This window comes from Budorcas taxicolor, chromosome 21 (assembly GCF_023091745.1).
Source record: "Budorcas taxicolor isolate Tak-1 chromosome 21, Takin1.1, whole genome shotgun sequence".
NCBI lineage: Eukaryota > Metazoa > Chordata > Mammalia > Artiodactyla > Bovidae > Budorcas > Budorcas taxicolor.
The window spans coordinates 63,051,899-63,122,294 of record NC_068930.1 but is presented as its reverse complement, the minus strand read 5'-3'; the positions used below and the strand labels follow the sequence as shown (position 1 = coordinate 63,122,294).

Below are 70,396 nucleotides of genomic sequence, written 5' to 3'. Positions count from 1 at the left end.
TGCTGGGAGGCAGAGGGGTGATCTGGAGGGAGAAAGGCCCAGGTCAGCTGTGGGATGGCAGGGTCCAGGGGCTGTGCCGGAAGACGTCAGGGCTGGAGCCCCTGCAGGTGAGCACAAGGACACATCCCAGGCCCTGGGGAGGAAGAAGTGAACCTTGACCTGGAACCAGAACCCCTGGAAGTGGGCAGCAGGGGCCCCTCCCTGTCCTGGGCCTGCAGTCCAGTGGGCTTGGTCACAGGCACAGAGCCTGCTCCTGGGCCTTTTGGTGAGTCTAAAGGAGAGGGGCCCAGGGGTGGGGAGGTCTGGGCACTTGACTTTGGGGCCCAGGCAGCAGCAGGGCATGGAGTCAGGTGGATCAGGGCAGAGACACACAGGAAAGAGTAAAGTCCAAGGAAGGTGCTTTATTGCTGTTGAAGGAGCCTCCTCGTGACCAGGACACAGACTCCCTGTGCACATGGAGCCCCAGCATCGTCACTGTCACCTTCCCAGGGGCGAGCAGGTGGGGACAGGCAGGGTGGATCCTCCGTGCCCAGGGGCCAGGCTGCACCCAGGGACCTGGGCACCCTGCTCCTTAGAGAGGGCGCCCACAGCTCCAGAGCGGAGTTCTAGGCTTCAGTGGGGTTGGTGACTTTCCCCAAAAAGATGATGCTCTGGGTGTCTTTGAGAACTGCAGCAATCAGGAAGGGCCTGTTGAAACGCACAATGGTTGTAAGTGAGGAAACGCGGATAATTTCTAGTCCCATGGCAGCAGCTCCTTCCGTGCCCTCCTCGTCCACGTCCAGCACAGCACTGTGGACCACCTGTGGGGACAGCAGAGTATTACCGATTGGAGATGGGGTGGGCGGGAGGTGAGAAGTTGCCTGAGTGCCTCTAGGGGAACTGATATTCATCCACCTTCTGCCACTGGCCTGTCACTATGCTGTCTACCTTTTCAACTTTGTTTTTCCCAACAAACCAGTCAGCTGCTTCACATATACATGACCCAAGGCTGTGCAAAGCGCAGTCAAATGGGCTGTAAGTCCTGGGCCCAGGGTCAGAGAAGCAAAGAGCAGGGGCTCCCTGATCTGAATCCCCTCTGTCTGAGTCCAGAGACTCTGCTGTCCCCAGACACTCCCTAGTGCAGGGGGAGGGGCCAGATGGAGGCATGTTTCTTGCAGGCAACTGTCCACTGTCCCTCCACGTCGAAGCAGCAGATGGGTGAGCACTGCTTTCTCCTTCTTTCCTGCCCCGGCTGACATGCCCCTCAGCCCCCTTGCCTAGGACTGGCTTCCCATCCCTGGACCACAAGGCCCCATAGCGCCTGTGTCTGCTTTATCAGCTCCTCTGGAAGATGGGTGCAGGGGAGCCTGCAGGGCTGCCCAGCACCCGCCCCCTCATTCCCTCTGACTTCTCTCCTTCTCAGATCACAGTATCAGGACCCCTGGTGTTCTTCTCTCCTGCTCTCAGTGTATATTGATCATGATGGCCCTGAGCCATTGTTAGTACCTATTACCTCTTACATGCTCTGCTGAGCACCGCACAGGAGCCAAGAAATATCATATGTCTTTTAAAAATGACAAGATTCAGGACTAAGGGCTTTAATAATTTATCCCATAGGCAATAAAATGTGCTGCAAGGGATGGGGGTTTACAGCTGATTCCACCTCTGGCACATTCCCAAGACCGATGTCTATCCCCAAATATATTACAGAGAAGGTAGAACCAGCCCCCAAGATGGTTATAACCCAGCTCCCCTGAGCTTGAGGGTTGAAGGCAGGGTAACTGAGTAATGCCCAGCATATTAAAAAACAAAGACACCATTTTATCGACAAAGGTCTGTGTAGCCAAAGCTATGGTTTTTCCAGTAGTCATGTACGAGTATGAGAGCTGGACCATAAAGAAGGCTGAAGAATTGATGCTTTTGAACTGTGGTGTTGGAGAAGACTCTTGAGAGTCCCTTGGATTGTAAGGAGATCAAACTCATCAATCCTAAAGGCAATCAGTCCTGAATATTCATTGGAAGGACTGATGCTGAAGCTGAAGCTCTTATATTTTGGCCACCTGATGTGAAGAACTGACTCATTGGAAAAGACCTTGATGCTCAGAAAGATTGAAGGCGGGAGGATAAGAGGACGACTCAGGATAAGATGGTTGGATGACATCACCGACTCAATGGACATGAGTTTGAGTAAACTCTGGGAGTTGGTGATGGACAGGGAGGCCTGGAATGCTGCAGTCCATGGGGGTCTCAAAGAGTCAGACACGACTGAGCTACTAAACTGCACTGAACTGATCTGAGTAATGAGCAATGTCGTTGTTTTGCAAATTCAAGATCAGCCAGAGGTCTGCCTGGCTGTCACCTTTCAAGTTCCCATGTGGAAGATGAAATGTCCAAAGTTTAAAAACTCACCTGGGAAACTCTTAAGTTCGTGACACCTGTGATTCCTGACAGGTCAGCCTCAGAGGTGAAGACTTTCTGGATGCTCAGCTCAGAAAGGGTGTCTTCCAGATTATAGTCACTGGAGATGGAAAACTTTGGCAGGCTGAGGGTATGTATCAATCTAGGAGGTGAGAAAATAAACTTGATGGCTTACTCAACTCGGTGCTCACCGTTCTCCTCCTCTCAGCTAGGTCTTCCTGGGTTTCGTCTCCATCCACCCCATTCTCCCTGGAATAAGCACTCCTTTCCTCAGTTTCCAGATTCCTCAGGCTAACTCTCTTTAATTCCTTCATTATGCATTCTTGTCTGCAGCTGTCTCTCCTTCAGGGCAGCGTGCCAAGGCAGGGGCTGTGGGTTTGCCCCCACCTGGCCCTGCTTCTCCCCTGCAAGCCTGCAGGGCTCAGGAATCACCCTTCTCCAACACGGATTCCACAGCTGCTGGGAGACCATGCTGGGGGGAGGGGGAGGGGGATGGGGGAGCATCGGGAGGGATGTACCATTGTCACCAGGAAGGCTTCTTGCAGGAGGTGGCATCCAGTTTGAGTCCCTGGGGAGGGGAAGGAGTGGGCTGGGTGAAGAGGAGGCCACGGGGCAGGCGGAGGCATTTGCAGGAAAGAGGGGCTGATGCAGGGAGGTGAGGGGCTTGGCAGGGACAACAGTGGGAGATGGAGGGCTGGGGGCTGCATTCAAGGGCTTGGGGAGCCTGAATCACCCAATTCAGAGTCTCTGTCTTGCCTTCCCAGTGAGCTCCTTGCGGGCAGGCTGCTGTATCTGAGCAGAGCCGCCAGCAGGTTCTTGGAGTGAGAGATGCTGTCTCCCACCCCCCAGCTCCCCTCTCCCTCTCTCTGTCTGCACTTCCCTTAAGACTCTTACCATGGTGACTGGTCTGACAGATGCTAAATGCGAGGAGACTGAGGCTCCCCTTAAACTGTGGGTCCCTGGTAACAGGGAGGTAGTTATTCCTCCTCATTGACCTACCTTCTTTCTTCCTTACATTCATCCTTCCTCCCTCCTTTATACACGAGTCAATAAATTCCTACTGAGCATCCATTATGGGCCAGGAATGTATAGATACATGTCCCCTCAGTGCTTGTAAATCAAGGTGTCTGATGAGTATTTTCTCCACTTACAGCTCTTCGCTGGGCCCCTGCCCTGTGGTAGCTCTTGGGGTTGGAGGAGGAAGGGCTGGGAAGGGAGCACAGGCAGGGTGAGAGGGCCCGCTGTCCTGGGTCTCCTGGGATCTGCAGGGAGGGGGGGGCTGGGAGTCAGGAGCCCCACAGCCTCTGGTCCCCTGGACAGGAGTCGGGAAGGGCTGCAGCCTCTACTTCACATGCAGGCAGGTCTCCAGTCCCCTGTGCTTTCTGAAGTGCCTCCCACATCCATCCCCCCTGGGTCTGCCCATCCCACACTCAGAACAGAGGGTCAAGGACACCTCTCCCCTCGCAGCAGGGAGCTGAGCCCTAGAGAAGCCCAGGGAGTGGCCGGGGGGAGTGTGAGCCTGGGAGTGGGACTCTGGATCTGGGGCACCCCCGCCCCCCTCATGCTGCCCACATCCCCTCCCTATCCGCCCCTGCAGACCCTGGCCCAGCACTGCCTCTCCCCTTGTGCCCCTGAGATCGGTCTCCTGAATCCCACCTCCTGGCCTGTGTGTCTGCCCTCAGTTTACCCAGAACTCGACCCCTCCCCACGCTTCCTGCTCCTCCTGGTCCAGCCCCCAGCGCCCTCCCCTGGGTGACCCCCCTGGGCTCCTGATGGCCTCCCTGCTTCCATGCATGTCCTCTGCCATCTGCTCTCCGCTCGGCGCCCTGGGTGATCCTTTTAAAGCATCACTCAGATCTTTCACTGTTTGTGATGAGTTTCCATTTCCCTTAGACGGTGGGGTAGTCAAAGGGTCTGCAAGGCCTTGGGTGACCTTAGTCCTCCCTGAGGACCCCGACCTCGCCCAGCTTCCCCCCTCCCTCCCTCTGCTCTCCTGCTCTGGCCTCACTAATCCTCAACCACACCAGGCTCTCTCCTGCCTCGGAGGCTTTGCACTGGCTGTTCCCTCGGCCAACAAGGCTTTTCCCAGCACATCTGCATGGCTCGGTCCCTCACCTCAAACACCACGTAAGGGCCCCCCTAGTTACAATCACAGAATACCTCTGGGTCCAATTTTCTTTCTTTCTTTCTTTCTTTCTTTTCTTTTTTGCTTTACTATCCCTGTCTCTCCCTTTCTAACCATTCAACACACCAAATTATTCATTACATTTATTTCTCATAGGTCTATGTCAATCACAGAGTAAGCTCACGAGGGCAGAGAATTTACTGTTCTATCTGCTGACCTCCCCTCAGAGCATAATTAGTCCCTGGCACACACTAGCTTCTCAATCAACCTGTGAAAGCAGCGCTGAATGGTTGGTTAAATAAATGAATGAACGTAATGTGCAGCCTGTGCAAAGCTGATTCTCAGTGTCTATCTCACCTGAGCCCTCAGCTGATACAATTCCATCTGCTCCCCCACCCAAGAGGTGGGGACATGAGACAACACCACACGTGCTGGGGGCTTTGTTGAGGAGCCTCACGATACAGCACGTGTTAGTGTGAGAAGAAGGCCCTGTCCCCTCTGACGCCATCATCTTACAGAAGGAAAGAATCAGGCACAGGCAGCAAAGGGCAAGGATATCTCAGTACAGGCTCTCCCACCACTGCCTCCAGTCCCACACATTCCTGAGGCCCTGTTGCTGGGGGTCAGGAGTCCAGGAAGAGGGGGAAGGACCAAGACGGCAGCTGAACCCACAATTCTAGGCCCTGGGGAGTCACCTGGGCTGCAGGGAGTTTCGCCACCTCGTCAGCGTCTCCGGGATCAGCTTGGCTTCCAGGTCCTGCATTTTGCCCTCGTCGGGGAGGATGAAGAGGGCGCTGTCATTGCTCGTGTACGTGAGCTCCACCAGCGTGCAGCCCAGCTCCTCGTCCCGGAAGTAAGGGATCACCAGGGCAATGTTCATCATGGGCACCTGCACCGTCTCGTTCTCGCTCACGTGGAACTCTGCCTGCTCAGTGCGCTTGGGGTCAAAGGGGATCTGCCACCTGGCTGGAGGCGGGCGGGTAGGTAGGGAGTGTGTGAGTGCAAGTCTCTCCCTCCTTGGCCCTGCCTGCGCCAGCAGCGCCCCACACCACGTGCCTCTGGGGTGGGCCTGCCAGCTGTGCACATACACCCGGGCAGATGGGTAAGCCCTCCGGGATGGGGGTGAACCTCACAGGTCAGGATTGAGAAGGGGGGCATGAAACGAAGCTGGTTAGTTGTGCTACATGCAAAGTCAACAGGAAATATGGAGGGCAAGGGAGAGATGGGGATGAGGCTGGGCCTGGAGAGATACGGGACCTCCTGGTCCTTCAAGGGAACAAGTGACCAGAGGCTAACTGTTGGCTTTGTAGGGAGGGCACACATCCCCACGGCCTTGTGAGCCCAACTGGAGCAGGAGCCACATGGGGACCCGGAAGGCAGGGCGGGGTCAACAGACGTCTCCACGCAAGAGAATGAGTCTCTAGCTGAGGCAGGGACTTCTGTGGGAGATTAGGGCTCTGGGGCTTCATGGAGTGTGTATCCATGCCTACCTCCTTCTTTGATTCCATCCCTGCCTGTGTCCCCATGGGGAGAGGCAGGAGCAGACAGAGAGGGGCTGGCCGGGTGCCCCCGGGGAGGAGATTTTAGAGGAGAAATTCTCAAGATGGAGTGGGTTGTTAGGAGAAGAAAGCATGAGAGATACAGGTAACAAACATGACAGGTCATGCCTGGATTCCTTTTCCAAGGAATAGCCACCCCGTGCCTTGATTTACAAATGAAAACACAGATGAAGGAAGGGTATCCCTGGACTTATCCCGGAGCCCCTAACTCAGGGCTAACTTGTCCCCCACAGCTAGGGTCTCTTAGACACCTGACCATTTCATGATTCAATGATAATTTTTTGTGTCTTATCTATTTTGAGTCCCTTTTGCACTGTTGGCTCCCTGGGTGAAATCTTTCTGCCTTCACTCTGCCTCTTATGAATCTCCTGGCTGAGGTTTGTCATAGCAACTTGCTATCAATGGGACTGGGCACAGGACCAGCTAGAAGCTGGAAAGATATTGTGCCCCGGAGGGAGTTTCAAGAGGGAGGGAACATGTGTATACCTATGGCTGATTCATATTGATGTTTGGCAGAAACCAACCCAATTCTGTAAAGCAATTATCCTTCAATTAAAAAATAGATGAATTAAAAAAAAAAAGAAGATACTGTGGCCTGGATATTGTCCAACCCCAAGACTTTCCCCCGATGTGGTCTTGCCTCCGGATAGCAGAAGCACATCCACTGAGGAATCTTGAGATGGCCGGGCTGCTCGGAGGCTGTCACACTGTGAAGATGGCCACCAGCCCCACCTCAACCCCCAGAGACCGGGTCTGTTTAGAGGGAGCCCACGTCTGACACAGCCTGCAGTGTGCGGAGCCGAGGCCTTCCTGAGTCGTCCTAAAGTGTCTCACCAGGGAGGAAGCTGGAGCCCCCATCCCCCACGGGATAGATCTGAAAAGAAAGCTCTCCTTCTTTTGGCAGGCAGGCAAGTTTAACTCAGAATAAAGTCTCCCTCTGGGACTTCCTTGGTGGTCCAGTGGATAAGAATCCATCTTGCAGTGCAGAGGACACGGGCTCAACCTCTGGTCAGGAAATAAGATAACACACGCCTCCAGGCAAAGCCAGCCTGCCACAACTACTGAACCTGCCTGCCACAACTGTAGAATCTGCCTGCTACCACGAAAGACCCCTCGTGCTGCGACTAAGAACTAAGGCAGTCAAACAAATAAATTTAAAACAAAAAAGCATCCCTCCGCCTCACATAAGGGAATCACTGCCCTACAATGAGAAAAGCAATTTGGAAAAAGCTAAAATAGACAAAGACTATGGTCAGAGTGGGCCTTGGTGTTTAAGCCCCCAAACCACGAGGGACTTCTATAGTGGTTTGCTGGCAACATAGTTGGCTGAGCAGGGATAGAAATGATTCTGAAGCCTGAGAACTATAGGTGCATCTGCCCCAACCCCAATCCGGGTACTCACCTTTAAAGTAGATGTAGTTCACCAGGACCAACACCGTTCCTGGGGAAAGGACCTTGAACAGCTCCTCAATTTTCCCCTGAGTTTTATTCTTCACATAGTCATTAATTAGACTCCTGGCAGCTTTAAGATCCCCGAAGTTGGTCGAGAAGGCCTCGGAGGAGTACAGCACACGAGCATCTTCCCTGAACTTGTCCAGCAGCTTCAGCCCCTCCTGCACAAACATGGCGTTGCCCACGCTCAGCTGCAGCTCATTGCTGGGTCGATTGAGTGTCTGCAGGAGGTGCTGGAAGCCCTGGTGGATTTCTGTCTCGGGGGTCTCTGTGAGGTTGAACTTGAGACCTTCCAGGATCTCCGTCAGGGTGGAGCCACGGGCCCCCAGGGACAGGAAGCCCAAGGCTATGGAGACACTCAGAGGGGAGAAGATGACGTTCTTATTGGGGTTCTCCAAAGCCAACTGCTTGTAGAGGCTGAAGGCGAAGTCAGTGTTGCTGGAGGCTAATGCATGGTCATCCACAGCCATCCCTTTGTGCTGTCCTTCTGGGGTCACATTCTCCGGGAGGCAGTGGACACTGGAGCAGAGTCCAGCCACCAGGAGCCCCAGAGCCAGGAGGGGGGACACTCTCTCTGCCCTCATGTCTGAAAAGCAAAGCTCCTTTCAGTCTCCGCATGTCAGATGACGTCCCAACCCCCCTGTCGCCCATGGTCTCTGTTCTCTCGGCCCTGCTGCTCTGGGACCTCCCAGGGGTAGGCACCCTCCTGGGCTCCCAAGCACAGGAGGAGGCTCTGGGCTGCTTCTCACCCTTTGATCAAGTGCTGTGATCATTAGCAGTTTCCCCAGTGGAGAGACTGGGCACAGAGAAGGGAAGGGGCTTTTCCAAGGTCACACAGCAGGCAGTGGAGGAGTGGGGGTGAGGAGCCTGGGGTGCCTGGCTCCAGGGCGGGGAAGCTGGTGATGGGTGTGAGGTGCTGTGCAGCGAGAACCCGTCTTCCTCTTCCAGGAGCTGATACCTCAGAGGGCCCAGGAAGCAGGGCTCCTTTCCCACTGTGCCCTCTCTGTCCCCCCAGGAAGGAGCCCTGCACTGATCAGAGGACACAGCACCTCTCCCTGCCTCTGAGGACAAGGGTGTGACCTCAGGGAGGCTCTCCCATCGAGGTGCCTGGTCACAGTGAGGGTTCAGGAGAGAGGCCGCCACAGGCAGTGGGAGTCGTGCTGTATCCTGGCTGCCCTGAGGAGGGCTGGTGTAAAGAACAAGGAGGGCAGAGCATTCTGCTCAGCCCCTGCCACGTGGACACATGGAGGGTGTTTCCATCAAGAACCTGGAAAGGCCTCCTGGTGGGGAGAAGCAGGGTGAGCCGATTCTCAGAGACCTGGTTGAGGATTTTGTTTGGACCACTTGTGAGTGCTGTGTGGTGATGAGCAGTGACTGAACCTCTCTGATCCTCAGTTCCCACCTCCGTCCAACATGTGGTCTGGCTCAGGTGACATACAGGAAGAAGGTGCTGGGCTCCTAAAAGGAGTTCCAGACGTGTCACCCCCTCCAGTGGGCACCCTCTCTAGGACTCTACAAGCCAGACTGTGATCCCTAGGGACAGAGGACAGAGCTACTGCCCAGAAGCCTCAGGAGAGACTGAGGTCAAAGCTGTGACCTCAGCAAACAGGACTGTTTCTGGGCAGCCTCTGCCCCTCATCTCAGGGTTCACAGGAGAGAGGACTGCTGGGGTGGTGAGGGGGGAGACAAGGAGAGGAAGAGGTGGAAGGGAGGAGCCTGAGTTGAGTCTTGTTCGAAGCCCAGGGGAAAGGCCTTGGGGCAAGCCTGAGGACAGGGGAGATCCCAAAAGTTTGTTGATGCAGAGCTGATGCAATGGTTTCTTTCACAAAGAATTAAATGTTTTCCCCCAAAACTCTTCCTGGAAAAATAGCTAGCCAGATGCTTCCCTGGTGGGTCGGATGGTAAAGAGCCCGCCTGCCGATGCAGGAGACACGGGGAACGCGGGTTTGATCCCTGGGTCAAGAAGATCCCCTGGAGGAAGAAATGGCAAGCCATTCCAGTATTCTTGCCTGAAGAACCCCACGGACAGAGGAGCCTGGCACGCTAGAGTCATGGGGTTGCAAAAGGGTTGGTCACGACTTAGCAACTAAGCAACCAAAGCAGCATTTGGCCAGGTTGGAGGGCTGGCTCTGTTTCTGAGCCGTCTGTCTTTTCAGTGCTGGGCAGATTCAGCTCCTGTCTGCTTGCTGGTGTCCCTGGAGAGACAGTGGAGCGCAGAAAAAACCCCTGGAGACCCTGCAGCCTTTGCCCAGACGGACCTACTCTACTAATTTCGTCCCCAGGGCCCTCTGAGGGCAGCGCCCTGTGCCAGGCAAGGAGACGCAGCTCAGGGCCCTTGCGGGAGCTCTGACCTGACGCTGGATGCACAGCTGGATGGGGCACAGCTGGCTCGAATCTCGACCCCAAAGACTCAAAAGCAGAAATGCCCCCAGAAGCCCTGGTGGCACATCCCTCCCTTTGCGGGATGAACACTGAGACCCAGAGAGAGGACTGGTCTTCAGAGGGCTCAGAACCCTCCCAGCATCAGACACACATCCTCCCGCCTCCCTCCTGCCTCAGGCCCTACCAACCCCTGATCGAGGTCAGAACCACCCTGGGAAAGGGGTCCCTTGGCACCCAGTGTGGGAGCATCACGGATTACCTGCCTGCAAGAGCGGGATGTGGGCAGTGGATCCAGAGCCGCCAGCTGCCCGGATGCTAGAGTTTCCTGGGTGCTTCTGCCTATTTATCCTGCAAAGCCTCCTCCCAGGCTTGTGAAATGTAGGCGGGGACAGCACAGTGTTCTGTCCTCTGACTAGAAATTCACAGCCCACCCTTTCCAGTAACAGGGTTTATTAGATCTATTTGAACAACCTAGTTACAGAAACTACTCACTTTTTGTTCCTCCCCACCAGAAAACCTAAACTAAAAATAAACAGAAATTTCCCTTGAGAGTGATTTCTCCCATTTAAGAAAATTCATTAAGGGGTCTGTAAAAGCTCAGAATATATAAAAAGGGACGTTGAAAAATATCTCTGACTCTTGTTCTTTTAAAAAATACATATATTGACTCTTCTTAGTTCCCCCACCCCCCATTTGTCATATCCTCATTAAAGACCATGTAAAAACGCAGAAAATGGAAAGAATATTTGAAAATATTCCCCAGAGCTGTGTCACTCCGGGACATCTCTGGCTAACACTGTGTTTCTTCTACAAATCACTTGTCTTGATGGGTGTGTGCAAGTGTGGGTGTTTGATTGGGATCCCCAAACACATACTCAGAAAAAATTGAAATGCAGGACCCTTTATGGGAATATAGCTCGATTTGCACGTTGAGACACGCTCCCATTCCCAGACAGGGCTGTTCCGCCCGAGGGACCCCTTAGAGTGTCAAAAGCACAAGTGTCTGGGACCTCTGATATCTGGTACCATCTGTCTGTGGGGGCCTGCCGTGCTTTGGTTTGTCCAGTTGCCCTTCACTATTGGTTCTCTTTAAGAGCTGGCTGTCCTTTATCCTTGCCCTTGGGGTCTCCTAGGACACTCTCTGAACTAATCTCAGACCTTTCTTATGCTCACGGGGGAACACCTGCCCCTTCATCTCTTACACCCAGAACCATCCATCCATGATAGACCACAACAGACCTCTGTTACGCCTAGGGACTCCACCGAACTCCGTTTGGGGATCACTGTGTTAGTGATGAGAATGTGGCTTTGGCAGAAGATAAACCTGAACCCTGAAAGTCTACTCACCAGCTGTGTGTTCTCCAATACCACAGTTCAAAAGCATCAATTCTTTGGCGCTCAGCCTTCTTCACAGTCCAACTCTCACATCCATACATGGCTACTGGAAAAACCATAGCCTTGACTAGACAGACCTTAGTCGGCAAAGTAATGTCTCTGCTTTTGAATATGCTATGTAAGTTGGTCATAACTTTTCTCCCAGTCTTTTAATTTCATGGCTGCAGTCACCATCTGCAGTGATTTTGGAGCCCAAAAAATAAAGTCTGACACTGTTTCCACTCTTTCCCCATCTATTTCCCATGAAGTGATGGGACTGGATGCCATGATCTTCGTTTTCTGAATGTTGAGCTTTAAGCCAACTTTTTCACTCTCCTCTTTCACTTTCATCAAGAGGCTTTTGAGTTCCTCTTCACTTTCTGCCATAAGAGTGGTATCATCTGCATATCTGAGATTACTGATATTTCTCCTGGCAATCTTGATTCCAGCTTGTGTTTCTTCCAGTCCAGCATTTCTCGTGATGTACTCTGCATATAAGTTAAATAAGCAGGGTGACAATATACAGCCTTGATGTACTCCTTTTCCTATTTGGAACCAGTCTGTTGTTCCATGTCCAGTTCTAACTGTTGCTTCCTGACCTGCATGCAGGTCAGGTGGTCTGGTATTTGAGAGTTTGATCAAATTCATGTCCATCAAATTGGTGATGCCATCCAACCATCTCATTCTCTGTCATCCCCTTCTCCTCCTGCCCTCAGTCTTTCCAAGCATCAGGGTCTTTTCCAATGAATCTGCTCTTCTCATCAGGTGAGAGGGACTGGAGGGACTGAGCTTCAACATCAGTCCCTCCAGTGAATACTCAGGGTTAATTTCCTTTAGGATTGAAGGTTTGATCTCCATGATGTCCAAGGGGCATCTGCATCCTTACAGAACTTAAAAAATATTCAGTGACAGAAAGGCACTGAGATAATCAAGAAGAGTTTGGTCTTGTCCTTCCTGAGATCATGATCTACGTGCTTTCAGTCCCCAAATATTTCCAGAATTGACTGTATATTTTTAAGTTACAGAAAATCACCAGGAAAATAGACATGAAAACAAAGCTGCAGTCTATTTTTCTATTGTAAGTCCAGATGTAAATAGAGGGTTGACAAGGTAACTCCATGTTGTAAGGGATTCAGGGTGCTTTTATTCCTCACGATCTTTGCCAGATCCCAGATGGCTCATGGCCACATCCACCTTCTGTATAACGGGAGAGCAAGGGATAGGGCTTCCCTCATAGCTCAGTTCATAAAGAATCCACCTGCAATGCAGAAGACCCCAGTTTGATTCCTGGGTTGGAAAGATCCTCTGGAGAAGGGATAGGTCACCCATTCCAGTATTCTTGGGCTTCCCTTACGGTTCAGCTGGTAAAGAATCCTCCTGCATTATGGGAGACCTGGGTTCAATCCCTGGGTTAGGAAAATCTGAAGAAGGGAAAGGCTATCCACTCAGTATTCTGGCCTGGAGAATTCCATGGACTGAATACCCCATGGGGTTGCAAAAAGTCAGACATGACTGAGCGACTTTCACTATCACTTTAGGGCTTCCGTTATAGCTCAGTTGGTTAAGAATCTGCCTGCTACGCAGGAGACCTGGGTTTGATTTCTAGGTCAGGAAGATCCCTGGAGAAGGAAACGGCAACCCATTCCAGTATTCTTTCCTGGAGGATTCCGTGGACAGAGGAGCCTGGCAGACTATAGTCCATGGGGTCACAAGAGTTGGACACGGCTTAGTGACTAAACCAAGGGATAAAAGGAAAGGCACCCTACTCTTTGAGAGATATTATCTAAATATCACCTGCCTTATTTCCACTTCTGCTCCATTGCCTAGAGCTTGATCCTAGGGCTATATCTTGCTGCAAGGAGGCTGTGCTATGAGGTCAATATTTTTCATTGGATAACCCATGTCACAGCTGAAAATGGGAGGTTTATTTCGCAAGAGAAAATGAGAATGGACATGCATCATGACTTCTAATCTTGCCACCACGTTCTGCCTGAGTGTTCCCTAGTCCTCTGGCCCCAGGGGAGACATCATTTTTCTTAATGCTGTCATTAGGCTGTAGAGAAGACTGTGACTTGACAATCCTACATGAATGGTGGTTGTTGGATTCCAAAAATGTCCTGTACCAATTGGTCTGCTGGTCCCAAATATTGGTACAGGATATTTTTTCAGTTCAAAATCACCGTTCATGTAAGATGTTCATGTCGTGATCTTGTCTGTAGCCTGAGAGGATAATTTGTAATGATCCAGAATCCATTGGCTCCTCGTCTTTGAAGTGAACCCCTCCAGACAATCTCTCAATAGCCACTAAGATGGCAGGACCACTGGAGCCTCTTTACCTTTTTCGATATTCCATCTTCTCAGTCCAAGGGACCCCAGGCATATTTCTGAACCCCACAAAAGGAGTTAAAAAGGAAAGTAGGGAACTACTGTTGTGTTAAAAGATAATCTTGCTCTCTTGTGGTATACCACTCCAATCTTTCCTTCCATCATATCAATTTTCCTTTTTTCCTGGTGTTAAATCTCTCTAATAATCTCTTATCAGGACTCTTGGCACTTAGAGTTCACATGAATAATCCAGAATTAACTCCCCAACTTCCATTTCAATATCCTTCAGTTAATCAAAAGTGTTAATAATCCTACCATCCTCTGACCTCTTTTTCAGCATAAAGGTGACATTCATAAGTTTTAAGGAATTTGAACATGGATATACTTTAATGATGTGTTTTTCACCTTATCATGAAAAAAAAAAAAAAAGGCAGGTGGGGGGAGGATAAAGAACTCTCAAATGTTTCATAAAAAGAGGAAGAGACAAAGTGTGTGTGGCAAAACGAAAGTATTTTTAATGGCCTCATCTTGTTAGGCTGGGAAATAAACACTGGATTAAAGGCAGCAGGGAGAATAATATCCCATCCTGGTAGGAAAAAAATAAGTACATTTTGATTGGAAAAAAAGAGTTGGTATCTAATTTCCAAGGACATTTGAAACCTACACATCATTTAGACCTTTGGAAAAAGGAAGATAAATATTAAGGGAAACAAATTTGAAAGAAATGGCACAAAAGAAATTAATACAGTAGTCACAGTAGGAGATATAAGGAGAAGAAAAAAGAGTAAACAAAAAGGCAGTTCATCGAAAATCTAAATTATGGCATCAGGAATACTTGGTAGAATATATTTTGCAAAGAGAACTAAAACATGTTTCATCTCATTATGTGACCTTGGCAATTCCTGGCTGTGCCTTTATGACCATCTTAACTGCTGTAGTGGGTTAGGGTTAGGGTTAGGGTTAGGGGAGGAAAAGTGGCCCCTTGTGATTTCTGGCCTAACACATGGTGACTGCAGCCATGAAATTAAGAGATGCTTGCTTCTTGGAAGGAAAGCTATGACAAACCTAGACAGCATATTAAAAAGCAGAACCATCTCTTTGCTGACAAAGGTCAATATAGGCAAAACTATGTCTTTTTCCAATAGTCATGTATGGATGTGAGTTGGACCATAAAGAAGGCTGAGGGCTGAAAAACTGATGCTTTTGAACTGTGGTGCTGGAGAAGACTCTTCAGAGTCCCTTGGACTGCAAGGAGGTCAAAGCAGTCGATCCTAAAGGAAATCAACACTGAATATTCATTGGAAGGACTGATGCTGAAGCTCTAATAGTTTGGCCACCTGATGCAAAGAGTCAATTCTTTGGAAAAGTCTCTGATGCTGGGAAAGATTGAGAGTCGGAGGAGAAGGGGGCGACAGAGGATGAGATGGTTGGATGGCACCACTCACTCAATGGACATGAATTTGAGCAAACTCTGGGAGATAGTGAAGGACAACAAGACCAACCCCAAGAAAAAGAAATGCAAAAAGGCAAAATGGTTGTCCAAGGAGGGCTTACAAACAGCTGAGAAAAGAAACAACGTGAAAGGCAAAGGAGAAAAGGAAAGATATACCCATTTGAATGCAGAATTAAAAGAATGGCAAGGATAAGAAAGCCGTCCTCAGTGATTAGTGCAAAGAAATAGAGGAAAACAACAGAATGGGAAAGACTAGAGATCTCTTCAAGAAAATTAGAGATAACAAGGGAACATTTCATGCAAAGATGGGCTTGATAAAGGACAGAAATGGTATGGACCTAACAGAAACAGATGATATTAAGAAGAGGTGGCAACTATACACCTATACAAAAGAGATCTTCATGACCCAGATAATCACAATGGTGTGATCACTCACCTAAAGCCAGACATCCTGGAATGCGAAGACAAGTGGGCCTTAGGAAGCATCACTACAAACAAAGCTAGTGGAGGTGATGGAATTCCAGTTGAACTATTTCAAATCCTAAAAGATGATGCTATAAAAGTGCTGTACTCAATATGCCAGGAAATCTGGAAAACTCAGCAGTGGCCACAGGACTGGAAAAGGTCAGCTTTCATTCCAATCCCAAAGAGAGCCAATGCCAAAGAATGCTCAAACTACTGCACAGTTGCACTCATCTCACATGCTAGTAAAGTAATGCTCGAAATTCCCCAAGCCAGGCTTCAACAGTATGTGAACCGTGAACTTACAGATGTTCAAGCTGGATTTAGAAAAGGCACAGGAACCAGAGGTCAAATTGGATCATCAAAAAAGCAAGGGAGTCCCAGAAAAACATCTACTTCTGCTTTATTGACTATGCCAAAGCCTTTGTGTGGATCACAAGAAAATGTGGAAAATTCTTCAATAGATGGGAATACCAGACCATCTTACCTGCATCCTGAGAAATCTGTATGCAGGTCAAGAAGCAACAGTTAGAACTGGACATGGAACAACAGACTGGTTCCATATCAGGAAAGGTGTATGTCAAGGCTGTATATTGTCACCCTGCTTATTTAAATATATGCAGAGTACATGATGAGAAATGCCAGGCTGGATGAAGCACAAGCTGGAGTCAAGATTGCTGGGAGAAATATCAATAACCTCAGATATGCAGATGATACCACCCTTAAGGCAGAAAGCAAAGAAGAACTAAAGAGCCTCTTTGATTAAAGTAAAAGAAGAGAGTCAAAATGAGTGAGTGAGTGAGTGAGTGAAGTCACTCAGTCATGTCCGACTCTTTGCAACCCCATGGACTGTAGCCTACCAGGCTTCTCCATACATGGGGTTTTCCAGGTAAGGGTACGGAGTGGGTTGCCATTTCCTTCTCCAGGGGGTCTTCCTGACTCAGGAATCAAACCCAGGTCTCCTGCATTGCAGGCAGACGCTTTACCCTCTGAGCCACCAGGGAAGCAAAAAGTTGGCTTAAAACTCAACATTCAAAAAACTAAGATCATGGCATCTGGTCCCATCACTTCATGGCAAATAGATGGGGAAACAATGGAAACCATGACAGACTTTATTTTCTTGGGCTCCAAAATGACTGCAGATCATGACTGCAGCCGTGAAATGAAAAGACACTTGCTCTTTGGAAGAAAATTTATGACCAACCTAGATAGCATATTAAAAAGCAGAGACATTACCTTGGCAACAAAGGTCTGTCTAGTCAAAGCTATGGTTTTTCCAGTAGTAGTAGTCATGTATTGATGTGATAGTTGGACAATAAAGAAAGCTGAGCACTGAAGAATTGATGCTTTTGAACTGTGGTGTTGGAGAAGACTCTTGAGAGTCCCTTGGACTGCAAGGAAATCAAACCAGTCCATCCTCAAGAAAATCAGTCCTGAATATTCATTGGAAGGACTGATGCTGAAGCTGAAACTCCAATACTTCGGCCACCTGATGCAAATAACTGACTCATTGGAAAAGACCCTGATGCTGGGAAAGATTGAAGGCAGGAGGAGAAGGGGATGACAGAGGATGAGATGGTTGGATGGCATCACCGAGTTGAGGGACATGAGTTTGAGTAAACTCAGGTAGTTGGTGATGGATGGGGAGGTCTGGTGTGCTGCAGTCCATGGGGTCTCAAAGAATTAAACATGTCTGAACAACTGAACAACAAAAAAATGACAAAGTATGTAAAATTTTCTTCAGACAACCCCAAAGAGGAAAAGGTTTAGGAGGCAGGAAAAATTATATCGGCCCATGTTGATAATGACTGAAGCTGCTGATAAGTATGTGAGATTCATTATGTCATCCTCTCTATTTTTATATATATCTTAATTTCTCCATAATAAAAATGTGAAGCAAAAAAATCTTTGCGGGAGAGATTGTGCTTTGTTTCTCAGTCTTTAATGCATCCTCAGCATGAAGTGGGTGCACAATAGTGAACAAATGAAGGATGAAAGAGGGAAGGAATGAAACCATACATCTCATCACAGCCCCTGCTGTGCCCTCCCTTCAAGAGAAAAACTTGAAGATTCCTAAGAAGTCAAGGAAAAGTGAGACTGTGGGTGTTTATGTCCAGACAGTAGATGAGAAGTCAGAATAAAGTTGGGAGAAAATGAAGTCTGGTGCAATCGCATTAAACCATGTTCAACCTGACTCTGTGCTCAGTCTGGAGGCCACATGTGTGCCATCCCTGCCATCAAGTCAGCTCAGAAAGGACCAGGCTTTTGAGTTGCAAAAGTTTTGCAAACATGCTTTCTGTTGAGTACATATTAACTTTTCTGTTTGTGCTGCATTGAAGTTGAAAGTTCTATTGATTTGTATTTACCACGGAAAACCACTCCAACCAAAACAAATACACTATTGTGACATCTGAGAGAGTCATAACTCAAGCTTCTTGGAGGCTAGATCGTTGACCTGGGCTGCACTCCTGTGACAGGCACAGTGTCACAGCAGGAGGTGTCCCAGAGGAGAGAATGACCCAGGAGCATGGCTCCAATGAGCTCAGCCTTCCTTGGTGTAACGAATCTCTATCAACATCTCTGGTTTCAGCTTCATGATATCGACTTGAAGGGGGTGTCAGGTTATACGGAAATTTGCAACAAAAGGCAGGTATTCTGAACATCAAAAATATTTTGGCAGTTTCGTGAATTAAAGAAAACCAGATATCTCAAGTTAAGGAATCTAGCACTTTTCTATGTATGGAAAGAGGCAAGAGTCTAGGTTCACTTTCCCATATCTCAGCTATATGAGGCCAATATCCTGTGTTTTCACATCCTCAGCTCCCTTGCGGCTCACCATAGGGAGTGGCTGCATCTGCATCTGATGGCTGCCACATCCTGCAGGTGTTCTTCCTGTGTGCCCTTAGGGCTCATACTGGAGAGCTGTAGTCACTGACAACTGTGACATCCTTGTTTACAGATATGGCAGGAAATTCTGTTTCTCAGTGGCAACCTTGGGTGGCCAGGGGGCAAAGGAGGAAACTGAGACTCCAAGAGTCAGACCCAAACACCTGAGCCTCAGCCCAGGACTCCAACCCCAGTCACAGCACCTCCCACGCCCACAACTGTTTCTCCTCCATGTATGGATACCCACACACTCCTCTCTGAGGGTTGTTCACCTTACTGATGGTGGTTCTGAGGGTGGGTAACGGGCCAAAGGAGCCTTAGAACAGTTCGTATTATCTCAGGAGACTAGCCTGTCACTTTCCCCCAACAGGGACAAGCTTCTGTGCCAATGGCCCTGGTGATCTGCTGTCTATCCCCAGCTCCTCTAAGATTCAGGCAAAGATTTCAACTTGAGGTGAGTGTGGAACTGCAGGTGGGGCTGGAGTCCTGGTCCCCACTCAGCTTGGCGAGTTGGCCACAGGTCATCTCCTCAAAGAACACGTGTTCCCTCATGCTCCAAGAGCTGCACATGTGGGCAACAAGCTGTGTGGTGCCAGCTCATCCTACCTGCATGACCTTGACCATGCTCTTCTCTCTGACTATATCCCTCTCTGATGCGCTCCTGATCCATCTCCCCATCTCAGCTCAGAGGCCACCTCCTCCAGAAAGCCTTCCAGAAACTCCCTTCCTGCTTGCTTTATGCATGCTCTCCTGTCTAGGCCTCCTCTGACTGCCATTGCTCATGGACCCATAATCAGAGCTTCACATTTCCGTCACAGGTGGAAGATGGTGAGCTCTTTCCAAGCTGGATCCAGGCTGCTAGTCCCTCGTGTCCTGATTGCCGAGTATTTGTTGAAGGAGTGAGTCAACAGGGGAATGGATAAGCGTCTCTCCAAGCTCGGAGAGCTCTGTGGCTTGGGGGCCCTAGGCATGCTGACACACTCAGTTCAATTTAGTCACTCAGTCATGTCCGACTCTTTGCAACCCATGAACCACAGCACTTCAGGCCTCCCTGTCCATCACCAACTGCCAGAGTCCACCCAAACCCATGTCCATTGAGTCGGTGATGCCATCCAGCCATCTCATCCTCTGTTGTCTCCTTCTCCTCCTGCCCTCAATCTTTCCCAGCATCAGGGTCTTTTCCAATGAGTCCACTCTTTGCATCAGGTGGCCAGCATATTGAAGTTTCAGCTTCAACATCAGTCCTTCCAATGAACACACCAGGACTGATCTCTTTTAGGAGGCACTGGTTGGATCTTCTTGCAGTCCAAGGGACTCTCAAGAGTCTTCTCCAACACCAGAGTTCAAAAGCATCAATTCTTCGGCGCTCAGTTTTCTTTATAGTCCAACTCTCACATCCATACATGACCACTGGAAAAACCATAGCCTTGACTAGACGGACCTTTGTCAACAAAGTAATGTCTCTGCTTTTTAATATGCTGTCTAAGTTTGTCATAGCTTTTCCTCCAAGGAGTAAGCGCTTTTTAATTTCATGGCTGTGGTCACCATCTGCAGTGATTTTGGAACCCAAGATAATAAAGTTTGTCACTGTTTCCATTGTTTCCCCATCTATTTGCCATGAAGTGATGGGACCAGATGCCATGATCTTAGTTTTTTGAATGTTGAGTTTCAAGCCAACTTTTTCACTCTCCTCTTTCACTTTCATCAAGAGATTCTTCAGTTCTTCTTCACTTTCTGCCATAAGGATGGTGTTATCTGCATATCTGAGGTTATTGATACTTCTCCCGGCAATCTTGATTCCAGCTGTGCTTCATCCAGCCCGGCATTTCACATGGTATATTCTGCATATATAAGTTAAATAAGCAGGGCGACAATATACAGCCTTGACGTACTCCTTTCCCAATTTGGAACCGGTCTGTTGATCCATGTCCTGTTCTAACTGTTGCTTCTTGATCTGCATACACATTTCTCAGGAGGCAGAAAAGAGAATAAAATCATAAAATTTTCAATCTGGCTATGATATTCACCAAAGCAGATTATCAGACAAATGGGCATATAGAGACTAGTGTCATCTCTGCCCATAAATAACTGACAGGGACACAAACATTGACAGAAAAGGCTTTCCTAGAGGCTGAGTTTTAGTTGTTTCTTCTCTTTAAAGACAAGAGAACTCAAGTCTATAAAAGTTAAGGATTGGCCAAGGACACCTGGGAAACCCGAGACACAGTGGAGAGGCGTGATCATCATCAATTCTGTCAATAATTAATCCAATTCCAGAGGGGCCAGGCAGGACTGTGACAAGGGAGCCAGGATGGTCAGGGGTTGGGGAGGGGTCTCCAAGGAGCAGGGGTATTGCTTGTGCTCCAGGAGAAGGGCTGAGACCCTAGAATGGGGTTTTCTGAAGGATGCCCATGGACTGCTAGTTCTTTGAACAGATAGTGTTTGAATGTCCACTCCATGCTGAGCACTAGGAACTGGGCTGTGGAGGACACAGGCAGGCCTCTGCCCTCAAACAGCTTACCCTCTAGTGAGGAAGTCATATGGTCATATGGTGTCAGATAAGCAGAAGAAAACTAAAGCAGGGTAGAGTGGTGAGGACAGAGGCAGTGAGGATAGAGGTGGGGACTCTCTGAGAAGGTGACCTGTGAGCAGAGAATGAGTGGAGTGAGGGAGCGTGCCATGCAATGGGCTGGGGAAAGGCAGGTCTAGCAGCTGACAGCAAGCGCAAAGGTCCTGAGACAGGAAGCCACTTACATTCTAGAACAGCAGGAAAGCCAGGGTGGTTAAAGTAGAGGGAGGGAGGAGAAGGATGGTCAGAGGAGAGGACAGAAGGTTGGCAAGGGCAGATCATGTGGGGCTTCGAGGTTGTGGTGAGGAGAGTGGATTTTTTTTCTCAGAGATCTGGGGGCCATCAAGGGTCTCCAGCAAGAAATAAACAAATCTGATTTGTGATAGAGGCTGACACACCAGAGAGTATCACCAGAGGGTGACAAAGGCTGGTTCCATGGACTGAAGGGTCAGCTCAGGCCCTTACTGACATAAATTCTGGTTTCCCCCGAGACCTACCGAGTCATAATCACTAGGCAGGACATGGCCTCAGGTCCACCAGGGGAATAAAGCCTGCTGCCTCCTGGGGGCCTGCCCTGAGCTAGGTCCTGGGCAGGGTCCCCAGTGCGTGATCACTTTGATTTCCTACAGCCCTGGGATGAGGGATTCTGACATCACCCTACAGAAAGGACCAAGCAGCCCAGAGTGGTTGGGTGACCTGAGGAAGGCGGTGGGGTCCCTGTGCAGCAGCGGAGCCTGGAGCTGAGCCCAGGTCTCCAGGACTCACCTGCTCAGGACACTCTGCATTTCCCCCCCACCCCCCCGCCCCTCGGGAGCTTCCTGCAAGTTCAATACCAGGGATGAGAAACCAGTCTCAGATGGGCTAAGTCAATCACCCAAGGTCAGGCTCTGGGATAAGAGGATTTGAGGAGGGGTCAGCTGGAGGAGGGGCTCTGAGGGTGCCTGATGAGACTGATGCTCTGTATGTGAACCTAGGAAACAGTGGGGTGGGGCGGGGACTTGTGCACCATCTGGAGAGGGCAGAAGGCCCCTCCCAGGCCAGGGGACGCAGCTGGAAGAGACGCAGCTGACTTGAGTCCTGTGATGCCTCTGGATTCCAGGGACCGGTGTGGAGGAAGCTGGATCCCCACCTTGGGGTGGGGAAAGAGAGCTTACATGCACAGGGAGGTCAGGGCACTCCAGCAGGTGCACAAGGTGCCTGGCCTTCTGTTCAGACCGGCTGTCTGCGCCGTGATCCTCTCATCCGGTCAGGAATCGGTCCCCGCCAGACTCTGGGCTCAGTCCTGACTCCACCACCTACGAGCTGCTGGGCTTTGGGCAGCCCCCTCACCTTCCTGAGACTCCCTTTTCTTCTCTATTAAATGGCAGTGTGAAAATAGTGCTCACCACCAATGACTGGTAAAAATGAAAAGAGGTCAGGATCATGAGACATTTGCACAGTGCCTGGCACAGGGCAGACCTTGCAGGAATATCACTGATGACCATTACTGTTGTCTCCTTTCCTGCTTCCACTTCCAGACCAAGGACCCCTGAGCATGAAGGGCCCTCAGCGGTTGCCACTGGTCACTGTGCTCTTGGCTGTGGCTCACTGTCTGGCCCTGGTTAACCAAGAAATTCTGATCATACTAACCTCAGCCCTCAGGACAGCCCTGCTACTGCTGCTGCTAAGTCACTTCAGTTGTGTCCGACTCTGTGCAACCCCATAGACAGCAGCCCACCAGGCTCCCCCGTCCCTGGGATTCTCTAGGCAAGAATACTGGAGTGGGTTGCCATTTCCTTCTCCAATGCATGAAAGTAAAAAGTCAAAGTGAAGTTGCTCAGTCGTGTCCAACTCTCAGCGACCTCATGGACTGCAGCCTTCCAGGCTCCTCCGTCCACGGGATTTTCCAGGCAAGAGTACTGGAGTGGGTTGCCATTGCCTTCTCCTGGACAGCCACAAAATCTCCAAGAGCAACATAGGCTTTGCCTTCAGCCTCTATAGACCGTTGACCATGGATGCCTCTGGATAGAACATTCCCTTCTCCCCAGTAATCATCTCTTTGGCCTTGGGCATGTTCTTTCTTGGGATCCAGCACCCAACAGCACTTACCTCCTGGAGTGCCTGGATCAGCCTCATCATGGTGGTGAGCCCAGGTTGCAGGAGGGCTTCCAGGATCTGTTGCTCAGTCTTCCTGAGCAGGATACCCAGCTCCCTCTGATCATGGGCAGCAGATCAGTGGCCTGGGCCTGGGGGCCAGCCAGGATTTGCCAGAGGCCCCCAAACCATCCATGAGTGTGTTAAAAAGCAGACCCAGGGGAAGCTTGAGGCCTGGGTGGAAGAGCTCAGGGTGACACTAGAGCAGTCTTGAGAATCACATGCTCCCTGGAGGTGAGACAGCATACATCCAGTGTGGAATCTCCACCTGGGAATCACGGCTTCAATCACTCCCAGACCCACTCGGCTCAGCATCCGGGAAGCCTTGCCTGCTGACTTGACATAGGAGGCACTCAGTCAACGTCTGCCCTCTGAAGCCTGGATGCTTCTGCTTGAATACCTCCAGTGATGGAGAATTCATTGTCTGTCCTATTTTAATGCTACTTGTTGAAAGTGAAAATGTTAGTCGATCTGTATGCCCGACACTTGGATTGTAGCCCACCAAGCTCCTCTGTCCATGGAATTCTCCAGGCAAGAATATTGGAATCAGTTGCCATTCCCTTCTCCAGGGCATCTTCCCAACCCAGGGATTGAATCCGGGTCTTCTGCATTGCAGGCAGATTCTTTACCGTCTGAGCTACTTGTTGAGGTTCTTTCAAAGAAGGGTTTTCCAGCTTTGCTGCACATGACAACTCCCTGGGCACTTTGTTTAACATGGAGGTGCCCTGCACTCACCCCAGGAGATTCTGATTTAGGACAAAAGTAAGTCAGGGACTCTGCATTTCAGAACCTCTCCTTTCTTCCCTCAGCAAGTGATTCTTCTGCAAGAGGACTGTGATCTTCACTTGGAGGAACCCTGAAGGCAAGTACTGAATTACAGAACATGAGTTCCCTTCCTCTGGAAGGTCCCAAAAGACATGGGTTAACGCAAGAAGAATCCCAGTGCAGGGAGATCTTTTATTTTTTCCAAAAGAGCCAGTAAAGTTACACGCTTCCCTCCTAACCATGCTCCTAATTTAGCAAATGAACTCAGTCTTCCTCACATTTGTACAGGGCTCTCTGGGTCTCCAGAGGTATTCACACCCAGTATCTCCTTTGACCTGCTCACCTGGATGAAGCTGATGGGGCTAAGACTGATGGTCCCATTTTATAGATGAAGAGACTGATATCTTAAAAGAAGAAAAGTTGTTACCCTGAGGCATCATGGCATTCGTATACACACCTATAGATTGCTGCCAGGTGTGATATGTAAGTGTTTTATACACATGCGCACATGCAATCTAAATATGAAGTCCTTATCATCACGCCAGGCATTGTGCATAATTAGCTTTTGTTGAAATCTCTTTGCATCTCAGCAAGGTAGATAGTATCATGTCCAAGTGAGAGACTGGAAAGCTGAGGGACAAGTGTTAGGTATTTGTCCCAGATCTCAAAGCCCGGCAGACCCTCACCTTCAGATCCACACCTACCTCAGAGCAGCTGGTACCACAGGATACATTTTTTCTCTAAAACTAAGCAATTTCTGGAGAGGTTAAAGAGACTAGGAAGAGCAATCCTATTTATATATCATTATACTCTTATTCTAATGTAACAGTATTCACTTCCATGTTACAAGCAACGAGACAGAAGCTTAGGGTGGTGAGGGGCCTTGCCCCTCAGGGTCACACAGGTAATAAGGGACAGCCCAGATACTTTGGCCCATGTGATGTGAAGAGCTGACTCATTAGAAAAGACCCTGATTCTGGAAAAGATTGAAGGCAAAAGGAGAAGGGCATGGCAGAGAATGAGATGGTTAGATAGCCTCACTGACTCAATGGACATGAATTTGAGTAAACTCCAGGAGACAGTGGAGGACAGAGGAGCCTGGCGTGCTGCAGTCCATGGGGTCACAAAGAGTTGGACACAACTTAGTGACTGAACAACAATAAGAAGTCACCACTATTAACTTCCCCTTAGGACTGTGCCACACTGCAGCCCTGGTGCTGGTCACCCCACCTCCTGAATATTTTCTGAGGTCATACAAATGGGCCCAGCATCTTTAAAGCACAGAAGCCAACTCCAGGCTAACACTTGCCAACCTGAAGACTAAACTCTAGAAAGGTCATCTGGCCCCCTTTACTTCCATCTCTTTCCCCCTCCAGCCAGGGCAGGGCTCCTCTCACTAGGCTGGCCCTGCCTGTGCCCTGCCCCCTGTGGCTTTAGATCACTGCATCCCATGGACCACTCATCCTTCCCTTACCCCTAAGGCCCCTCTCGTCCCCTGAGTACCTCTCCAGTGGTCCTGGAGTGACAGCTTTTCTCCAATGCATGCTCTCCTTGGTTATGCGCCCTTTCAGGGTTCCTCCTCTTTACATACTATGGTACCCAGCTTAGGGGGCACGAATCCTCATGCTTCTCTCCAGCCTGATTCTCTCCAGAACACTTCCCTGAGCAGGTCCCTTGGTTGCCTCCCAGGAACCACACACCTGGGGTTCTAACCCAGAGGTGTCCCCTCCCCCAAAACCTGCTCCTCCTGCTGGGGGGTCCTTCCTCGGCAGTTGCTTTGTCATCACCCAGGAGCCAAACTGATTGTGGGTTGTTTTTCCTTCTACTCACATCCACCCACAGTCGTTTAATGCTCTCTTCACAGGCTTCCAATCTTCCCATTCTCCCTCTCAAGCCTGGACCCGTTTTGGCCCCAGTTCCTGACATAACTTGTTGAATACTGAGAAATGGAGTATTTCCTGCCATATCAGTAAACAAGAATGTCACAGTCATCAGCAATTCTGGTCCTCCCAAAGAGAATTCCTGAGTCAATGGCACTCCACTCCAGTACTCTTGCCTGGAAAATCCCATGGACGGAGGAGCCTGGTAGGCTGCAGTCCATGGGGTTGCAAAGAGTCAGACACGACTGAGCGACTTTTTTCACTTTTCACTTTCATGCATTGGAGAAGGAAATGGCAACTGACTCCAGTGTTCTTGCCTGGAGAATCCCAGGGACAGAGGAGCCTAGTGGGCTGCTGTCTATGGGGTTGCACAGAGTTGGACACGACTGAAGGGACTTAGCAGCAGCAGCGGCAAGGGCACTAGGGAAGGAGAATACCTGCTTCCTCTCACAGCATTCAGGCTGCAGCCACTCCCTACAGTGAGCGTTGAGGAACTCTGGATGTGAAAAATGCAGGACACTGGCCCCATATAGCTGAGACGCATGAGAAAGGGGTGATTGCAGTGAGCCCAGACTCCCACATCTTCCCATACACAGAAAGCTCTAGATTCCTTAATTTGGGATATCTGGTTTTCTTTAATTCACAAAAATACTTTTGATGTTCAGACGACCTGCACTTGTTGCAGACTTCTATACAACTTGACTCCTCTCCCTACCTTCTGGGAACAGTTTTCTCAGGGTTACTTGAGATGCTGTTTCTCAGGTTTGAAGTCCTAAAAATTTCCACCAAATAAAACATAACTCTCAACTTTTAGGTTGTGACTCTTTTTTAAGTCGACAATACCCAGCCTGTATCCCTGACCTGGATCCTGAATCACGTCTCTACATAGCAGCCAGAGTCATTTCTCTACCATGCACATCTGCTCACATCAATGTTCTGTTTAAATTCCTTTAAAGCTGCCTAGAACTCTACAGGATCTTTCCAGAATCCCTACTGATTGCCAGGCCACTTGAGGTCCAGGGGCTCCGTCATGGCCCCACTGTCTGTGTAAGCCTTTCATTTCCTACTTCAGATCTGCCCACATTTTTCAGCTTCTTGAAAATGTTACCCTCACTCTCTCCTGCTCAGAACATTCTCCTCTCTCTTCACACCATGACATTCTTATTCTCCCTCTGTTGATATCACAGAAATCACCTCCTCCAGGAAGCCTTTCGTGACCTCCCGAACTAAGTCTGGCCCTCTGCTCTCAGTTTCCAGAACCTTGCTTCCTCATACATCCTGCCCATCAGATCTGAAGTTCCTAGAGGACCATCACTGTGGAAACATTTATAGGGCATAATGGCTCTGCAGCTCAGGGTATTCTGATCGAGGAGGCTGGGATAACATTCTGCCAGCCATAATCAATAGCTGTGTGAACTTGAGGGCAATTACAGAGGCTCTCTGTTCCTCAGTTTCCCTATCTGTAAAGTAGGATGAGTAACAGGATGTAACTCCTATGATCATCATGAGGACTAAAAATGGGTTATTCTAGGTAGAAGTTTTAGCAGGCTACCTGAAAGAGAGATCTCGACCCTTCAGTTGTGGGTGATGCCATCATTACCGCTTGGAGCTGTCCTCCCTGGAGACCACACAGCCCTCCATACATCAGTAGGAGGCAGGGCTGGGTTGTCGCTCTTATCACAGGTGTGTGTTTGATGCTCTTTCCCTCATAGGACACCTCTTCTGCCTACTGATGGGGATCATCTGTCAGGGGAGGAGGAGGAACTGGTCAGGAGGTGGAGGAGCTCAGCTGGGATCTGGGAAGCAGTTAGACTCCCAGGTTTGCTGCTGGAAGGCAGAGGGGAGGTTCTGGGGGAGGAAGGCCCAGCTCAGCTGCAGAATGGCAGGGTCCAGGGGCTGTGCCAGAAAAGGGCACATTGTGGGCCCTGGGGAGGGGGGGGTGAATGTGGCCCTGGGATCAGAGCCCCTGAAAGTGGGCCTCAGGCAGCAGGGCCCCTTTCAGTCCTGGACCTGTGGTCCAGCAGGCTTGGTCACAGCTGTGAAGCCTGCTCCTGGGATGGCTGGTGAGGCTGGGACAGAGGGAAGGGCTCAGAGTCTGGGGTGGGCTGAACAGATGTGGTAAGTCGGGGGTGGGGGTGGCCTCAGGGCTCAGGCAGCAGCAGAGTGGAGACACACAGGAAAGAGGCAAGTCCAAGGAAGGTGCTTTATTGCTGTCAGAGGTTTCAGAGTCTCCCTGTGACCTGGACACAGAGTCCCTGTGCTTATGGAGCCCCAGCATCGTCACTGTCACCTCCCCAGGGGCGAGCAGCTGGGGACAGGCAGGGTGGATCCTCAGTGCCCAGGGGCCAGGCTGCACCCAGGGACCTGGGTGCCCCGCTCCTCAGGGAGGGCACCCACAGCTCAGAGCGGAGCTCTAGGCTTGACTGGGGTTGGTGACTTTCCCCAAAAAGATGATGCTCTGGGTGTCTTTGAGAACTACGGCAATCAGGAAGGGCCTGTTGAAACGCACAGTGGTTCTCAAGACCGTTCTTTCGATGCTGATTCCCGTGGCAGCAGCTCCTTCCGTGCCCTCCTCGTCCACGTCCAGCGCAGCGCCGTGGACCACCTGTGGGAACACCAGAGCAGTACCCCCCGGAGACGGGGTGGGCGGAGGTGAGCAGTCACTTAGCGCTTCTAAGGGGGCTGACACTGCTGCTCGCCAGTCACTCTGCTCTCCCAACAAACAGCCCACTGTTTCCATAGTTGTGATACACAGACGTGCAAACTGAAGGCAAAATCTGTGAGTGATACGCCCAGCATCAGACAGGAAGAGAATGGACTCACTCTCCTAACCCAGAGACTGTGCCGCCTCCAAATTCCCCTTAGTATATGGGGAGGGGCCAGGTCAAGGCATTTTTCTTGCAGGCAACTGTCCGCAGTGCCGCCATGTCAAAGCAACAGATGGGTGAGCACTGCTTTCTGCTCCTCTCCTGCCCCAGCTGACGTGTCCCTGAGCCCTCAGCTCCCTTGCCTAGGATTGGCTTCCCACCCCTGGACCACGGAGCCCCATAGTGCCTGTGTCCTTTACCAGGTCCTATGGCAGGTGGGTGCAGGGGGAGCCTGCAGGGCTGCCCAGCCACCCCCCACCCCACCACTCCCTCTGGCTTCCCTGCCTCTAGGATCACAGCACCAGGACACTGGGTGTTCTCGCATGTTCTCAGTGTATTTTCATCACGGTTGCTTTACAGACTTTGTTAGAACCTATAACCTCTTACCTGCTCCGCTCGGCACCAAACAGGAACCAAGAAGTATATGCTCCTTTTAAAGATCAATAGTTGGGGGCTGCAGAAATGTGATCATTCCCCTCTACAGGCAGAGAAAGATGGAGCCTGATATGGGGCCCACTGCTGTTTCCACTCCAGGTCCTTCCCAGTGACAGGCTTCTGTGTCACTTTATAACTCAGGGAAGGTGGGACCTGACGTCACCGTGATTGTAACCCAGCTCTCCTGGGCTTGGGGAGTCCCAGGGAGGGAGACTGAGTTGCAGGAAAAGCAATTATTTTACAAATTCCAGGGGACCTGCCATCTGTCTGGCCTCCATGTTTAGCGCTCTGATAGGAGGATGAATTGTCCAAACTTAAGACTCACCTGGGTGACTACCAGGTCCCCGGTCCCTGTGATTCCTGACAGGTCAGCGTCACCAAATATTTTCTCAATGCCCAGCTGGAAGAGGATGTCCTTCAGCTCATAGTCGCTTTTGATGGAAAATTTTGGCAGGTAGAGTTCATGTATTCGACTAGGAAACAAGGAAAATAAATGTGAACACCTGCTTGAAAAGATGCCCACCTCTTCCCACCTCACAGCACTGTCTTCCAAGGATTCCTCTTAATCAACCCCCTTCTCCCTGGAATAAGGACTCTTGTTCTCAGTTTCTAGATCCCTCGGGCTAAATCCCCTTATTTTGTTACTTATCCATTCCAATCTGCAGGAGTCTAGCATGCCAGGCAGGCACCAGGGCAGGGGGAGGTTAAGGAGTCTGCAAGGCCCCAAGTGACCTGAGTCCACCCCCGGGGGGACCCTGGCCTCGCCCAGCTTCCCCTCCACTCCTTCTGCTCTCCTCTGGCCTCACTAATCCTCAACCACGCCAGGCTCGCTCCTGCCTCAGAGGCTTTGCCCTGGTGATTCCCTTGCCCAGAAATGCTTTTCCCAACACATCCGGAGGGCCCAGTCTCTCACTGCAGCTTCACCTAGGGGCCGCCCTGTTTATGGTCACAAACTACCTCTGGATACGATTTTCTTCACCCTTTTACTGTGCTCTACTCTCCCCACCTCCCCATTTGTCCCCTCTCAACCTAACAAAGAATTTATATTCATTTCCAGCTGGTCTTCCACAATTAGAGAGTGCCATGAGGACAGAGAATTTAGCATTTTATTTGCTGACCTACCACAGGGTCTAAGTTAGTCTCTGAGGCATAGTATGTCCTCAGTTAACCTATTCAACCAGTGCTGACTGGGCGAATGAATAAATGAGTGACTACAATGGAAAGACAGTGCAAATATGGTCCTCAGAACCCATCACCCCTGGGCCCTCACCTGATTCTATTCGATCCTTCTACCTTCAAGAGGAGAAGTCATGGGGAGAAGCTCGTGAATATTGGGGGTCATGTTGAGTCCTCATGACTCAGCCCTTGTTAACGTGAGCCAAACCTTCAGCTCCCGCCCTCTCAGATGTCATCAACTTACAGAAGGATTTAAGCACTGACCCAGGCAGGCACCAAAGGGCAAGTTTGTCACGGGATGGGCTCTCCCACCCTGCCCCTGCCCTGCACATCCCTGAGGCCCTGTTGCTGGGGGTCAGGAGTCCAGGAAGAGGGGAAGAACTGAGAAAGCAGCTGAACCCACAGCTCCGGGTCCTGGGGATAGTCACCTGGGCTTCAGGGAGTTTTGCCACCTCGTCAGCGTCTCCGGGATCAGCTTGGCTTCCAGGTCCTGCATTTTGCCCTCATCAGGGAGGATGAAGAGGGCGCTGTCATTGCTGGTGTACATGAGCTCTACCAGCGTGCAGCCCAGCTCCTCATCCCGGAAGTAAGGGGTTTCCAGGCCAAGGGTCATCATGGGCACCTCCACCGTCTTGTTCTTGCTCACATGGAACTCTGCCTGCTCAGTGTGTTTGGGGTCAAAGGGGATCTTCCACCTGGCTGGAGGCGGGGGGACAGGTGAAGAGTCTGTGAGTGTAAGGGCTGTGTTCCCTCCCTCCTCGGCCCTGGTCCCTGAGCAGGGAAGACCCTCCCCATGCCAGTAGCCCCTCACACCACGTGCCTCTGGGGACAGAACTGCTAGGTGTGACCATACACCTGGGCAGCTGGGTAAGCCTTTGGGGACGGGGGTGAACCCCGCAGGTCAGGATTGGGAAGCAGGATATGAAACAAAGCTGGTTAGTTGTGCTACAGGAGAAGTCCACAGGAATGTGGAGAGCAAGGGAGAGATGGGGATGAGGCTGGGCCTGGGGAGATACGGGACCACCTGGTCCTTCAAGGGGACATGTTAGTGACCAGGCGTTAGTCGTTGGCTTTGTAGGGAGGACACATGTCCCCACAGCCTTGTGAGCCCGGCTGGAGCAGGAGCCACACGGGGACCTGGAGGGCAGAGGAGGGGGCTTGGGTGTCCCCCAAGGAAGATGGAGACCTTCGTGCCCGGGGTGGGCTTCTTGGGGAGATTGGAGCCCTGGGGCTTCATGGAGGATATACCCACCCTGCTTCCTGCTTTGTTTCCACCCCTGCCTGTGTCCCCATGGTTGGAGACGGGAGGAGAGGGGAAGCTGGGCTGGTGGGCACCCCTGGGGAGGAGAGAGTCCTGGGACAGGTCAGGGTGGCAGGAGATTAGAGCACAGAGAAGTCCAGGAAGAAACGTAGCAGATCTGGCCTGGATTATTACCACGTCTCCAGGGAACTGGGAACCTATGGCTTCATTTACAGAGGAAAACAGATCCAGGAGGGCTACACAGGGCTGTGCCAGGAGCTTCCAGTTCAGGGCGAACATGTCCCCCCAGCAGGTGCCCCTTAGGCACCCGACCACCCCGCAGTGTGCGGAGCAGTGGCCTTCCCTGCATGTGTTAAAAGAAGCTGGGGTTCCCAGCCACTCCAGAATGGAAAGCCCCTTCCTCCAGGCAGCCAGGCAAGTTTGAGAATAAAAAGTCTCCCTATGGCTCAGGCAAAAGGTTAATGGCTCTCTTGCCCTTGTGTGCTGTAATGATAGCTCTCATTTAGAGAACCTCCAGATAGACAAAAACCCATTAAGAAGCAACAGTTAGAACTGGACATAGAACAACAGACTGGTTCCAAACTGAGAAAGGAGTATGTTAGGGCTGTATATTGTTCACTCTGCTTATTTAACTTCTATGCAGAGTACGTCATGCGAAACGCCAAGCTGGATGAAGCACAAGCTGGAATCAAGATGTCTGGGAGAAATATCAATAACCTCAGATATACAGATGACACCACCCTTATGGCAGAAAGTGAAGAAAACTAAAGAGATTCTTGATGAAAGTAAAAGAGGAGGGTAAAAATTCTAGCTTAAAACTAAGCTTTCAAAAAACTAATATCATGGCATCCAGTCCCATCACTTCATGGCAAATAAATGGGGAAACAATGGAAACACTGACAGATTTTCTTTTCTTGGGCTCCCAAATTACTGCAGATGGTGACTTCAGCCATGAAATTAAAAGATGCTTGCTCTTTGGAACAAAAGCAATGACCAATCTAGACAGCGTATTAAAAAGCAGAGACATGCCTTTGCTGACAAAGGTCCATCTAGTCAAAGCTGTGGTTTTTCCAGCAGTCACATATGGATGTGAGAGTTGGACTATAAAGAAGGCTGAGCACCAAAGAACTGATGCTTTTGAGCTGTCATGTTGGAGAAGACTCCTAAGAGTCCTTTGGACTGCAAGGAGATCCAACTGGTCAATCCTAAAGGAAATCAGCCCTGAATATTCATTGGAAGGACTGATGCTAAAGCTGAAACTCCAATACTGTGGCCACCTGATGAGAAGAACTGATTCACTGAAAAACACCCTGATGCTGGGAAAGATTGAAGACAGGAGGAGAACGGGATGACAGAAGATGAGATGGTTGGATGGCATCACTGACTCAATGGACATGAGTCTGAGCAAGTTCCAGGAGTTGGTGAGGACAGGCAAGCCTGGCATGTTGCAGTCCATGGAGTCGCAAACAGTCGGACATGACTGAGCGACTGAACTGATGGTCAGGACAGGGTCCTCACTGATGACATCCTCTATAATGCCCAGCCACAGAATTGGCTGAGCTGAAATCGAAATAGCTCCGAAGACACAAAACTAGACATGTGTTTCCTTCTGAGACAAACAGGGCACCCACCTTTAAAGTAGATGTAGTTCACCAGGACCAACACTGTTCTTGGGGAAAGGAACTTGAACAACTCCTCAATTTTCCCCTGGGTTTTATTCTTCACATAGTCATTTATTAGACTCCTGGCAGCTTCAGGATCCCCGAAGTTGGTCGGGAAGGCCTCGGAGGAGTACAGCACTTGGGCATCTTCTATGAACTTGTCCAGCAGCTTCAGCCCCTCCTGCACGAACATGGCGTTGCCCACGCTCAGCTGCAGCTGGTTGCTGGGTCGATTGAGCGTCTGCAGGAGGTGCTGGAAGCCCTGGTGGATCTCTGTCTCCTGGATCTCCGTGAGGTTGAACTTGAGACCTTCCAGGATCTCTGTTAGGGTGGAGCCACGGGCCCCCAGAGACAGGAAGCCCAAGGCTATGGAGACACTCAGTGGGGAGAAGACGACATTCTTATTGGGGTTCTTCAAAGCCAACTGCTTGTAGAGGCTGAAGGCGAAGTCGGTGTTGCTGGAGGCTAATGTGTGGTCATCCACACGTGCCCTTCTGTCTTGGTCCTTCACCACCACATTCTCCGGGAGGCAGTGGACACTGCAGAGCCCAGACAGCAGGAGCCCCAGAGCCAGGAGGGGGGCCATTCTCTCTGCCCTCATGTCTGAAAAGCAAAGCTCCTTAAGTCTCCACGTGTCAGATGATGTCCGAACCCCCGCCCTCTGTCCCTTGTGGTCTCTGTTCTCTTGGCCCTGCTGCTCTGGGACCTCCCAGGGGTAGGCACCCTCCTGGGCTCCCAACACACACGAGGAGGCTCTGGGCTCCCTCTCATCCTTTGATCAAGTACCATTTTCCCCAGTGGAGAGACTGGGCGCAGAGAGGGGAAGGGGCTTTTTCAAGGTCACACGGCAAACAGTGGAGGAGTGAGGGTGAGGAGCCTGGGGTGCCTGGCTCCAGGGTAGGGAAGCTGGTGATGGGTGTGAGGTGCTGTGCAGCAAGAACCCATCTCCCTCTTCTAGGGAGCTGACACTGTCAAAGGGGCCTAGGAAGCAGGGGTCCTTTCCCACTCTGACCCCTCTCTGTCCTCCCAGGAAGTAGTCCTGCACTGATCAGAGGACACTGCACCTCTCCCCGCCTCTGAGGACAAGGGTGTGACCTCAGGGAGGCTCTCCCATTGAGGTGCCTGGTCACAGTGAGGGAGCAGGAGCTGTGCTGTATCCTGGCTGCCCTGAGGAGGGCTGCTATAAAGAACTAGGAGGGCAGAGCGTTCTGCTCAGCCCCTGCTACGTGGACAGGTGGAGAGTGTTTCCATCAAGAACCTGGAAAGGCCTCCTGGTGGGGAGAAGCAGGGTGAGCTCAGAGTCTCAGGGACCTGGTCGAGGATTTTGTTTGGACCACCTGTGAGCGTCGTGAGGTGACAAGCATGACTGCACCTCTATGATCCTCAATTCCCACCTCTGTCCAACACGTGGAACGGCTTAGGTGACACACAGGAAGAAGGTGCTGGGCTCCTAAGAGGAGTTCCAGACATGTCACCCCCTCCAATGGGCACCCTCTCTAGGACTGTATAAGCCAGACTATGATCCCTGGGGTCAGAGGACAGAGCTACTGCCCAGAAGCCTCAGGAGAGACAGAGGTCAAACTGGTGACCTCAGCAAAGAGGGCTGTTTCCCTTCAGCCTCTGCCTCTCATCTCAGGGTTTAGAGGAAAGAGGGCTGCTGGGGTGGTGTGGTGGGGAGGGGAGGAGGAGGAGGAATTGGAAGAGAGGAGCCTGAGCTGAGTCTTGCCCAGAGGCTAGGGGAAAGCCCCAAACACTCCTGGGCACAGAGGTAAGCAATTGCCCCAACTTGGGGCTGATGCAACCATTTCACTTCTTTAGAAAAGAGTTAAACATTTTCCTCCAAAATTATATTTGGAGAAGTAGCTCCTGTGTATTTGGCCATTTTGGAGGGCTGCCTCTGTTCAGTTCCTGTCTGGCTCTGGACAGACTCAGTTCCTGTCCACTGGGCCCTGGACAGTGGAGCCAAGAAACCCCCCCTGGATACCCTGCATGCTCTTCCCAGAGGGATGCACTGCACTAATTCCATCTCCAGGGCTCTCTGAGGGCAGCGCCCTGTGCCAGGCAAGGAGACACACCTCAGGGCCCTCGGGAGAGCTCTGACCTGACGCTGGATGCACAGCTGAATGGGGCGCAGCTGGCTCGAATCACAACCGCAAAGACTCAAAAGCAGAAATGTTCCCTGAAGGCCTGGTGGCACGTCCCTCTCTTTGCAGGATAAAAACTGAGACCCAGAGAGAGGACTGGTCTTCAGAGGGCTCAGAACCCTCCCAGCATCAGACACACGTCCTCCCGCCTCCCTCGTGCCTCAGGTTCTACCAACCCCTGATCGAGGCCAGAACCACCCTGGGAGAGGGGTCCCTTGGCTCCCAGTGTGGGAGCATCACGGATTACCTGCCTGTGAGAGCGGGATGTGGGCAGTGAATCCAGAGCCGCCGCCTGCCCAGATACTGGAGTTTCCCCGGTGCTGCCGCCTATTTATCCTGCAAAGACCTCCTCCCAGGCTTGTGAAACATAGACAGGGACAACACAGGACTCTGTCCTCTGACTGGAAATGGGCAGATGACCATTCCTGGTAACAGGTGGGTCTGTTAAACAGGTTAAATCTATTTGAACAACCTAGTTACAGAAACCACTAAGTTTTTGTTTGTTAAAACTGAAAATACATTTTAAAAATTTCCCTTGAGAGTGTTTTCTCCTGTTTAAGATAACTCATTGAAGAGTATGTGAAAATTCAGAAAACTGTAAAAAAGGAGATTGAAAAGCATCCCTGATTATTGCGATTTTTAAAACAATGTTGGTCTTGTTAGTTTCCCCCATGTTTATGATATCCTCACTGAGGACTGTGTAATAATCCAAGGACTGTAGAGACAGACGTTGGAAAACATTCCCTAGAGTTGTGTCACTCTGGGAATGCCCCGTTAGCATTGCATTGTTTCCTTTATGAGCCACCTCTCTCTAATTTGTGGATATGTGTGTACCTGTGTGTATGTGATAGGAAGCGCCAAACACAGTCTCAGATATGTTTTAAGAGGTAATGCGCTTTGACTATAGCAAGATTGACTTTCCCAGAGATGGGGTGTGAGGGCCGTGAGAGGGCCTGGGGCCTCTGTTCTCTGGTACCATCTGTCTTTGGGGTTCTGCTGTGTCTCAGCCTTCGTCCTTACCCCTTGACTATTGCTTTACCCTAATAGCTAGTTGACCTTCATCTCTGGCTTTGAGGTCCCCTTAGATTTCTCTTTGAGCTAATCCCAGGTCTTTCTAGGCCTCATGGGAAAATCTTTCTCTTTTATCCCTCACAGTCACAACCCTCTATCTATGACAACCCTTGACAGACCTTTGTGACCTGTAGGAGTTCCACCAAGCAGTTTGGCTTTGGACTGAATACCTCAATCAAAGAAGTACTCCTCACCAGGTGTGACCTCAAGCTTCTGCTGTTGCTGCTAAGCCTTCAGTCGTGTCTGACTCTGTGTGACCCCGCCAGGCTCCTCCGTCCCTGAGATTCTCCAGGCAAGAATACTGGAGTGGGTTGCCATTTCCTTCTCCAGTGCATGCATGCATGCTAAGTCACTCCAGTTGTATCTGACTCTATGCGACCCTATGGACAGCAGCCCACTGGGCTCATCTGTACACAGGATTCTCTAGGCAAGAATACTGGAGTGGGTTGCCAATTCCTTCTCCAGTGACCTCAAGCAATTTACTGTAAATCCCTTCATCCTTAATCTCCTCACCTCTGAAATGAAGATAACAAAGTTTCCCTGACCAAGGTCTCTGCAAACACTAAGTGAGATAGCACTAAATGTAAGCTCCAGTAGGACAGGACTGGATAGTGGAGGTGGGGGGTTTAGGGGGGTGGTTATACAGTGCTGCCACCTCTAAGTGAAGTGAAGTGAAGTCGCTCAGTCGTGTCTGACTCTTTGCGACCCCATGGACTGTAGCCCATCAGGCTTCCCCATCCATGGGATCCTCTAGGCAAGAATACTGGAGTGGGTTGCCATTTCCTTCTCCAGGAGATCTTCCCGACCCAGGGGTTGAACCCAGGTCTCCCGCATTGTAGGCAGATGCTTTACTGTTTGAGCCACCAGGGAAGTCTTGCTGCCACCTCTAAGTACTAAGTAAATACTTGTTGACTGTAAAGCATTGATATGACTAAGAAGGTTTTGGCCCCACCCTTCCTGAAATGAAAGCTTGCATCCCTTCAGGCACCGAATATTTCCAGAACAGCTATGTATTTTTAAGCTACACAGAATCCCAACGAAACAGTGGATGAAACAAAATTGCAGTTTATTTCCCTCCCAGTAGGTCCAGATGCAGGCCCTGGGTCGACATGTTGGCCCCGACTTTGTCAGGACCCAGGTTCGTTCTATCTTATTCTCCCATTTCTGATGTTTATTTGCCCTTTCCCAGATGGATCATTGCTGAGTCCACATTCCAGTTAAGGGCCAGAGGGAAAGGGAAAAACACACCTTTTTCTTTGAATGAAATGTGCTAAATGTTGCCTATATCATTTCTGCTTCTGTTCCGTCAGCCAGAGTTTGGTCTTATGGTCACACTTAGCTGCAAGGGAGGCTATTTGGTGTAGCCAACATTCCACATGGGGTGCCATGCCCTAACTAAAAAAATGGGAAGGGGATAATTACCTTGAGAGACAATGAGAATAGACATTAAGTATCATTACTAACATTGTCCTAACATTTTCCCTGTGTGTTCTCGAATTATCTAGCTCCAAGAGAGCCATCATTTTCCTTAAGATGGAAATGGCTTAGTCTGGAGCTTCAGGCAATGTAAAGGCAGAAAAGTTTTCTACTTTTTCCAGCTAACTTTCAGGATGATGTATAGGTCTAAACAGTCCTGGGTGCCACCAGTCACCCAGAGTTCCAAGCTAATACTCCAGGGCCACATGCACCTCTGGCCACCTCTGACCATCTTTCAGCCTCTTCTCTGAGCTTTTAGAAACTTCACTGGTCTTCTTGGTCCCTAGTGTTCATACAGGACTTTTTTTTTCCATTTCCACAGCATCGTTTATGCAAGGAAGGTCATGGCACAGTGTCACTAGGGCCTGATCAGAACATAAGGGAATTATGACACAGAATGTAAACAAAGGTAATATCAGTTGTACTGTTGCTGAATCTAATGGCTCCTATGTTTGAAGCAATACCCTCCAGGACATCTCTCTACAGGCCACTGAGGCTACAGAATTATTGGAATGTGTTTACCTCCTGAGCCAGGAATCATTTTTCAATATCCCCCCCCTCCCTCTGTGTCCAGGAGATGCCATAAATATTTATGAACCACACAAAAGGAAAAAAAAATATTAATGGCATATTGATGACATCTTAAGAGATACTCTTGCCCATGAGGAAAAAGCTTTGACATCATTACTGTATTCCAATGTGGCATGGGGACCAACTGTAAGAGCTTGTAGAAAGGCAAACTTTTGGGACCCACACCAGACCTACTAATACACAATCTGTCTTCTGATAATCTCCCCAAGTGATTCATATACGTCTTATAGGTTGATGGGGCACAGCCATGTAACCTAAGTTGTTGATGGGGAGCAGACCAGGTGCTCAAAAAAACACAGAAGCCTGCAACATAGAGTCTTTGGAATTGCAGTTTGGAAGATATCGATTCAGGTAAAATCAAAAGAGTGTTCCAAGGAAGAGAAAGGTCGGGAGCTTATAAAGACAAAAACCATAAGGCTGTTAAAGTTACCTGGCAAGAACTATGACTGACTCTGACACAAGAAAGGAAATGATTGCCCTTAAGAGATAGGCTGTCAAGATTTTTTAAAGATAAAGTTCCAATAAGTAGATAGGTAGTCATGAATTATTTTAGGATAAGAATCTGGTATGCATCTTGAATCTGAAGACTGGGCAGATGTTCTGGATGTTGATGTTAAGAAAATAATTGGTTAAAGTTCAGAATCCACTTGGGCTGAGATGTGTACTAGTCACAATTCTTAAGTGCCCTCCAGACTCTATTTTAGAGAGTCTTTTAACAATCAGCTCAGTTTAGTCACTCAGTCAGGTCTGACTCTTTGCGACACCATGGACTGCAGCACATCAGGCTTCCCTGTCCATCACCAACCCCTAGAGCTTGCTCAAACTCATGTCCATCAAGTTGGTGATGCCATCCAACCATCTCATTCTCTCTCGTCCCCTTCTCTTCCTGCCTTCAATCTTTCCCAGCATCAGGGTCTTTTCCAATGAGTTGGTTCTTCCCATCAGGTGGCTAAAGTCTTTTAGCAATATTGACTCCATTTTTATTTTCTAGTGAAATTTACACCTTTTGTTCAAGATCTTTTTGACAAAAGTGTTAGTGATCAACTGCTTGTTTACTTGGCATTAGCACTGACATCTTTGGTGCTGGGAAGACTTCTTCCCAGAAAATCATGTCTTATGAAGGAGGGAAAGAGATGGTCATGCAGGAGATATGCTTTTAGAGAGTTTATGGCCACGTTTGAGGAGCCATCTAGGAAGGGAGTCTTAGGCAGCACTCACCATAGGAGAAATTTGTGGATGTTCATTAGGAGGAGTCTTACAGGATAAGTCAATCACCTCCAGAAGTCAGCTACCACTATTCTTTTGGAGGCTGTCATAGTACAGCAATGGAAGACACAAAGCATATGAAATTAAAAAATGATAGAGAACAAATTAGAAGAATGATTAGTATAACTAGCTGCAATTTTGACAATAATAAGGCACCAAGTCTAGAAGGGAGCCAGTTGAAGATTTCTAGATGCCAAGGTGTTGAAGCCTCTTTTTGAGGTTTGAAATGTCTCTGATGATGGCCTTTGGTGTTTTCACAAACTTTCTGAATCACTCATACAACAGCTGGCATAAAGCTTGCCTGTACACGAGCTATTATGGTAATTTCCCTGAGGTTTATATCAAGTTGTCCAATTTTAGCTTGTATGGCTTCAGTAAAAGGGCAGCTTTAGTTCTCGGTGATTCTAAGTCAAAAAGATTAGAGAAAAAACTGAAAACAGTTGTTTTGAGAGTCAGAGCCCGATATTGGAGGAAATTAAAATTCAGATCTAGTTTAGTTTACGGGTAAATACCAAAACCTCAAAGACAGTTAACAGCACTAGAATCTATTATCCACAGAGGCACATTACTGAAACATAATTTTTTCTCTAAAATCACTCTCATTCCACCAAATATTGCTAAATTAAGATTAATTTTTTTCATTAAAGTAAGTCTGGTATCAGCAAAATTGTCCTGATTATTTATCTAAGTGTAACAAAAAGCAATTGATAGCATAAGCTCTTATGAATCTGCTTTCCTGGAACTTTTCACTAGGAGTCCCAGATTAAACTTTTAAAGGCCTCTGAAGTCCAGGAAAGCCAAGCCATATACTTACCATCAGATTTTACCTGCAATGCCTATAGATTTAGGTGAATTTCCCCCCTTCTTGAGATAGATCCCCCAAATATCTTGAGCTTCTTGTACTTACCTTCCTTACTCACCTAATTAGACAGCTGGGAACCTTGTAAGCAAGGTACCAGACTATTTTTCCTGGGGTTTTTTTGCTCTATAAAGTCAATCTTAGTTCCTTAAAGCTGCCTGGTAAAAATTGAGTTTACACATACTCTTGAATATGACATTCCAGACAAAATCTTGGTAATAACTCAATGTTTTTCCAGTTGTGTTCTATTCTAAAGAGAGCAGATTATTTTGAATTTATGCAAATGGCTAAATTGTCATGAAAATAAGCACACTCTTCAAAAGTTTCTGAGTCCTAGAGAGTTCAGGTGGGGAGAAATCCATAAATGTTTTATATTTGTTTACAAAGTTAAACAATATCAAATTGCTGCAAGTCACAGATGCTTTGAGAAAAAAAGGGTTCCTTAAATCTGGAAGAACAAAACATAAAAAAATAGACAATTTTTAAATCAAAGAGTCGTACAAATTATAATCCTCCTAGTCAGTTTATTCCTTTTCATGAATTTAATTCTTGATTTTGCTTTCTTGCTTCCCTAGGGCCGCCCACCTGCGTCTGTTACTGAATTGAGGTCTTGGACTCATTAATCAGTAAAAATTGATAAGAGGCCAGATGAGAAATTCTGGCAACGGTTTATTGGGACTTAGGCTGCAACAAGAGGGAGCAAAAACAAGCAACAGATGCCCTTGTTTGTTCCCTGAGTGGGAGGCAAGCTGGCAGGGATCATGGGCAGGGTCTCACTCAGTGAGGCTCCTTTGACATCTGTCTCTGCCCCTATCTACTAGCTGAGTTAAGGCAGTTACTTTTCCTCTCTGAACCTCTTTCATCAGTTATGTCTCTTTAAGGAATTCTTAGGGGGAAGAAATGAGAATTGACAGCTACTCAAACTGCAGAGCATCTTCCACCTTCTCTGTTTTAGGCGAGGGGACTCTGGAATCTGCTCTCCCCTGGAAAACTATGGAGAGCGCAGATCTCTATTGCCTGACACCTATGCTCTCTGGCCGCCTTCGCAAGGACCTAGTTTTGCAGTTGCAGGGGAGATGCTAACTATAGATCGGAGGTGCGTTTGCAAATCCCCTCCAGCACTACCCGGCTGGCCCTTGACCGTGTCCCCACACAGATCAGATCTGGAGGCAGCTGCAGAAGCATTCAGCAGGATCGGGGAGATTTCCTGTCTCTGCTTTGCCTGATGCTTAGTCATCCATTCCTCCTCCTGCTGTATCTTGTTTGCCTTTGAGGAGGGAACTTTGTACTTTGCATCATCGTTTTCCCTTTCAGCACTGCCCTCCAGGCTCCGGGTGACATCTGAGAATTTCTGGGTAACAAGGACTGTTGAGATCAGAGCAGCCACCCCCATCCTAACAACTTTCACCACAATTCAGCCTCTCCAAGCCGCAGCCTCTTTCCTCGGTGTCAGACAGGACAGAAATGCCCTCCTCACTCACCCACTCGTTTGTTCATTCATTCCTCCCACTCGTTTTTAATTAAGGCTCTACTGCCAGGGCAGCGACTTCACTGGATTTGGAAATTACAATATGCTGGTCATTTTAGAGGTATGTCCACAAATTCTTTGATAATCCTGCCTTTAAGAGACAGAGTTTAACTACCTTCTCCTGGAGCTAGAGTGGACTTAGTGGGCGTGTGTGCGTGCTAAGTTGCTTCAGTTATGTCCGACTCTTTGGGATCCTATGGATTGTTCCTGCCAGGCTCCACTGTGCATGGGATTCTCTAGGCTAGAATACTGAAGTGGGCTGCCATGCCCGCCTCCAGGGGATTTTCCCAACTCAGGGATCAAACCCACCCCTCTCATATCTCCTGGTCTCCTGAATCAGCAGGCAGGTTCTTTGCCACTAGGACCACCTGGGACTTTGTGATTTGGTTCTAATGAAAGGAATATGGCAGAAGGGATGGCGTATACTTCTGTGTTTGGGTTGTAAAAAGATGCTGCTTCTTTCTTGGGTTCTCTCCCTTTCTCACTCACACACACAGGCACGCACGCGCGCGCACACACACACACACACACACACAGACTTGGGGGGAAGCCATGTGTGGAGCAGCCCTATGAAGAGACCCAAAGGCAAAGAACTGAGGCCTCTTGCCAACAGCCATGTGAATAAGTCTGATCATGGAATTCTAGCTCTGGGCAGGTCTGTAGCCCTCCAGCCCAAGCTCACGAAGAGAGAGCCAGAACCACTCAGTTTAACACATCCCAGATTCCAGATTCTCAGAAACTGTAAGATAATAAATATTTTATCATTCCAAGCTGTTCACTTTTAGAATGGTTTATTATACAGCAGGAGATAAACCCAAATCCACATCACCTGCCGACTTGACTCAGGCTAGGGGAAACCAGTAAACCGGGCCATCTGAACGCTACAGAAGAGAGCAGACCAGCTTCACAGCGCGACGGCGTGTGCTGTGCAGTCGATGCCTCAGTAAATGGGCTTTCCCTCTGCCTTCCCCGTTTTTATGCAAATTATCAGTTCCTCCTTCACTGCACAGAGGCCTAGTCATAACGAGAATGTAACCACAGGTGAGATAGTCTTTATGTTAAGAACTCAAGTTCTCACAGATGCCTTCTAAGGCAGGTTCGGTTATTCAGTTTCACATATGAAGAAACTGAAGTGCAAAGAGAGGAAGCGAATTCCCATGATTGCAGGGCAGTGAGTGCCCAGTGAGGATTTTGCACCAGGCCAGCTGGTTATAGAGCCCACGCCCTTGTCCTTTCCAAGAAACACAGCCCCACTCCTGGCTGACCTGTTCTCAACCTGGCCACAGACATAGCACGTGCAGCCCACGGGAAGGAGGAGGCATCCTGACTCTGCTCTGGGCCAGCCTGTGGGAAGATCTGGTACAGGTAATGTATGTAATGGACCAGGATCCTATGGGGCCTTCCCTGAGTTCGAAAGAATAAATTGAACCATAGAAGTGAGAAAATCAAGGAAGCAAAGGAAAATAGTCAAGCAAGACAAAATAAAAATACTTTAGCCATTAAACAAAATCAAGGATATTTATTTCCTCCCTAAGGGCTATAGATAATATTCTGGACCATAACCTTTGAACTATTTTGCAGACACTGAAACCCCCATCAGGGGGGAGAAGTTAACTATAAGCTGCCCACACAGACCCCAGACCAATTGGAACCAGAAAGCTGATGATGTTGACTCCCAGTTACCTCACCACCAATCAATCAGAAGAAAGTTCAACAGCAGATTCAACACACCCTCAAAGCCCCCTTCCCTCCTCTTATTTTTAAAAACTTTTCCCTGAAAGCCATCAAGGAATTCAGATCTTTTGAGCACAACTGCGCACACTCCTTGCTTGGCGCCTGTGATAAACTGCGCTTTGCTTTACTACAACCTGGTGTTAGACTGGCTCCACTGCACACGGGCAAGTGGACCCAAGTTTGGTTCAGTAACATGTGGATGGTAATAGTTTCTGATTTCAGGGATCACAGGGCACAAAGGGCCTTCCCTGGTGGCTCAGATGGTAAAGCATCTACCTACAATTCAGGAGGCCCGGGTTCAATTCCTGGGTCGGGAAGATCCCCTAGAGAAGGAAATAGCAACCCATTCCAGTACTCTTACCTGGAAAAACCCACGGACGGAGGAGCCTGGTAGGCTACAATCCTTGGGGTTGCAAAGAGTCCAACAGAACAGAGCGACTTCACTTTCACTTTCAGGGCACAAAGATGCCGCAGGCTGCAGGGCTCTTGGTTAATGTGGCCGTTGTTAACCAAGCCCTCATGTGTTTCTCCAACTTCTTCCTGTGCCCCCTCAGCAGCTTGGTCTGACCTGAGACCCTCTCCTAGATCATCCACTCTCCATAGCAGGGTGGTCTCCACCTGCTGAGTTTTCTGTCACGTGGGTCACCTCTCACCTCTTACCTGGAATGCTGCGGCTCTCACCACGCTTCAGAGACTTCCGGCAATCAGGATTTTGACACTGCTCCTCCTTGGCTTCTCTCCTTGGGATCTATCCCACCAATTATGCCCTAAATAACCCCCACCCTCACCCCTCTGTTCTCTGCTCCCCATCTCAGTGGACGGTGCCGCTATCTCCCCAGCTCAGCCAGGAACCTGGGGCACCCTCCCCCCCTTCAGCCTCCCCTTCAGTGTGGGCGAGATATCCTCTTCTGCATCCCAGGAACCTACTTCTTACCCTCTGTTTCTGCTGCCCACACTCTGGTCCCAGCTGCTGGCACTGCTCCCTGGGTCATTGGCCCCTAGGGTGCCTACTCTCTTCCCTGCCTGCTCCCTCTCAGTCTGTTTTCTGAAGGGTCCTCAGAACATCTTTAAGGATACAGATTATTCAGGGAACTAGTGTTTGAAGCTCCCATGTCCACCCCTGGCCTCCCTTCCATCCTCTGATCCATCAGCAGCCACATGGTCTGGCCCTACCCACCTCTGCAGCCGGGATACCAGCATCGCAGGTCACCAAGCATATTCCATAGAGCACAGCTGTCCCTATAGAACCCTCGTGTGCATGCATGCTAAGTCACTTCAATCGTGTCCGACTCTTTGAGACCCCATGGACTTTAGCCCGCCAGGCTCCTCTGTCCATGGAATTCTCCAGGCAAGAATACTGGAGTGGGTTGCACGCCCTTCTCCAGGGGATCTTCCCGACCCAGGGGTCGAACCTGCATCTCTTACATTGACAGGCGGGTTCTTTACCACTAGCATCACCTGGGAATCCTCAGGTCTCTCAGTTCATCCCAGGGCAAGGGAGGATTTCAACTCCCTTCACAAACAAGGGGACCTCTGAGAAGTTCTGTCTCGGGCTTCAGCTTGATGCAATCACACACGAGTCCACTCCTTTGTGTTATCTCGGGCTGCACAACATGTGGCAGGAAGCCCTTCCTGGTCCTTCCTGGTGGAATAGACCCTCCTCTGACTCTTCCAAATCTGTTCCCACCCTCTTGCAGGAAAAGCCTTTGCCTGCTGTCCCTGTGATATGACTTCCCCCTTAGCTCTGCAGGGAGCACTGCTGGCTTCTGGCCGTGGGGATGGCCGCTGCTCTCTCACCCTTGTTCTCTACAGACAAAGCTGTCAGATGTGGCAAACAAATTCCTGGGACCCAGCCCACAATCCCTGGGACGTACTTATGCTAAAAAGGGATTCATTATCTGGAATTCATATTTATCTGTGTTATCAGCAACCCCATCTGCACAGTGCACTCAGGTAGGCATCCAGGGCTCAAGGAATAGGGGGTTTTAGGCAGTGGACTGAGGACTGGCAGAGGCATGGAATCTTCTGGAATCTCCATCATGTAGCTCCTTAATTCATTCACCCAACATTTGTTGAGGGCCCACTTTGGGCCAAGGACCATGCCAGGCACTGGGGCCAGCCCTCGGGGATTTCCTGGTATGTGAGAGACACCGACATGTAGAGAGATGGGCAGTACAGAGTGTGGGACGTCATGGAGGAAGGGGTGGAGGGGGGCGTGGCCCAGAGATGAATCTGGGGGAGTCAGGAAGGTGCTCTGGGCAGAGTCCTGAGGATGTACCGGCATTTGTGTTTATTACCTGGCAGTGGCTCTGCAAGGGTTAGATGGGAAAGTGCTAAAACTGAAGAGTATCCAGGCCCTCGGGGCATAGAGTTTGAGTGTATGAGAGTCCCCGGGCACTGAAGCTTGGTGGTGGCAGCTGCAGAGAGGAGGGGGTGTGGATTCACTGGGATCTGAGCCAAACTGGATAACTCTGTGCTCTGCTTGTGCATCAGAATTCCGATGGTGAGGGGGGCTTGTTAAACACACTGATTCCTCCCGTAGGTGCCAGGAAGAGGCTTCTTTAACAATCCCCCACCCCTTCCCCCAGTCTCTGGTGATACTGATCACAGACTGAGAAACACTGGTGTAAGGTGTAAGGTCAGGGCCCTGCCCCTGCCTTCAATTTGGTTCAGTTGCTCAGCCGTGTCCGACTCTGCGACCTCACAGACTGCACCACGCTGAGCCTTCCCTGTCCATCACCAACTCCCGGAGTTTACTCAAACTCATGCCCATTGAGTCGGTGATGCTATCCAACCATCTCATCCTCTGTTGTCCCCTTCTCCTCCCACCTTCAATCTTTCCCAGCATCAGGGTCTTTACGAATGAGTCAGTTTTCCCATCAGGGGGCCAAAATATTGGAGTTTCAGCTTCAGTATTAGTCCTTCCAATGAATATTCAGGACTGATTTCCTTTAGGATGGACTGGTTGGATCTCTTTGCTCTCGAAGGGACTCTCAAGAGTCTTCTCTAACACCACAGTTCAAAGGCATTAATTCTTCAGTGCTCAGCCTTCTTTATGGTCCAACTCTCACATCCATACATGACTACTGGAAAGACCATAGCTTGGCTAGACGGACCTTTGTTGGAAAAGTAATGCTCCTGCTTTTTAATAAGCTGGTAATTTTAACATGCTCCTGCCTGGTTTCCTCCAAGCCTCCTTACCATCACCTTGCATGGCAGTGGGGAAAATGGACATACTGTGTGTTTGGCGCTGTGTACCTGAAAGCAGAGGCTGGGCCCCTGTCTCATACTCTTAACACACACCCACCAGACCTGCCAGACTGGCCTTCCCAAACCTCCAGCCTGCCCCACCCCAACCCAGCCCAGGTCCCATAGCATCAGAAGGAACATGTACCTCCTGCTCAGAGCCATGAATGGTTCATACCACAGACTCTCTGGGGGAGGGATGGAGAAGCAAGGACCCACATAGGGGAAGGCTCTGGGACCACCTCCCCCACCCAACCCCCCAGGTATACAATGAATGCTCAGCTTCTAGTTCAACCAGAGAATTAGCAGCCAGGTATCTCCAGAAGACTGTGTGTGCCCCTGTGTGCACATATGAGCAAGCAGCAATTCGGACATGTGTAGGAGCATTTTTTGTTGTTGTTTGTTGTTGTTGTTGGTTCTCTGTATGCCTTCATGGAAAATGAACATCAGGAAGGGCATGTGGTCTCTCACACTGGATTCTCTCAGTTGGGCAAAACACTTTTGTGTCTGTAGCTGTTGCCTCGCGAGGTCATCTCATTCCCACCTCACTCCTTGGGGAAAGATGGTGGATGGTCAGCTCTGGAGTGGGGCTCTACAGAAAATGGGAGAATGTCATTGATGTCACCCACTTGCCCTCCCAACCCCTTGTGCAGGCGTCTCTGCCTCTTCATTAACTGAGACAACATATGCAGAGGACTCTGGGCAGTGCAGATGCACAGGAGGTGGCATCCAAGTGCCACCCAGTGTCAGGAGTGCTGCCATCCCCACCTCCACCCTGGCACCCTGCATAGTCTAACTGGTACTGGTGAAGACTGAGCTTCCTGGGTTCCAGCCGCCTGTGTCTTTTGGCCCCTGTCAGTTCCATGAATAGGACACACTCTCCCATTGCTGGGTCTTCACTCACTTTCTATACAAGTAACAGTCTCCCCACTCATCCCTGCTTGTCCCTCAGCTCTCGGCTTCAATTCCACCACCTCCAGCTCTCTCTCTTGCAGCAGTAGAAGGTCCTTGCCTGTCTCTTGGTGCCCATTCTCCTCCTTAACTAGTCCCCTGCTTCTGCCCCACCCAACCCCATATCTACTCTCTTTTCTACATTTTTTTTTTTTAACATCTCACTGAAAAAGTCAATTTTCTAGTTTGAAACAATTTTAGATGTACAGAGAAGTTGTGATGACAGTGAAGAGAGCTCTTGAGACATAAACATCTTATGCAGCCGTGGCATATTTCTGAAAACCAAGGAGCGAACTTTGGCATGGTATACTCTTTGGGATTTCACTTTTTCCGCTAATGTCCTTTTTCTCCTCCAGTATGCTATCCAGGAAACCACATTATACTCAGTTTCCAGGTCACCTTAGTTTCACCTGGCCTGTGACAGTTTTTAGGTCTCTGAAACTGTCCTGCTGCTGTAACAGACTACCACAGGCTGAGTGACTTACACACAGTAGAAATTCTCTTTATAGTTTTGGAGGCTGAACATCCAGGCTGAGATCAGGAAGCAGCATAGTCAGGTGAGGACGCTCTTCTGCTTATGTCCTCATGTGGGAAGGGACAAGAGAGAGCTCTTGTGTCTCTTTTAAGGGCACTAATCCCATTCATGAGGGCTCCACCCTCATGACCTAGTCACCTCCGGATGGCACCACCTTCTAACACCATCACATTGCAGGGTGAGGACCTCAACATGTGAATTTTGAAGGAACACAAACCTTCAATTCATAGCATCAGGCTTTCCTTGCTTTGTGTGACCTTGACACTTTTGAAGAGTAGGGCTGGTCAGGTATTTTGTTGAAGGTCTCTCAGCGGTGGTCTATATGGTGTTTTCTCATGATCAGAGTGAGGAGGTGATGTGTTTGGGGGAAGATCCCACCGAGGCAATGCTCCTTTCTAGTCGCTCCATATCAGAGAACCCAAGATGATAACACGCCACACCACTGGTGAAGCTGACATTGATCATACAGTCAAGCTCCATAACCCAAGTTCATGGATGTCAAGTCTCTCTCCTGTATTCTGCACTTCCTACGCTCTGACCGTCAAACTCACACTTCATAGCACTTTGTCATCACCTGACAATGTGACATATTTTACTTTTTGATTTTTTTCTCTCTTTTTTGTTGTTATTGTCTTTCCATGCTAGAATGTAGCTTGCCCAGAGCAGAGATCTTTGTTGATTTTTTCATTTATCTCCAGCACCTGGAGCAGTTCCAAGGGATATTTAATAAACATCTGGGAACAAAAGGATAGCCCTCATTACAGTTTGTAATTTTGTGTATTTGTGTGCATGCCTGGTTATTGCCTAAGCCTGGATCAGCTAGGCTCACCATTTACATCTTTGTCCTAGCTCCCTGCCTGATTCCCTGTAGGAACCCCTTGAACAGTAGCCTTCAAATGATAGAGTTAAATAAACAAGGGTAGGCTAGCCAAGGTTGTTCCATGGGGTGTGAAGTGCTTTCTCTGGAGACCAAGGTCATTCTTTCTGGTCTGGATTTCTGCTGGGAATGGTGGGGGAAGGAATCTTGGGCCCTTGAACCATTCCTCTGCTCTCTGAAGTCCATAGCAGGGCGGGCCTCAGAGTGCATATAGTCAGACAGGGAAGTGAACATGGGTTCCTAAGGACAGGAGTGAATCTGGCAATAGCTTCCAAGGAACTCAAAGATGGGTGACTGCTACGGTTTGAGCTGTGTCCTGACCAAATCCATATGTTAAAGCCCTAACCCCAGTACCTCAGAATGTGGCTATATGCAAAGGCGGCATCTTTAAAAGGGCGATTAAGTCAAAATTAGGGTGGGTCCACCACTCTCTGAAGTCCACAGGGGAAGAGCATCAGAGTGCATTTGGTCAGAGAGGGAAGCAAACGTGGGTTGCTAAGAACAGCAGTGAATTTGGCAACAGCGGCCAAGGAGCTCAAAGATGGGTGACGGCTACAGCTTGAATTGTGTCCCCCTCCCAGCTCATAGGCTGAAATCCTAACCCCAGTACCTCAGAACGTGACTATATACAAAGGTGGCATCTTTAAAAGGGTGATTAAGTTAAAATTAAGGTGGGTCCCCATCCAATATGGGCATCCCTGGTAACTCAGATGGTAAAGAAAACGCCTGCAGTGCAGGAGACCTGGGTTCAATCCCTGGGTCAGGAAGATCCTCTGGAGAAGGGAATGGCTACCCACTCTAGTATTCTTGCCTGGAGAATCCCATGGACAGCCCATGGGGTTGCAAACAGTCAGACACAACCGAGCGACTAGCACTACTACCATACGATATGACTGGTGGAGATTGGAAGGGGAGAAGATTAAGACGGACACATGCTCAGGGAAGCCCATGCGAGGACACAGAGAGAAGACTGCCATCTGCAGACACGGAAGAGAGCCCTCGGAGAGAAACAGCCCTGAAGACACCTGATCTCAGACTTCCAGCCTCCAGGACTGTGAGATAATACATGTCTGTTGTCAAGCTGCCCCATCTGTGGCATTTTGTTATAGCAACCCCAGAAAATGAATACAAGGGCTAAGAAAGAAGGTCCAGAGGTGGGTGTGTGTGCATGCCTAGTCGCTTCTGTCGTGTCCGATTCTTTGTGATCTTATGGACTGTAACCCAAAAGGCCCCTCTGTCCAAGGGATTCTCCAGGCAAGAATACTGGAGTGGGTTGCCATGCCCTCCTCCAGGGGATCTACCTGAACCAGGGGTCGAACCTGCATCTCTTACATCTCCTGCATTGGCAGGCAGGTTCTTTGCCACTAATGCCAGCTGGGAAGGCCCCAGATGGGGACAGCCATGCCTATTATGCAGGCACCCAAAAGACAGGTCTGGTGGGGTCGATGGAGGAGCAGGTGTGGATGGGTGTGAAAGCACCCCCTAAAGGGCTGCATGAAGCATCTACGGACACACAGATGGAAGAGCAAGGGCCTGGAAGGGGTCCAGGGAGTGACTTAGGTGTGGTGAGGATGGTCAAACTACCCTGAAGCTCAGGATGAAAGAGAAGTGTCCAGGGTCCCTGTCACTGGACCACAAGAATCGCCCGCTCTTCCCTCCTTGCTCTCCTTCCCATGGCAGCCCTGGTCCAAGCTGAAGCCTCCACCATCTCCCATGAGCACTGCAGCTTCCTCAGCCACACTCTGCTCCAGCTGTTCCCCCGGCCAGACGGCCCAGCCCCGAACCCGAATCTGCTGCCCATGAAGCCCTATCTGCTCACTTCAAGTCACTGCTTTGGCAAAAGCCTCGCCTGAGCCCTCAGAACGTAACCCTCCTTCTCTCTCTGAGTGGCTCTATCAATCTGTTCATCCCAGGATGGTGAGACAATTGACTTACGTGAGCAGTGCTGACTCCCAGCTCAGAGTTTCCCTCCAGGCCACCCCAAATCAGTCGCCCCGAGCCCGGGCCGGTCCCCCACACGGGGGCATTTAGTGACTATTTGCTGAGTGAACTTTAGATAATGCTGGACCTTGGCCTGACACACGTGGTACAGTCAGGGCCTCCCCCTGACCTTGGACTGGCTGAGTCAACGCTGAGAGAAATATTTGCAAAAAAAAAAAAAAAGACCAGGTGTTACGAAAGGAAAAGGCACCCAGGAGCAGGTCAGGCCCCACGAAGAGGCCCCATCCTCCCCAGATTCCCAAGCCCGAGGCACACACACAAGGACAAGCCGCCTGGTGCTGGTTGCAGCCTCTGCCCTGCCGCCACCCGATACTCGTGCCATCTGGGTCTCTGAGCCTGTGCCTCTCACTGGAGGGCTCTGGGCATGCACTCAGGCTGTCCTCTGTGAGATAGGGACTCTGATAGGCATGCAGGGTTGTCGAAGGATCAGAGATCACAGATGCAAAATGTGGCCGGCACATAGTAAGTGCTCATACATCAGGGGATGGTCAAAGCTCGGGGTTCTGACCTTAGTTCTAAGGGGCACACACCTGCCACACAGGCAAGGGTCTGGTGTCAGAGCCCTGGGCACAGGCTCATGGAAAGCAAGCCATGGGCATGCAGGGTGGGGTGACAGGCACTCACGGGTCAGAGCTGGGGGCAGTAAATTAGGGGACCGTCTGAGAATAAGTGAAGGACTCCTTCACTCATTCACTCCTTGATGCTGGAATGTGCCTGATCCCCTTCATCTGACAGACAGGGGAGCGTGATGGGACTCGTGAAGGAGGAGACTGAGCCTCCCTGGATGACAGCGGAGCTGGCGCCCTGATGCACTTGACCTGGGCTTCTGTTTCAGGGTCATGTCTGCTCTGCAGCAGAGCCCAGGGCTGAGAGGGAGGTCCTGAGGCCACACTCCCAGTGTCCAATCCTGCCTCTACCACCAAGGAGCTGCGTGACTGGAGAAATTACCTGTTCCCAACAAGGCTCACCTTCCCTATCTGTAAAATGGGAATAAGAGGAGTACCTGCCTGGTACTGGATATTGTGAAGGGTAAGTCTAACGATCCAGGTGAAGCAGCTAGCATTGGTCCTAGAACATGGTAAGCTAGGAATGTCGCCATTCCCAGCGCTGCCTCCAGAAGGACAATGACACTCAGTGTTTGCAAAATGCTTTACTGTTATTGCTGACACTAAAATCCATGGTTAGTCATTAGGGTCTTCAAATGACACTCTAGTATTCATGTCAGGCCTCCATTCTTCCACACCCAGCCAAGCCCATGAGGTTGTAACTTAACCCACAGGACAGTACAGTCCTGGGTTGGCCATGTCTACCCTGCTGTCTGCCTGCTTTTGTTAAAAGATGAGTGGCACTCAAATGCATTGAAATCAACAGTGATTGGTGGGGAACATTCTAGCCTTTTTATATGATTTCAACGATTTTTCAGTCCCTGACCTGACATGGGGAAACTGATGTCCAGAGAGGGATAGTATTACCCAAAGTCACATAGCTGGGACAGAAGCCCGATTTCATACTCTCATCCCAGCATTTTTTTTCAAGCCATGATGAACGGATAGCTGGCACTGCCAACAGGTGGGAAGCTAGGCTTAGGGATACACTTCCTGTTGGAAATATCTACTGGAACAACGCTCCTGCAGAAATTGGTGGTGTTGGGCTGGGTAACAGGCGCTTGGATTCTGGGCTTCTCTGCCACTAACATGCTGTGTGACCTTGGGCAAGTCACCAACCTCTCTGGGCCTCAGCACTAATCTCCACTGATGAAAGGCAAGGGCAAAACCAAATGTTCTCCAAGGCACTCATGTCTTGCAATCATGTGAAAAGAAGCAATCATCACTGTTTTGATGATATTCTTAATATTATGATTTGTGGGAGCCTCGTTAGTCAACCAAACCTGTGTAAATCAGCAGCTGCCAGCAGACAGACAGCCATCATGCACACTCTTCTTCCACTATGGAGGCTCCTTGAGAAATCCTCATTTCAAGGGCGAGTCACTTTGCCGAAGAAAAGAATGTGTTTGCTGTTCTCCACAATAAGCATCAGAAAGGGCCTGTTGAAGACTATTCTTTGAGAGCCCAATCGGGCAGATTTGAACGTGATGACTGTCCCTGTGGCTGCAGCCGCTTGGGTTCCAGACTCATCCACCTCCACCACGGCTTTGTGCACCATCTACGGGGGAGACATCAGGCGTCACGGAGCCACCAGGGGCAGGGAGATGCCATCGGGGGAAACAGCCAAGCTTCTGCCGATGGCACCACCGTCTGAATCTCTGTGCTCCTGAGCCATGAAGCAGACAGGAGATGAGGTAACTGAACAACTACTAGGCCCCGAGGGCTTAGGGGCGAGTGCTCACGTGTCTTTCATTGAATTCTCACTGCCTCTCACAGCAAGGGTGTGACTCTCTGAGTTTATAGACAGAAGGGAGGCTCAGAGAGGTCTAGTAATTGCTGGAGGTCACGCAGTAAATGAAGGAGTCAGCATCTGATTCTTAAGTTTGATTGCTTAAGACAATCCACCTTCTGTAAGACACGGCGCTGGATAGCTTCCCACTGCTCAGAGGACAAGAGGCAAAGTGAAATCTTTGCTTCTTGAGGGAAAAGAGGAGAGGGAGAGAGAGAGAGAATTTGGAATGAGGGATGGGGTGAATAGAATGGAATAGAATATAACAGAAAAGGATAGAAGTTTCTGGAAGCAGGTGCTCAGGAGCTTCTGGGCTCACCTCAGACAGCCAGATGCTGGAGTGGTTGGAGATGCCGGTCAGGTCGGCATTGGAGGTGAAGACGTCTCTGATCCCCAGCTTGGGGAGGACTTCCTCCAGCTGATAGGAGCCCTCGATAGAGAACTTGGGAAGATAAAGCTCAAGCCGCCTGGAAAGAGAAGAGGACCTTTTCTTAGACTTTCCTAGAGCACTGGCTCATATTCCTGCTATCTCTAGGTTTCCTAATGCTCCTCCAACCTGTTGCCTAGGATGGAACCCATCCAACTCTGGACTTGGACCTGAGCTGTCCCCAGCGGTCACTGCCCACTCAGATGTCCCACCAGAAAACCCAGCTTCCAGCCCTGCTCCCTCCAGCTAGCTGACTCAGGCCCCAGAGCTAGGATGTCACATGATGCTTCTGGGCTTGGAGGCAGGTCCTGGGCCAAGTGAGTCCTCCCACCACTGCCGTGTGGCCCTGTGGGTGTGCCGCAGCAGGCTGGCCCAGCGTAGTGTGAAGAATACCTCTTCATGGGCATCCTGAGCCACTTCTTCAGTGTTTTTTCCTTCAGGCCATTTTCCACCTGCTCCATTTCCCCCTCGCGGGGGAGAATGAAGAAGGCAGTGGCGTTCTCTTGGTAGGGGACCCCCACCACCTTGCAGGAGAGGTTTCGGTCCAAGAGGTAGTAAAACTGGTCCTGTTGTTTCATCATGGGGACCCGCACCACCGTCTCCGGGGTCACGTAGAAGTCCTGCTCGTGGGTGCTTTTGAGGTTGAAGCTTGTCTCCCACTTAGCTACATATTAAAATGGAAAAGGAAGAAATTGTCAGCCACCAATGAAGTGTATTCACAGTAAACCTACCAGAGAGCATCCTCTTTAGAGCAGTATCGTTGGGAGAAGTGACAGCAAATCCTCTTCAATATGAAGACAAGCCCCTTCTTAATTCAGGGGACAGACTAGAACTTTGTGGGGCTATCCTCCCACCTTTGCAAAACAAGGAGGTTGGTTTTCATGTTTTCAGACACCCTTGACCCTAAATGCTGTTCGTCTGATTCTCTGATGTTGGTACTCAAGCTCACACATCCCAGTGAAGAGGGTGAGTTCTTCTCTTTTCCACTCTTTTCCCAATATTGAATTTCAATCTAGGTTTGGAAGAAAGGTTCGTAAGGGTCCTGAAAAAACCATGATTCTTCCTGCTGGGAAGTCTTTGGTTGTGCTTCTTTCTCTGTCTGTTTCATATGGGTATTTTGTTCAAAGTGACACAAGTAATTGCTTTCATCTTCTTAGTAGTTATCAAATATAGATCCAACTCCCATGGACCAGTTAGCTTACTCCACAGCTGTCCTCTGAAGCCTAGACCTGGACATGAGGACAAGAACTCTTAGAAGGCAAGCTTGATCCTCACTCTCTGTGACCACAGGTAGGGGGTTTGGGTACCAGTTTAACTAGTTTCCTCTCTCCCTTTCTTCTCATTCCCCTCTCTGTCCTCAGTCAGGCCCCATCTAGGGTGCTCAGGACTCAGCATCTAGACGGAGAAGCAGGCATACAAGCTGAGATGAGTAGGGATATTGACAAGAAATGCCAGGGAGACAGATGGGGAGTCTGACTCTCAAGTGGGGGAGAGAAGACAATTCGGAGGAATAGGTTCTTGTCCCAGAACTTCTGGGCTAAGGAACCAGCTCCTAGGAGGGCACAGAGGTGAGAATGTGGGTACCTCGGAGGAGCTGGCAAAAGCCCTCTAAGGCACATCTAAGACCCACAGTCCTTCCCTGAGTAGCCATGGTGTCCATTTCTTTGGCATTGTGGCCTTGACAAACTCATGCTTCAGAGTTTCTGTGGATGCTGTGGCTTTAAGTATTCCTGGGGGCCCAAAAAGGAACCAGCTTTTCCCCAGTGGAGGAAACAGCATCAGGCTCTTCATATCACCTTAGGCACTAAGAGGGGCTTCCCTGGTGGCTCAGCAGTAAAGAATCTGCCTGCAATGCAGGAGATGCAGATTTAATCCCTGGGTCAGGAAGATCCCCTGGAGGAGGGCATGGCAACCCACTCTGGTATTCTCGTCCGTAGAATCCCATGAACAGAGGAGCCTGGCAGGCTACACAGAGTCCAACCCAACTGAAGCGACTAAACACACACATACGCACCAAGAAGGCTAAGAAGGCATCCTCTCACTCGGCTGACTACTGACTTCATTCTATCATCAGGGCCCAGAGAGTACTAAACCCACTCACACTCTTTTATGTGTGTGGGAACTGGTTCTGTTCCATCTTTTGTTTTGTTTTAGAGGGACTGGGGTTCTTTTGTTTTGTTTGTTTGTTTTTGACAAAAAGCATCTGCAAAGAGGAAGTTCAGATTCAAGCCCAAAGGTCTTACCTTTAAAGAAAATGTAATTCACCATGACCATGACCTGGGTGCCATCCAGGCTCTTAATCAAGTCCACAATCTTGCCTTTCGTTTGCTTTTCCACGTAATCGTTGATCTTCTTCTTGGCCCCTTCAGGGTTCTCAAAGTCCGTGGGGAAAGTGTCTGCCAGGTACAGAGTCCTCATGGCACCCAGGAAGGCCTCCTGGATGGGCAACGTGGGCTTGGTGAACAGGGCGTTGCCCAGGCTCAGCTGGAGGCTGTCTCGGGGTTGCTGGAGCTCGCGCAGCAGCCTCTGAGAGGCGCCGTGGAGCTCCTCCTCCGAGCCTGCCCCCGGGCCAATGCCCAGGCCTTCCAGGATCTGCATCTTCGTGTTGGAACGAGCTCCCAGGGAGAGCATGGCCAGGCTCAGGGAGATGCTCAGAGGGGAGAAAAAGATGTTCTGATCGGGGGCGGCTGCAGCCAAGGTCCTGTAGAGGTCGAATACAAAGTCCCTGCTGCCCGGGGATGCCGTGGTAGCCGCCGGCGGCACCTCCTGGATTTTCTTCTTTTGGGGGCGCCGGAGGGTGGCCATCCGCGGTCCGAGGAGCACCAGGCACAGGAAGAGACAGAGGCGCATCGTGGCTAACCCCCGTTCTGAAAGGGAGAGTGGGAAGATGACCTCAGAGAGGGCCGCGGCTAGCGCATCCTCTTGGCGAGAAGATCGCAAGATTAGGGGCAGGGATGACCTTCCAAGGCGGCGGCAGTGCCCACCAGCAGCCTCAGAGGGCGATGATGAACCCCAGCGGCTGGGAGGGAGTGGGGTTTTAGAGAGCACCAGAGGGGCAGAAGGACAGAGGCTCGGGGACGTGGGTATCTATGGCAGGGAGAAGATGGGCAAGGCAGAGGAGTGAGACCCATGTGGGTACCGGGCAAGAAGACGCTTCTCATCCATAGGGAAGTACCCGTCACAGGGCACTGAGGATTCTGCCTGCTCAGCAGCTCTGAGGTTACTGGGAGCCGAGCAGCCTGTATCCCTGAATGACCCCTATCCCTCATTTTCTTGCTGGGGCATAGCATTTGCAAGACCTCATTTCCTGCTATGAGCTCAGGGTAGCTGCTCCCGGTGGTCTCAGCCATACTGCTGGATTTGTCCCTGCTCATTCGCAGCATCCAGGTGGTGGGCAGAGTGCCAGGCTCCTGTGCTTCATGCGTGAACACAGGATACCATCAGTCTCCCTCTCCTTCCCCAGGGGCTGCTCTAGGACCCCACAAAGCCACCCGGTCCCTCATCAGAGGCACCTTCCTCCCTTGAGGAAGTTCTGTCCTCTTACTGTGAGCTCCCAGGCCTTCCCTGGTGGGTCAGTCAGTAAAGAATCTGCCTGCAGTGCAGGAGACCCAGGTTCAATCCCTGGGTCGGGAAAATCCCCTGGAGCAGGAAATGGCAGCCCACTCCAGTATCCTTGCCTGCAAAATCCCATGGACAGGAGCCTGGTGGGCTGCAGTCCACGGCATCGCAGAGTTGGGCACGACTGAGTGACTAACACACACAGTGTGAGCTCCCAGACTTCCCTCTTCTCCGGTGATGGGCTGAAGTGTGCCCCCCAAATCCATACACTGATGTCCAGAACCCCAAGACCCCCCAAATGTGACTGCGTTTGGAGACAGGGCCTTTAAGAGGCAGTTAAGTTAAAATGAGGTCTTTGGAGCAGGGCCCTGATCAGATGTGACTGGTGTCCTTGAAAGAAAAGGAGATTAGAGAACAGATTTATGGACAAGGGCGTGGGAGAGGAAGGAGAGGGTGAAATGAATGGAGAGAACGGCATGGAAGCAGATACACTAACATACAGAAAACAGCCAATGGAAATTTGCTGTGTGACTCACGGAACTCAAACTGGGGCTCTATAACAACCCAGAGGGCTGGAAAAAGGTGGGATGTAGGACCGAGGTTCAAGAAGGAGGGCACATATGTATACCTATGGCTGATTCATGTTGATGTATTGACTGAAATCAAACCAATATTGTAAAGCAATCATCACTCAATTAAAAATAAATATAATCAAGGATTTTAAAAAAGAAAAAGAAAAGATTAGGACACAGACACACGCAGATGAGGGATGACCACACGAGAAATGTGGGGACACAGGAAAGAGGAGGAGACAAACACAGACAAGCCAAGGGCAAGGCCCCAGGGGAACCCGCCCTGCCGACACCTTGACCTTGGCCTTCCAGCCTCCAGGGCTGTGAGACCATGAACGCGTGTTGTTTGACCCCCCGGCGCTCTTCTTTGCCTCCCCCAGATAGGAGGCCCTCACCTCTGTCTCTCTACGACTCTCAGGTGGGCCCTGGGGCTCTGCCATCATCCTGGCCTTGTCCTCCACCCTCAGTCTCTCCCTTCCACCCACCTAGACTCCCCCTGTCCACCCAGGAACTGTTCCTGTGCCTGGGCCTCCTAAAGCCCTCCTTCCACCCACTGTGAACAGCACAGACCCTAAAGGCAGCAGACTGGGTTCAAATTCCAGCCTCACTGCTCCCTCCAAGTGTGATTTGAAGCAAGTGTCGCTGCCCCACCTGTAGATGGGGGTCAGGACAGAACCCACACCAGGGGTGGCTTTAAGGAGTCCGCATAAGCAATGGCTTGGAACCGGGCCCGATGCAGACGTGCTGTCCGAGTGTGAGCTGGTGGGGTTGCCGTGATGGACCAAAGCCCCACTCGAGACCCCTGCTTCCCCGGCTGTACCATGGGGCTCAAGCTTTCACACACATGCTCTCACGGGAGCCCAGTGGCAGCCAGACAAATAATTCCCATGATGGCCCGGTGTGCATCCCCTGCAGCTGGGTGTGCTCCCCGCCGTGGACACCATGTCATCAGGCCCCCCAGGCTCAGAGTGAGCACGGCCATGGAATCACAGACCCACGCAAAACCAAACTGCAAAGGGCCCCCCACTGCTGTATTAGACATGGCTGGTGGGAGGACACCAGTGAGCCTGGGGGTACGCGGACCTTCCTGTCTTTGTCTGAATGAAACCGACGGACTCAAGCAAGTCACACTTGGCACTCCTGGCCTCCAAATCGCACCCGAGGGCCTCTTGCCTTCTGAGATGGCTCACACTCTGTGGGTTATGTTTCTACCAGCGCTGTTCTCATCTTCTGAGACAAACCACATTCTGTCTATGGAATGTGTGTCAGTTTAAATAAATAAATCTACTTCTCACATTACCAAAAACAAACAAAAAAATAAATTACACCTGAGCCCACAAAGGAAGTTCATTTAGGATGTTCTGTCTGCCGAACCTCCAGGGACCCTGAGCCAAACACAGCGGCTTCAGGGGTCCCTGTGCCCGTGGGAGGCCCAGGTCCACTGCCAGCACCTCCACTGCTGGGTGCTGTGATGTCTCAACAAACATCAGTTCCTTTAGCCTTACACACCCATGGAGGCAGGTTCGATTACCGGCTATGAGGCAGGAGCTAGATGGACCCCCCAGGGGAAGAGTGATTGGAGATTCATTTTCTGTGGACTGAAACTCCAAGATGAGAATAGCAGGACAATTAAGGGAGCAGGATGGACCCTACCCAGAAAACACATGTTTCTCTTTTATTGAAGTCAGGAGACCTCCTTGACCACACATGCCCAGACAGACTCCTTGGAGGGCCAAGGAGTGATGTCAAGAAATGGTCTACCCATGAGCCTCCTCGGTGGGGTCCATCTTGGCTAAGAGATGCATGTGCACACATGGGAAGATCCTGAGCTATGGCAAACATGGACTGTAAACCAGGAAATCAAAATGGTTGGTTAAAGGAAACCTGGAAGAAATGCCCCATGAAAGTAATTCAAACTGCCATGGGGATGAGAACTCAGTGACTCTCTGAATGTGCCTGTGTGTCTATCCCCACTTACAGTACTCCTTTTCCTCCTAATAAATACTTCACTTGTTTCACTACTTTTCATTTTGTGAGAATTCTTTTTTGCAAAGCAGAAGGGCAGGGCCTTGTCACTGGTCTAGCGGCTAGGATCTGGTGCTCTCACCGCCGTGACCTGGCCTCAGTCTGCACCAAGATGGTGCAGGCCGAGGCCACAAGATCAGCTGCATTTTATAGATGGGTCATCTGAGGCTCAGAGAGCTTGAGTAACTTGCTACTAGTGGCAAAGCTTGGGCTCAGACCCAGTTCGGACCCTGAAAGCTCATGCTCTGAACCACCACACCACTCAGTTCCCCAGATCCCTGGCCCTCGCTGTCTGTGTCACAGCCTTCCAACTTTGTATTTTCTGCCTCTGCAGAGAATTGAGAAATGGTCAAGGCTATGTTTTTTCCAGTGGTCATGTATGGATGTGAAAGTTGGACTGTGAAGAAAGCTGAGGGCCAAAGAATTGATGCTTCTGAACTGTGGTGTCGGAGAAGACTCTTGAGAGTCCCTTGGACTGCAAGGAGATCCAACCAGTTCATCCTGAAGATCAGCCCTGGATGTTCATTGGCAGGACTGATGTTGAAGCTGAAATACTTTGGCCACCTCATGAGAAGAGTTGACTCATTGGAAAAGACTCTGATGCTGCGAGGGATTGGGGGCAGGAGGAGAAGGGGATGACAGAGGATGAGATGGCTGGATGGCATCACCGACTCAATGGACAAGAGTTTGGGTGAACTCCAGGAGTTGGTGATGGACAGGGAGGCCTGGTGTGCTGCGATTCATGGGGTCACAAAGAGTCGGACATGACTGAGCGACTGAACTGAACTGAACTGGGGACTCCACTGGTGGCCCAGTGGTCACAAATTTGCCTTGCAGTACAGGGAACATGGGTTCGATCTATGGTCAGGGAACTAAGACCCCACATGCTACAGAAAAAGCAAGCCTATGCACCACGACTATTGAGCCCGGTGTCATACTAGAGGGTCTGTGAGCCACATCGAAGGACCCATAGGATGTAACAAAGATCCTGCATTCTCCAAGGCAGCCAAATAAAAAAATAAATAAGAAGCAGTCAGGCTTCCCATGCTGACACTCCCTTTTTGTTCCCACTTTGAGAGTGACCTTCAAGAAGGTCTTTAAAGAGCGTGGGTAGGTGGCGTGATCACTGTGTCCTTTAGTCCGCAGAGTGTTAGAATCATCAATGCAGCAGATGCTGCTTAAGAAGCAACTCAGTTCAACCCTCCCCCTACTCCCACACACAGATAACAATGAGCTGATAATTACCATAAAAGAAATGCTTTCAAAGAATAGTTACAGACCACAGAGGAGTTTCCTGCTTGGACAGTGGAGCCCAGGGGCAGCTGGTCAGGGAGCAGGAGTGAGAGTTCCAACTCCCATTCTCCTGTCCCTGACAACAGCCTGGTAACCTCGGGCCAGGCCCTTCCCCTCCCAGGCCTGGAGGTCTGGTGCTGGGACCCCACCACTGGCTGCCCCTCTGAAACACCAGCAATCTGATGGATGAGAGCTGTTTCTCTCAGGCTCCGCTGGGCTTCAGGTTTGGGGCCCAGAAAACCTTGTTCCATTTAGCTCTCTCCCTCTTATTGATGCCACTATTTATTAAGGACTGATTAAATGCTCTCTAAATATAACTGCATTTCATCTTTACCAAAAGTACCATTAGTCCCATTTTACAGCCAAATAGACTGAGTCTTCTCTGATGGATCAGTGGTAAAGAATCTGCCTACCAATGCAGGAGACGTGGGTTTAATCCCAGGGTTGGATAGATCTCCTGAAGAAGGAAGTGACAATCCACTCCAGTATTCTTGTCTGGGAAATCCCATGGACAGAGGAGCCTGGCGGGCAATAGTCCATGGGGTCACAAAAGAGTTGGACCTGACTTAACAACTAAACAACAGCAAGAAACTGAGGCTTAGCAAAATGGAATAGTTCGTTCCAGCCAGTGAGTAATGGATCTGGGTTAAAATCCAGACTCCGACTGGTGTACACGCTGCCTCTTGGCTCCGATTTATGAGGATGACATGCTGTTCCCCCTCTTCTGATTCCCAGGTGTCTCCTAACCTGTTCACTTGAAATAGCTCATTTATGTTCCTTGTCTGCCTGCAATGCAGGAGACCCAGGTTGGATCCCTGGATTGGGGAGATCCCCTGGAGAAGGAAATGGCAACCCACTCCAGTATTCTTGCCTGGAGAATCCCATGGACAGAGGAACCTGGCGGGCTAGAGTCCATGGGGTCACAAAGAGTCGGACACAACTGAGCAACTAACACTTCACTTCACGGCAACATGGAGTTGGTATCATTGTCACAATTGTCCAGGAGAGGAAACAGAGGGCCAGAGAGGTTACTTTTGAGATAGTAGAGGCCTGGGGGTGCTCATTTCAGGTTTCCGAGTTTCTAAGTCCAGGCTTTGCAATTGCACTCATGGGCCTCTGGGGGCAAATATACGGCTTACAGAGTTTCATGCCAACCTTGAGCCAGTGGAAAGTCTTCAGGCTCTGTGAACCTGGCTCTCAGGAGACCAGCTCCCACTGCGTGCCAGCAGAGCCTGGCCCGGCTGACCCTCTCCTGGGTCCCTGACGCCAGTGTGTCCGCAGAGATGCTCCCACATGTCAGAGGGAAGAAAGTGGATCGATCGGGCTGGTCTGGCACCCCAGGGCAAAGGGATTTGCGATGACAGAGGTTGGGCATTGGATAGGCAGGTCCTGGGCAGTCCTCCCACTGGTGCCCCACCATCCAGCCTGGAAATCTGCTGGTGTTTATTCCAAATGTTAGGCAACAAAGTCCCACCAAGGTCGACTTTGGACTCAGCTGTGGGAGGCGGCCGTGTGGCTCAGAAGGGTCTGTCTATATCTGCTAATTACACAAAGAGAGACAGGACTTGGAGCCCAGGCAGAGAGGGAGAGATAAAACACAACTTCCCCTAGATCCTCCAGACCAGGGGGAAGAGCTTTCCGGAATCAGGGGTCTGGGGAACTTTCTTAACTTCCCTCTCTATCTCCAGACCATCAGCAGGGCTTGTCGGTTTCTAGCTCTGAAATCTGCCTGCCTCGTCCCATTTTCCTTGTTATCATCCCAGTGGAAGCCTCTTTTTCCTGGACTCTGCTTCTCCTGCCCCTGAGAGCCATTCTACAAACATAAGTATATTCTGAAATAATCCCCTTCGAACACAAACACGGGCAGGGCGCTCCCTTGCCTAAGGACACCATTGCTGCCCACTGGCTTGGTAAAACCTGTGATTACACGATAACCCATGAGGCTGCCAGCTCTGTCTGGCTCTCACCAGCTGCACCTGACGAGCTCTGCCCCCTAGGACACACGTCTTGTTTTTCAGTTCCTAACACAGAAGCCCTGTCCCAGTCCTGGGCCCTTGCACACTCCACGCTCCCTCCTGGAAACCTTTCCCTGCCTCTTTCACTAACGCCACCTGCTCTGGGTCCAGGCTTCCACTCATCCTGCTGGTACCCTGTCCACACTTGGCCATACCTTCACCACTGCTGTTCTCTATAAGGGCTCCTTTGATTGTTTCTCTCAAGGCTCCATCAATTACAGAAGTGAAATTACATATGGGTGTGCTGCGGGCTTCTTTTGTCCAAGCCTCTCTCCCACTAGAAACTGTGCTTGTAAGAAAGGACCTTCATCTCTATTGGTCCCGCCATGACACGTTCAGTCAAGAGGTGGTGCTCCAGCACCCCTTTGGCATGAATGGATGAGTGGATGGATGACTGGACCTGGGCTCCTTCTCTATAATTCAGAGGTGTTAGAACACGTGCTGGCCACCGAGTCATGGAAATGAGCCAGGCTGGGCATCCAGAGCTGAGCCCTGGCATTCCTGGGGCTAACTTGCCAGCTGACCTTGAATAACTTCTGCACTGAAGCTCAGCTTCAGTTTCCTTTCTCTTTCTTTTCTAAAACTACTTTATTGAGATCGGACTGACATGCCAAAGGCTGTACATATTTACTGTACACAATTTGATGAGTTTGGAGACCCAGGAAGTACACACCTGTGAAATCATCACTGCCATCCACCACTTCCCAAAGTTCCCTCCCACCCCCTTTATTCTTCAAGCTGTGGTTTCTTGATCTGTCAGTAGGATGTTGGCCCAGAGGAGCACTTTCCCTTTTGCTGTTGTGTTTCATGCCCAAAGCCTTATCTTTAGAAAAGCTGAAAATTCCACTCACTGTATGTCTACATTTTGTTTACTTAGCAAATGGCCAAATGACCACTCTCGGTGGCAGCCTCCTGGCAGGTCAGCCTTATCTTAGGGAAACAGATTGTATTCGATCATTTTTCCTGATTTCTGAAGGTGAAAGATTCCAGGCACAGAAAACAATAGAAGTTATGGTTGGTCCAGCATGTTCCGGGGACCAGACGTTGTGTCCCCACCACTTAGTTCAGGGTTTCTCAACACTGTTGGCACTTGAAGCCAGGTCATTCTTTGCAGTGGGGGCTGTCCTGTGTAGCGCAGGGTGTTCACAGTATCCCTGGCCTGTCCTCTCCTCCTGGAAGCCAACAGCAGCACTTCAGTTATGACAACTAAAAGTGCCTCCAGACGAAGCTGTGCCCAAGAGGCAAATCACACTTGGGTGAGAATCACCACTTTATTAATCTTCACAATCATCCCCTGCAAGGGGTACAGTAATTTATATCTTATCCATGGGGAAGCTGAGACTCAGCCAGATATAGCATTGTCCCCAGAACTACACAGCAGGAGCGGGGAGGAGGGCACACACACATAACTCTGCTGTCTCAGAGGCCCTGGCTTCCTCCCTCCCCACCACTGTCCTGCTCACCTTGGGACACCTCCAGAGTTTTTAAGCCCTCCAAATGCCATAACTCCAGAGGCCATTCCCCACTCCCCCACCACCACCCCAAGCCCCACAGGTCCTGGGTCCACATTGCCTGTACTTACTCTGTCCGATGATGAGCGTGCACACAGCAGAGGCGACTGTCCGTAGGGCTTGGTAGAGAACTGGCTGGACTGGAGCCAGCTTCTGTCACTGACCAAGCAGAGCCCTGACTCCGCCTCCCTCACCTTCCCCGACTCTGCCTCTCCTCCAGCCCCGCCCCTCCCCTGACTCCTCCCCTTCCCTGGCTCCTCCCCTTCCCTGGCTCCTCCCCTTCCCTGGCTCCTCCCTGTCCAGTCGTTGGCCAGGCTGAGCTCTGACCAAGACCAGCCCCTCACTGCCCTGAAAACCCTACATTAGCCACCAGGTGCTATGGCACAAACACCCCAGGCGGACCAGGCTGGACAGGTGAGCAGCTGTCCAGACACAAAGAGAGAGACACTCTCCCAAACCCACTTTAGCTTTGTTTCCTGCAGCCAATTTGCTGCAGATCTGGGGAAATGAGAGCCCACGCTCTATGCAGGCTGCACACTGACGAGGTTCATGGACTCCTACAGCCAGCTCCTGGTGGAAATTAGATGTCTCAAGAAGGTCTTTGCCTGGAGAATCCCATGGACAGAGAAGCCTCCACGGGATCACAAGAGTCAGACATGACTTAGCGACTAAACCACCACCACCACAATGGCTGAGATGAGGGATCACTGTCTCCACCCCTCGTATTGCATCAATAACTGCACTGAGGCTCAGAGAGATGAAGGGACTTTTCCAAGACGTGCATTAGTTAGGGACAGAGTGGGGCTGAGTGTTTAGGCTGCCAGCTTCAAGGCCAGTGTTCTTTGCAAAGCAAAAGTCTGTCTCCAGGATTTCTGTGGGCTTAGTTGAACTGTCCTTTTCTACCTTGACATTGGGGCTTCAAAACTCAGCCCCACTCTTTCAAGACTGTTTCCAAGTGGTGGGGTGTTGGCTCAACCCTTGTTTCATTGCCAATGTCCTCATGCTTGGGGCTTCCAAATACTGGGGTGTACAGTGTGTGGCCATGACCCAGAAGGCTGTGTGAGTAAATGTGGGGTATGCAGTTGATAGAGGAAACAGAGGGTCGGGTATTACCCAGAGACCATGACCTTGCTGCTCAGCAAACACGGTCCCTCTAGAACCTCTGAGACATCCGCTTTCTCGCTCCATAATTTTGGACCCAGTTTTGGCCCTTTATCTAGTTTAGTACTTCCAGCTGCCCTACAGAGGGGATAATACTGAGTTTTGCCTCGATCTAGAGACAAGCACAGTCACTACCGGGCATCGGGTGCTTGCTGTGTGCTCACTGCCTTTGCCGTGCCCTGGAGGATGGGTGCTGAAATCCCTAAGGAATCAGTGAGAAGATGGAAGTCGAGAGAGGATAGGTGATCAGCCCAACGGCACACGGCTGCTAGGGAGAGGCCTTAACAAGGGGAAACTAGGTCTCATTTGTTCAGGCTTTGTTTTCCATCCATTGTGCCATGTGATGTAAGCAAGAGTCCCTCATCTCATAACCAAGAGATTCCCAAACTATGCTTTATAGGAAGGAAATCAGTGTTTGCTACCTTTTGAGAGTCTCTTGCAAGAACAAAGTCCCACACAAGGATATCAAACCAGTCAATCCTAAAGGAAATCAGTTCTTAATATTCACTGGAAGGACTGATACTGCTGCTGAAGCTGCAATACTTTGGCCACCTGATGCAAAGAGCTGACTCATTGGAAAAGACCCTGATGCTGGGAAAGAGTGAAGGCAAGAGGAGAGGGGACAACAGAGGATGAGATGGTTGGATGGCATCACAGACTCAATGGACGTGTATTTGAGCAAACTCTGGGAGATAGTGGAGGACAGAGAAGCCTGCCAGATTGCAGTCCAAAGGGAAGCAGCAGGAAATAAACAAGGGGATGTGGGGCTTTGGGCCCAGGAACTCCAGAAGCAAACTCTGCTGACACGACACCTTGGTGTTGGCCCAGGAAGACCCATTTTGAACTTCTGACCTCCAGAACCATAAGAGAATAAAATTGTGTTGCTTTACCCCACTCAGTTGGTCCTAATTGGTCACGGCAGCAATGGGAGGCTAGTGTAACACCTTAAAATGGGTTTCTGATGAAAGATGGGACTAAACAAGATGCTGAAAAGACTTCTCCAGCCCGTGTGTATGTCCGTGGAGGCACCCCAGGTACCATGTCCCCGGCTTACATTCTAGGGACTAGCTTGAGAATTTGGGGAACGGGGCAAGCCCTGACTCCCCATTGCCACTCAGAAGGGTTCTGAAGGAAGGGGGGCTGGGGGCAGGGACACTTGGAAGAGAAAGTTCTGAGGGTGTCTCAGGGCACAGATTAGTCTGCTCTGGCTACCAGAACCAAAGACTACAGACGGAGGGGCTCACACAAAAGAAACATGTTTCTCAGTTCTGGCGGCTGGAAGTCCGAGACCAAGGTGATGTCTGGGTTCTTTTCTAGTGAGATCTGCCTTCCTGGCTTGTAGATGGCACCTTCTTGATGAGTCCTAACACAGCCCCTCCTCTGTGCCTGTGTGGGGGCAGAGAAAGAGGGATAGAGAGAAGAAGCAAGCTCTGGTGTTTCTTCCTCTAATAAGCACACTAAGTGCTATGAGATCAGGATCCCATCTTTATGACCTCACCGAACTTTGATTACTTCCCTGAAGGCCCATTCACCGGGGGCTCAGGCTTCAATATGCAAACTTCTGGAGGACACAATTCAGTCCACAACAGCTGGGGTGAGACAGTAGGATGAGCCAGTGGCCGGGATATGGGGATTTTAAGGACCGAGTAAGTCATGCTAGATTAATTTTTCCACTGACATCAAGAGCAACGAAGAACACTATTCCCAATAGGTGAGTTTCACCCTGGGCAGAACCTAGTTCTGTCACCCCCGAGAGAGTGTGACAGTGTGGAACAGAAGTGTCTTTCAGTGGGGGCTCTTACTATTCCACCTTCTCGGTCCCCATCACTGTCAGCCTGCTTTACCTGCTTGGGCCACCTGCCAACCCTGGCAGGCAGGTGGAGTTGTGACCCTGCTCTAGGGGAGAGTTGTGATAAGAGATAAGATGAAATAACAGTAGTGAGTGTTTGTAGAACAGCAAAGGTAGGTGCTTTAGACACAGTAACTCATCCAGAGTCTGCTTCTGGGTTAGGTGCCCCATCTCCATTTCACAGGCAAGGGAACTGAGGCACAGAGGGGGGACCCAAGTCCCACATTAGGTCGTAGGTTCAACTGCATTTCCTTAAAATTGAAGACTTAACCACCAGCATTTCAGAAGGTGACCTGATTTGGAAATAGGGTCATTGCTGATGTAATTAGTTCGGGTGAGGTCATTTGGAACTAGGGTGGGCCTTTAATCCAACATGGCTGACATCCTTGTAAAAAGGGGAAATCTGGAAAGATACCCCCACACAGGGGGAACACCAAGTGAAGAGGAAGCAGAGATCTACAAGCCAAGGAAAGATGACAGGGAACCTCCAGGAGCCAGGGGAGAGGCCGGGACAGATGCCCCCTCATAGCCTCGGAAGGAATCAACTCCACCATTCTGCCATCACCTTGATCACGGCCTGCTGGCCTCCAGAAGGGTGAAATAATATACTTCTGTTGTTAAACCACTCAGCTGTGGTCCTTTGTTAGAGCAAAATTAGTACACTAACCAACTCGTGTACTCAGTCATGGGTTGAGTCCAGGTTTGAGCACAAGCATTCTGGCTCCAAGTCCAGTTTCTGCGCTCAGATGCTCATGGCCTCTTGGTAACTCCCTGAAAACACTTGTCACTGTGCCTTGCTTGCTGGAGATGTTCAGAGCTTGGAAACCATTAGGCTTAGCTCTGCTCTGGCTCAGAGAAGGACACTTCGCCTTCCCAGGCAGCCAGGGATGGAACGGACACCCTCCTGCCCTTCACACGTCCACACATTCACAGGCTCCGTCAGAGCTGGGGGTTCCCAGGCCTGGATCTTCTGGGGATCCCTTGTCCATCTGCTCCCTACCTCTATAGGTGCTACAGGATTATGTACCCACTGACAGGTGCAGAAACTGAAATCCAGAGAGGTAAGAGCTTGCCCTCAGTGCAGGTGACAGAGACGCTGGGAATGCAGACTTTCTGTCTCAGCCCAAGTTTCAAATGCCTCTTCTCGCATTGAGGAAATCCCCCTGGCTTCCTGGCTAGTGGCCAGTCCACTCTTTGTTGAATGAGAGAATGAATAACCAAAGGAACCCACGATGCTTCTCTCCACACCTGCTTATGAGGGCAGGGCAATTCATCCATCCACTGGCATCCGGGTCCCCCAGACTCCACCACGACACTCGTGACTCCCTTGCCTCCCTCCACTGTCCAATTGCAAAGTGCAGAAAGACTGTGCCTTTCCTGCCAGAGGAGAATGACAGAAATCACCAGCATACCCGCCCCCTCCCAACACTGAACTCCGTGCCCACAGTGTGCCTCGCAAGTAGCAAAACAAGGGTCACACACAGCCCTGTAGATCTTTCTTTTTTTTAATGCTCCAAAAGGACATTTTGAAATCTGAGAAGCTGGACTAAATATTTACCCAATCAATCCCTGGGGTGTGTCGGGGGGTGGTGATACAGAACAAATAACATGGGACCTTGCTCAGGGTACAGCCTTTTCCATTCATTCATTCAGTCACCAGCTATTGGTTGGGCCTGAGTCAAGTGCCAGGCCAGACGATCAGCGCTGGGGTCAGGTACTGAGGTGAGTAAAGAGAATGCAATGTGAACAGGGTCCTCTCTCTGAGACGTTCCGTCTAAGAGGGGCCAGGGTTGACCCAGAGGGAGGCAGAGATTAATGTCAGGCAGCCATGTTTGATGGTAGCAAGACCGTCTGCCTTAGGGACAGCGGGAGGTACTGGTTGGAAGCCCTAGTAGATTCTCAGAGATGGGGAAGGCAGCATTCTCGGTGACAGGGGTCTGAAGGGACAGAAGCCCAGAGGTGGGAAGCTATGGGCAGGCTGGGAGGACACTCAGACTTTCCATGAGTGCAGTCACTGGGCAAGTGAGGGGGTGCGGGGCAGGAGAGGCAGGCAGGGACCAGATTGGTGGGGGGTGGGGCTTGACTACCGTTGGAGGAATTTGAACTTTATCCTGGAGACAACAGGGAGCCATTGAGTGCTTTTGAGCAGA

General features: G+C 50.2%; 3 protein-coding genes across 3 annotated transcripts; all 3 read right to left on the bottom strand.

Annotated features, from left to right (window-relative positions):
* Positions 1-605: 605 nt before the first annotated feature.
* On the bottom strand, positions 606-8,119 carry LOC128066731 (serpin A3-6-like). The gene is made up of 4 exons (XM_052659829.1): positions 7,484-8,119; positions 5,218-5,488; positions 2,389-2,539; positions 606-800 (listed from the first exon to the last, which is right to left on the bottom strand). Exons 1-4 carry the CDS (start codon positions 8,115-8,117, stop codon positions 606-608), a joined length of 1,251 nt encoding a protein of 416 aa, XP_052515789.1. The 5' UTR covers positions 8,118-8,119.
* A 20,056-nt stretch (positions 8,120-28,175) lies between these two features.
* LOC128066744 (serpin A3-1-like) lies at positions 28,176-35,729 on the bottom strand. The gene is given in 6 exon segments (XM_052659845.1): positions 28,176-28,367; positions 29,390-29,537; positions 30,669-30,939; positions 33,133-33,765; positions 35,554-35,659; positions 35,661-35,729. Coding segments are annotated over 6 exon segments (1,419 nt in total).
* Positions 35,730-53,415: 17,686 nt separating this feature from the next.
* Positions 53,416-57,112, bottom strand: LOC128066937 (plasma serine protease inhibitor). The gene is made up of 4 exons (XM_052660063.1): positions 56,506-57,112; positions 54,656-54,926; positions 54,155-54,302; positions 53,416-53,604 (listed from the first exon to the last, which is right to left on the bottom strand). Exons 1-4 carry the CDS (start codon positions 57,110-57,112, stop codon positions 53,416-53,418), a joined length of 1,215 nt encoding a protein of 404 aa, XP_052516023.1.
* Between the last annotated feature and the right edge of the window lie 13,284 nt (positions 57,113-70,396).

Excerpts from the sequence above, each read along its gene's own strand:
- LOC128066731 (XM_052659829.1), bottom strand. The coding sequence starts at position 8,117 with ATGAGGGCAGAGAGAGTGTCCCCCCTCCTGGCTCTGGGGCTCCTGGTG. Across the intron at positions 5,489-7,483 it reads GAACTACATCTACTTTAAAG|CCAGGTGGCAGATCCCCTTT; the intron begins GTGAGTACCCGG and ends GCCCGCCTCCAG. Across the intron at positions 2,540-5,217 it reads CGAAACTCCCTGCAGCCCAG|ATTGATACATACCCTCAGCC; the intron begins GTGACTCCCCAG and ends CTCACCTCCTAG.
- LOC128066937 (XM_052660063.1), bottom strand. The coding sequence starts at position 57,112 with ATGCGCCTCTGTCTCTTCCTGTGCCTGGTGCTCCTCGGACCGCGGATG. Across the intron at positions 54,927-56,505 it reads GAATTACATTTTCTTTAAAG|CTAAGTGGGAGACAAGCTTC; the intron begins GTAAGACCTTTG and ends TTTAATATGTAG. Across the intron at positions 53,605-54,154 it reads CCAGCATCTGGCTGTCTGAG|ATGGTGCACAAAGCCGTGGT; the intron begins GTGAGCCCAGAA and ends TCTCCCCCGTAG.